Source organism: Callithrix jacchus, chromosome 10, assembly GCF_049354715.1.
Source record: "Callithrix jacchus isolate 240 chromosome 10, calJac240_pri, whole genome shotgun sequence".
Lineage (NCBI taxonomy): Eukaryota > Metazoa > Chordata > Mammalia > Primates > Cebidae > Callithrix > Callithrix jacchus.
This window is the reverse complement of record NC_133511.1, coordinates 24,037,492-24,109,580: the sequence shown is the minus strand read 5'-3', so window position 1 is coordinate 24,109,580 and position 72,089 is coordinate 24,037,492. Positions and strand designations below refer to the sequence as shown.

The 72,089-nt window shown below is 38.6% G+C and overlaps 1 protein-coding gene and 2 pseudogenes across 1 annotated transcript; all 3 read left to right on the top strand.

The window, feature by feature from the left end:
- Positions 1 to 17,114: 17,114 nt before the first annotated feature.
- On the top strand, positions 17,115 to 18,396 carry LOC100396805 (olfactory receptor 8B12-like; annotated as a pseudogene).
- Positions 18,397 to 31,627: 13,231 nt separating this feature from the next.
- On the top strand, positions 31,628 to 36,784 carry LOC100894912 (polyadenylate-binding protein 1 pseudogene; annotated as a pseudogene).
- A 23,512-nt stretch (positions 36,785 to 60,296) lies between these two features.
- LOC100400918 (olfactory receptor 8B12) lies at positions 60,297 to 65,400 on the top strand. Its single transcript, XM_009007140.6, has one exon. The coding sequence runs from the start codon at positions 60,542 to 60,544 to the stop codon at positions 61,478 to 61,480; it is 939 nt and encodes a 312-aa protein (XP_009005388.3). The 5' UTR covers positions 60,297 to 60,541; the 3' UTR covers positions 61,481 to 65,400.
- Positions 65,401 to 72,089: the final 6,689 nt, after the last annotated feature.

Below are 72,089 nucleotides of genomic sequence, written 5' to 3'. Positions count from 1 at the left end.
AGAAGCAGGAAAATATAAACATAACCAGAGGAAAGAGCAATCAATAGAAATAGACCCAGAAATGACAGCAATGATGAAATTAATAGACAGCGACCTTAAAAAGTTACTATATTTGTTAAAAATATGCTCAAGGATGAAAAGGAGAACATTAACACAATGCAGGGAAAAATGAAAAGTATAATGAAGACCTAAGTTGAACTACTAGAAGTGAAAATACAATATATGAAATAAAGCATACACTGAATAGGGTTAATAGAAGATTAGACACTGAAGAAAAGAAGGATCCACAAACTTGAAAGTGTAACAATAGAAATGATCCAAAATGAAGAACATTTTGGATAGTAAAAGGACTAAAAAATATATAGGAACTCATTGACTTATGGAACCATACCATAAGTATAACATAGTTTAATTAGACAATCCACTAAGTGGGAAAAAATATTTGCAAACTACTCATCTAACAAGGGATTAATAATCAGCATATGTAAGGAGATCAAACAACTCCACAAAAAAAATCTAGTAATCTGATCAAAAATGGGCAAAAGATTGGAATAAACATTTCTCAAAAGAAGACATGCCAGTGGCACACAGGTATATGAAAAGGTGTTCATCATCATTAATCATCAGAGAAAGGCAAATCAATACTACAATTAGATATCATCTCACTCCAGTTAAAATGGCTTATATCTAAATTACAGGCAATAACAAATGTTCATGAGGATGTGGAGAAAGGGGAACCCTTGCACAATGTTGGTAGGAATGTAAATTAGTACAACCCCTATGGAGAGCAGTTTGGAGATTCCTCAAAAAATTAGAAATAAAGCTACCATATGATCTATCAGTCACTGAAAAGAAAGGTAATCAGTATTATCGAAAGATATCTGCAATCCCATGCTTGCTACAGCACTGTTCATAGTAGCCAAGATTTGGAAGCAATCTACTTGTTCATCAACAGATGAATGGATAAAGAAAATGTAGTATATATACACAAAGGAGTACTATTTTGCTATAAAAAAGATTGAGATCCTGTCATTTGCAACAACATGGATGGAACTGGAGGTCATTATGTTAAATGACATAAGCCAGGCACAGAAAGACATACATCAATCACGTGATCTCACTTATTTGTGGGATCTAAAAATCACAACAGTTGAATTCATGGACATAGAGAGTAGAAGGATGGTTACCAGAGGCTGGAAATGTAAGTAATGGGGGTTAAGGAGGCGATGGAGATGGTTAATGGATACCAAAAGATACATAGGAAGGATGAATAAGACCTACACAGGGTGAATATAGTCAGTAATAACTTAACTGTATATTTAACAATAACTCAAAGAATGCAGTTGGATTATTGGTAAATCAAAAGATAAATGCTTGAGGGAATGGATACTCCATTCTTTATGACATGCTTATTTCACATTGCATGTCTATATGAAACCATCTCATGTACCCCATAAATATATACACCTACTATGCACCTACAAAAATTGAAAATAAAAATAAATTTTAAAAAAGGAAAACAAACAAAAATAATAGAGGTTCTAAAGGAATACATGGAAGAATAAAAGCCTTTATAGCCTCAGGCTAGGCAAAGAATTTTAGACAGAACAAAAAACATCACTAACTACAATATAAATGGGACTTCATAAAAATTTAAAACTCTGTTCCTTGCAAATACTACTAAGAAAATGAAAAACAGTCCACTGACTGAGAGATCAAACTATATTTGACAGAAGACTTATATCTAGATGCAATAGTAAGAAAACATAATAGCCAAGTAAAAAATATATAAATAGCTTAATTGGTCAACAAGAACATGAAAATAGGATAATATCACTAATGGTGAAAGAAATCTAAATAAAATTATGATAACATTTCATACCCAATAGAATGGCTAAATTAAAAATACTGACAATACCAAGTGTTAGTGAGCACCTTCAACTCTCATTTATTGCTTGTAGGAGTGTAAAACAGCACAATCACTTTGGAAAACATATTGACAATTTTTACATGATTAAAAATACTCATTCTAACTGACCTAGAAATTCCACTGCTGAGATAATTATCCAAGTGACATGGAAGCATCTGTCCACCAAATGCTTTACATATAGATATTTGAGAAGCTTTTATTTACATTAGTCCCAAATCAGAAACGATTCAAATTTCTCTCAGTGTGCAAAAGAGTAAACAAACTGTGGTCTATTAATATGAATGACTACTATTCATCAGTAAAAGGAATGAACTACTGATACACCCAACAACATGAATGAATCGAAAACGTTTATGCTGAGTGAAAGGAATTTGACAGAAAAGTGTACATACTGAATGATAACATTTTTACAAAATTTGATAACAGGCAAAAATAATGTGTAGTGACTGAAATCAGTCAATAGTTGGCTCAGACCAAGGTTGAAGTTCATTTATTATACAAGGGAACTTTCTATGGCAATGAAAATGATATATATCTTGATTGAGTGGTGGTTGCATGAATATATACATTTGTCAAAAATTACTGAATTATACATCAAATACATCGATTGAGTTCAGTTAACTTTATTTCAGTTATACCTCAATAAAGTATTTATTTTTATTAATTAAAAAAACATAGTTGATATTTATAATAATTGTGGGGTACAGTGTGATGTTTTAATGCATGTATACATTTTATAATGATCAAATCCGAGTAATTACCATATTAATCTGCTGGGAACACTGTGGACCCCTCAGTGGTGACTAAGCAACCCCAAGCTTCTGGAAAAATTGGCAAAACCCGAGCTATCTGAACTAACAAGAAGAAATTGTTGCTTTTCAACCTGTAAATTCTCTTAGAATTTGGCTTCCCCAAAATGAATTACTTGCTTTGTTATGCTTGTTACTTGCTGTATGGTTTATATTTGAGAAAATGAAGGAAAGTGTGAAAAGTTAAAATGTAGCTTGTAACTTTGGCCCTGCTGTGCTGTTCTTGTAAAAACAGGAACTATGTGTAGACGACAAACCGCATAGCCTGTCAGAGAGAGCTAACAGCTCGTAATAAGCTTCTCTTGCAGAGAGCCTATAAATGGACGTGTAGTGGAGAGGCTCATTACCCAGATTCCTTTCCCAGGAAAGGCATATTGATTATGGCCCTGGAAAGGGAATTCAACCCTTATGGAGAGCCTATAAACGGACACTTGAGGGGCGTATGTTTGGAGGGAAGCCTCTGTGGTTGAGATAAGGATATAAAAGTCTTTCTTCCCCCGCTGCTCCTCCAGGCCTGCATGGAGGCCCCCCTCTTCTTGCAGTTTTGTGGTCAGACTGGTTGTCTTGTGTCAGATCCTGTTTCCTCTGCAGCCGTGAGCCCAATGCGTTTCTTGCTGATAGTTGTAAGTTTATGTTTAACCTCAATTCTTGCTGAGGTGTATGGTTTTTTATGTTAACAGAAAGTAACTTTTACATGGTTCTGCTTTTACCGTACCATATTGTGATCTTTGGTCAACAGTTTTTGCTTACGTTTCTTGTGTAATTACCACTGAAACTTTGTATAACCTCACTCACCCTTCCCTATTGAAAGAGCCTAATAAAAAACTGAGTTTTTTCAGGGGAGCATTAAACATCCACGGAGCAACATGATTTGGTGTCTCTCCTGGGCCCAGCTTTAAGGAAAAATGTTTCCTCATCTTTCTTTCTTTTCACGGACCACTCAATCACTTTGAGTGACATTGAACCCACGTTGATATATTGGGAACTGGTCCCGCAATATTAATCACTTTAAACATTTATCATTTCTTTGTGGTGATAACATCCTAAATCTTTTTCTTCTAGTTATCTTGAGATATATATTACACTATTACTTGCTATAGTCACCTTACATTTTTAGCTTCCACATTTGAGTGAGAACATGCAGTATTTGTCTTTCTTTGCTTGTCTTATTTCACTTAACATAATGTCTTCCAGCTTCATCCATGTTGCTGGAAATGATAAGATTTCATTCTGCTTTATATGTGTGTGTATATATATATGTATATGAAATTGTGTACATCATATTTTCTTTATCCGTTCTTTATTAGATGGGCATTTAGTTTGATTCCATATCTTGACTATTGTGAATAGTGCTCCAATAAATATGGAAGTGCAGATATGTCTTCAATATTACTGATTTCATTTCCTTTGGATATTTGCCCAGTAATGGAATTGCTAGATCATATGGTAATTCTAATTAAAATTTTTTGAGGAATCTCCAAATTGTTTTCCATAATGGCTGTATAGTAAAGTAGATTTAAATATTCATGTACTATGTATAAATAGGTAAGGTCAAGAAATATAAAAATAAATTCCTAAAGCCTAACATATAATCAAAGAAGTATGAATTAAAACAATGTGACGGCATTGTTTCTAATATGGTTCAACATATTAGGAAATTATCAGAAAAAGACATGCTAATACATTGCTTGTAGGAGTGTTACTGCCAAAGTCTTTCATGAGACCATTTCAGCAATATTATTAAAGAGCAAATTTTCAGAGTTAGCAATTTGACTTCTAGGAATTTATCCTCAGAAAATAAATAGTTAGGTTTCCAAAAATGCATATTCATCTCTGCTGTGTTTATCATAGTGAAAATTGAACATCATAAAATGTCAAAGAATTGACATAATGACAGTGCTCCCATCGGAGGGATATCATAAGCTGTTAAAAATAATGTTGTTTAGGTTTATTTATTGATATAAGAAGATGCTGATGATATGTAGTTTAAAAAACATTTCAAGATAGTATATACAATATAAGCTAACATCAAACATAATCCTCCTAAATCTTAATAGTGGTTATTTATGGGTGGAGGAAATATGAATAGTTTTTATTTCCTGCTGTATTGTAAACTACTATGTATAAAATACTGTTTCTAAAATACTATGTATTTTATAATTTTTCTAATGCATACGTATAGTACTTGTAAAAAATGAATTCTTAAAAGGGAGATAACAAACTTTTCCAAATTGCTCATTGTTGAAGTGGTTTTTGGTAAATTGTCCTGTTGGGAAATTAAGTTTCAGTGAACTGATTTTCAGGGAACTGGCTTGACTTTTTTTTATTTTTGAGACGGAGTCTTACTCTGTCACCAGGCTGGAGTGCAGTGGTGCAATCTTGGCTCACTGCAACCTCTGCCTGGGTTCAAGGGATTCTTCCACCTCAGCCTCCCGAGTAGCTGGGATCACAGGTGCGTGCCACCACGCCCAGCTAATTTTTGTATTTTTAGTAGAGACGGGGTTTCACCATGGCCAGGATGGTCTCGATCTCTTGACCTCGTGATCCGCCCATCTCGGCCTCCCAAAGTGCTGGGATTACAGGCTTGAGCCACCGCGCCCGGCGACTTTTTTAAAAGTTAGAATCAAATTGACTTTATTATTGATGTAGGTGATTAAGCAACTAGGAAAATGGTGCTGCTTATTAAGATGGGAAATATAGAGGAAGGAGAAAGTTTTTGAGGAAAGATTGTGATATCAACTTTTTAGTGTGTTGAATTTTAGGTGTCTGTTGAGTGAAGTTTAAGGTGGTTTTTTCTAGTTCTGTGAAGAGGGTCATAGGTAGCTTGATGGGGAAAGTGTTGAATCTGTAAATTACTTTGGGCAATATGGCCATTTTCATAATACTGATTCTTCCTAACTATGAGCATGGAATGTTTTTCCATCTGTTTTTGTCCTCTCTGATTTCCTTGAGCAGTGGTTCATAGTTCTCCTTGTGGAGGTCCTTTACATCCTTTGTTAGTTGCATTCCTAGGTATTTTATTCTTTGTAGCAATTGTGAATGGGAGTTCGCTCTTGATTTGGTTCTCTTTTAGTCTGTTATTGGTGTGTAGGAATGCTTGTGATTTCTGCACATTGATTTTATATCCTGAGACTTTGCTAAAGTTGCTTATCAGTTTAAGGAGATTTTGGATTGAGATGATAGGATCTTCTAAATATACAATCATGTCCTCTACAAATAGAGACAATTTGACTTCCTCTTTTCCTAACCGAATACCCTTTATTTCTTTTTCTTGTCTGATTGCTCTGGCTAGAACTTCCAGTACTATTTTGAATAGGAGTGATGAGAGAGGGCATCTTTGTCTAGTGCCAGATTTCAAAGGGAATGTTTCCTGCTTTTGCCCATTCAGTATGTTATTGGCTGTGGGTTTGTCATAAATAGCTTTCATTATTTTGAGATATGTTCCATCGATAGCTAGTTTATTGAGAGTTTTTAGCATAAAGCGCTGTCGAATTTTGTTGAAGGCCTTCTCTGCATCTATTGAGATAATAATGTGGTTTTTGTCTTTGGTTCTGTTCATGTGGTGGATTATGTTTATTGACTTGTGTATGTTGAACCAGCCTTGCATCCCAGGGATGAAGCCTACTTGATCATGATGGCTAAGCTTTTTGATGTGCTGTTGCAATTGGTTTGCCAGTATTTTACTGAAGATTTTTGCATCTATGTTCATCATGGATATTGGCCTGAAGTTTTATTTTCTTGTTGAGTTGCTGCAGGGTTTTGGTATCAGGATGATGTTGGTCTCCTGAAATGATTTGGGAAGGATTCCCTCTTTTTGGATTGTTTTCAATAGTTTCAGAAGGAGTGGTACCTTCTCCTCTTCATATGACTGGTAGAATTTGGCTGTGAACCCATTTGGACCTGGGCTTTTTTTGGTTGGTAGGCTATTAATTGCTGCTTCGACTTCAGCCCTTGTTATTGGTCTATTCAGGGTTTCAACTTCTTCCTGGTTTAGGCCTGGGAGGGTGCAAGTGTCCAGGAATTTATCCATTTCTTCCAGGTTTACTGGTTTATGTGCATAGAGTTGTTTGTAGTAATCTCTGATGGTAGTTTGTATTTCTGTGGAATAGGTGGTGATATTCCCTTTATTGTTTTTTTAATTGCATCTATTTGATAATTCTCTCTTTTCTTTTTTATTAATCTGGCTAGTGGCCTGCCTATTTTGTTGATATTTTCAAAAAACCAGCTCCTGGATTTATTGCTTTTTAAAGATTTTTTTGTGTCTCTATCTCCTTCAGTTCTCCTCTGATCTTAGTTATTTCTTGTCTTCTGCTAGCTTTTGAGTTTTTTTTATCTTGCTCCTCTAGCTCTTTCAATTTTGATGATAGGGTGTCAATTTTAGATCTTTCCTTGCTTCTCATATGGGCATTTATTGCTATAAATTTTCCTCTAGACACTACTTTAAATGTGTCCCAGAGATTCTGGTATGTTGTGTATTCATTATTGTTTCAAAGAACATCTTTATTTCTACCTTCATTTCATTGTTTATCCAGTCAACATTAAAGAGCCAGTTGTTCAGTTTCCAGGAAGTTGTGTGTTTCTGAGTTGGTTTCTTAATCCTGAGTTCTACTTTGACTGTGCTGTGGTCTGAGAGACTGTTTGTTATGATTTCTGTTCTTTTTCATTTGCTGACGAGTGATTTACTTCCAATTATGCGATCAGTTTTAGAGTAGGTGTGATGTGGTGCTGTGAAGAATGTATATTCTGTGGATTTGAGCTTCAGAGTTCTATAGATATCTATTAGGTTCACTTGGTCCAGATCTGAGTTCAAGGCCTGGATATCCTTGTTAATTTTCTGTCTCGTTTAATCTGTCTGTCTAATATTGATAGTGGTGTGTTAAAGTCTCCCATTATTAATGTGTGGGAGTCTAAGTCTCTTTGTATGTCATTAAGAACTTGCTTTATGTATCTGAGTGCTCCTGTAATGGGTGTGTATATATTTAGGATCATTAGCTCTTGTTGCGTTGATCCTTTTACCATTATGTAATGCCCTTCTTTGTCTCTTTTGATGTTTGTTAGTTTAAAGTCCATTTTAACAGAGACTAGGATTGCAACTCCTGCTTTATTTTGCTCTCCGTTTGCTTGGTAAATCATCCTCCATCCCTTTATTTTGAGCCGATATGTATCCTTGCACATAAGATGGGTTTCCTGGATACAGCACACTAATGGGTTTTAAGTTTTTATCCAATTTGCCAGTCTTTGTCTTTTGATTGGAGCATTTAGCCCATTTACATTTAAGGTTAATATTGTTATGTGTGAATTCGATCCTGCCATTTTGATGCTAGCTGGTTGTTTTGCCTGTTAGTTGATGCAGTTTCTTCATTGTGTCGATGGTCTTTACCATTTGGTACATTTTTGAAGTGGCTGGTACTGGTTGTTCCTTTCTATGTTTAGTGCTTCTTTCAGAAGCTCTTGTAAGGCAGGTCTGGTGGTGACATAATCTCTGAGCAACTGCTTGTTTGTGTGGGATTTTCTTTCTCCTTCGCTTATGAAGCTTAGTTTGGCTGGATATGAAATTCTGGGTTGAAAGTTCTTTAATTTAAGGATATTGAATATTGGCCCCCACTCTCTTATGGCTTGTAAGGTTTCTGCCAAGAGATCCACTGTGAGTCTGATGGGCTTTTCTTTGTGGGTAACCCTACCTTTCTCTCTGGCTGCCCTTCATTTCAACCCTGGTGAATGATGATTATGTGCTTTGGGGTTGCTCTTCTTTAGGAATATCTTTGTGGTGTTCTCTGTATTTCCTGGACTTGAATGGTGGCCTGCCTTTCTAGGTTGTAGAAGTTCTCCTGGATAATATCCTGAAGAGTGTTACCCAGCTTGGATTCATTCTCTTTGTCACATTCAGGTACACCTGTCAAATGTAGATTAGGTCTTTTCACATAATCCCATGTTTCTTGGAGGCTTTTTAATTTCTTTTCACTCTTCTCTATTCTTGCCTTCTTGTTTTATTTCATTAAGTTTATCTTAAATCTCTGATATCCTTTCTTCTGCTTGGTTGATTCAGCTATTGAAACTTGTGTATGCTTCATAAATTTCTCTTCTGTTTTTCAGCTCCTTCAGGTCATTTATATTCTTCTCTAAGCTGTTTATTCTCTTTAGCATTTCATCTAACCTTTTTAAAAATTCTTTGTTTCTTTGCATTGGGTTAGAACATGTTCTTTTAGCTGAGAGAATTTTGTTATTATCCACCTTCTGAAGCCTGTTTCTGTCAATTCATGAGACTCATTCTCCATCCAGCTTTGTTCCCTTGCTGGTAAGGAGTTGTGATCCCTTGGAGGACAAGAGGCATTCTGGTTTTTGGTGTTTTCATCCTTTTTGTGCTTGTTTCTTCCCATCTTTGTGGATTTATCTACCTGTGATCTTTGCAGTTGGTGACTTTCAGATGGGGTCTCTGAGTGGACATCCATTTTGCTGCTGATGAAGTTATTTCTTCCTGTTTTTTTTTTTTTTTTTTTCCTTTTAACCATCAGGCCCCTCTGCTGTAGGACTGCTGGGGGTCCACTCCAGTCTCTGCTTGCCTGGGGATCACCCACGGGGACTGCAGAACAATAAGGGTAGCTGCCAGTTTCTTCTTCTGTTATCTTCATCCCAGAAGATTATCCACCAGATGTCAGACTGACCTCTCCTTTGCAAGTGCCTCTTTGGATATAAAGGGGTCAGAGAGTTGCTTGAGGAGACAGTCTGTCCCTTATAGAAGCTCAAGTGCTGAGCTGGAAGCTCCGTTGTTCCATTTAGAGCTTCTGGGTAGGTATGTTTAAGCCTGCTGCAGCAGAACTCATAAGCACTTTTTCCCCAGGTGCTGTGTCCTGGGAAGGTAGGGCTTTATTTATAAGTTCCAGATGTGCTGCTGCCTTTTTTCAGAGAAACCCTGCCCAGCAAGGTGATAGTCTGCCCACAGAGGTGTTTCTGAGCTGCTATGGGCTCTGCCAAGCTGCTGTGTGAACTTCCTATTAGAACTGCCTTGGTAATGGTGGTCTGCCTCAGTAATGGAAGACTGCCTCAGTAATGGTGGACTGTCTCAGTAAAGGTGGATTGCCTCAGTAATGGTGGACTGTCTTTGTAATGGCGGACTGCCTGGGTAGTGGCGGACTGCCTTGGTAATGGCTGACACCCTTCCCCCCACCGAGATGGACTATCCCGGGTCCAGCTGTGCTTGCTGTGAAACTCTCAATCCAGAGCATTTCAGATTGCTGATTTTTGTAGGGGGCAGGACCTGCTGAGTCTGATCACCTGGCTCCCTGTTTCAGCCCTTTTTTTTTCAGTTTACTGGGCAGTTTTGTATCCCAGGCATTTCAGGCCCCTGTTGAAGCAGCCACCCAGATTTATGCAAGTTTTGGTGTGGAGACCTGCAGCGCCAGCTAAAACAGCTGTGCTGGAAACTCGTGGCACTTTTCAGCCCGGGAATCTCCTGGTGTGTGGGCAGTAAAAACTCGTTTGGAAATGCAGTGATCACTCACTGTCTGTGTTCTTCTCACTGTGAACTGCACTTTTTTTTTTGCTGGTGAGCACACTTTTATTTATTTTCAAGTTAGAGTCCTCAGAATAATCTTGGTGGAAACTCACAATTGTCAAAACATGAGATCAAAACTCAAAAAATCAATTTAAAACTTCAAATTTGAATTGAATTTTACCTAGTAAGGGAGGGGTCTTGTCTGTCAAAGCAAACTGTTGATCTTACAGGGATTTTTGAGGAAGAATTTGTTGTGTTAGTGAAAGAGGTGGTAGTGGAATTATGTTAGTTTTATTTCAGATGTAGTTTTCAGGTCTAGATGTTCCATTTGACTCTTTCTCGTGTCTTCTCTCTGTTCACATTTTCCTTTAACTTCCTAGGCATAGTTACAACAGTTTAAAAAAAATTTTTTTTTGAGAGAGGATCACATTCTGTAACCCCCAGGCTGGAGCGCCGTGGTGCAATCTGGGCTCACTGCAACCTCTACCTCCTGGGCTCAAGCGACTCTTCTATCTCAGCCTCCAGAGTAGCTGGGACTACAGGGGCATGCTACCATGTCCAGCTAATTTTTGTGGTCTTTGTAGAGACAGGGTCTCACCATGTTGCCCAGGCTGGTTGCGAACTCCTGCCTTGGCCTCCCAAAGTGCTGGGATTACAGGCATGAGACACTGTGGTCCAGCCCAACAGTTGTTTTAAAGCGTTATTTCACAATACCATTTCTAGCATTTTAAAATCTCTTTTTAGTAACCAATTTTTCTTTTGGTTATGGGCCACATTCTCCTGCTTCTTGGTTGTTCTAGTAACTCTTTTTAAATAAAATAAAATATAATAAAATAGACAAGTTCTCCCTATGTTGTCCAGGCAGGCTGGTCTCAAACTCTTGGACTCAAGCAATCTATAAGGCAGGTTTTAATTTTTCTTTTATAGAGGAGGAATGTCCAGGAAAGGATGACTTAGTGACTTGTCCAAGGCTGTGTGACCAGAGCCAGATCTTTAGACTCCTAAGCCTAGCATCTGTCTAGGATGTTACATTGCCTCTTGATTTCTGTTAGTGACCAGAATAAAGTTCCTGAGAGAAAGCTTTGCAAAATATTGGAATGCATCACTGAGAGAATGTGTGGCTTTCCTTTTCAGAAGTCTTTAGAAATTGTAGACAGTCTCTTCAAATCTGTAATTAGGATTACAGAGGAGTCTATCCAACAAAAAAACGTTGTTACCTTGCTTTCTTTATAAAACCACTTAGTTTCTTTGCACATAAAAGAAATTTAATTTAATTTTATTATTAGTCAATTAAGATGTCTCTATTATGCTTAGGATAATTTCCCTACTTCTATTCATCAAACCATGTATTTCATTTCCAGCAAATTGCTTGAAAGTTTTTTATAGATTTGTCCTGATTAACCCCACCATATTGTACTTTCTAGCACAGTCTTGATTTCTTTTGTACTCTTTACACTCCTTGTAAATGATAGATTTTACAGTATCTTTGCATAAATTAACACTTTTCCAGAATTTAAGTCCCTTAAGAAAGATAATTCAGTTTTGAGGAGTTTTAAGTTTCTTGGCAGCTCTCTAGCTAAAGCCTTTGGAGCAATTTCTGCCATTTAGCTACTTTTTTTTGCCAGCACCTAGAAGAAAGGGGGAAGGGTCTTCTACAAACACTTTGACCTTGACAGAAATCTTCCAGCATCATTGTCATTTCAATGTCAATGAATGTCAGTATCAACATTATCATAGTGAAAGCTTCTAACTTAGTTTCAGTAAATTTAATTATGTGTAGTTCATACTACTCTTTTTCATGAGAATAAAATGTTTGTTTATTTAAAACCTGTGACAAATTATTTCAGGTAGTTTAAAAAATTCCTGGAATTGGCCGGGCATGGTGGCTCAAGCCTGTAATCCCAGCACTTTGGGAGGCCGAGGCGGGTGGATCACGAGGTCAACAGATCGAGACCATCCTGGTCAACATGGTGAAACCCTGTCTCTACTAAAAATTACGAAACATTAGCTGGGCACGGTGGCGCGTGCCTGTAATCCCAGCTACTCGGGAGGCTGAGGGAGGAGAATTGCCTGAACCCAGGAGGCGGAGGTTGCGGTGAGCCAAGATTGCACCATTGCACTCCAGCCTGGGTAACAAGAGCGAAACTCCGTCTCAAAAAAAAAATTCCCGGAATTATGGTTTTGCAGTATGGATTTTTATTGTACTCTGTTTACATGCAAGTTCACTACATTCAGCATTTTTTTGGAAGATCATCTATAATGTATTCGTCATTTGATAAATAATGATTATGTTAGTGTACCCCAAAGTATAGGACTTAAAATCTAGTTGGGACTTATGGAATATAGTCCTGAAATAATCAATGAATAGTATAAAATTTTATTAGACTAAGCACACTAAGAGTGATGTGGAAAAATGAGTGACTAGAAAGGCAAGAGAATGACTTAGTTTAAGATTATTTTTCAGTTTTTCTTCCCATGAAACTCTTGGTAACATTACTTCTCACTCTTGAAATTCTCTCCACCTTGCCTTCTGTGACATTTTATACATTCCACGAATATGTACTAAATGAATATTCACTGGGGCATAATTTAATTCTCACAAACATCTGCAAATTTGATATTATTATCTCTATTATTTTTAGACAAGGTCGCTGAGTCTTAATTGTGTTAAATAACTTACTTAGGTTCATCCAGGAAATGAGCAACACAGTTGGAGTTTAGTTCCAGACATTTTTCTTCTCAAATTCTTGCTCTCAGTTGCTACGTTTGCATTTTTATTTGTATTTTTTGACATTTTCTTTGGTCAATTTCCTTCTTCCATTATTTACTTGTTGGCATTTTTGAAAAAGTCAATCTTTGTCTCGATTATTATTTCTTTAAATACTCCTCCTTGTGGCCATTTCCCCATTTTTCTGTGACCACTTCTGCTCAGATGATTTCCCTGTTTGTAACTCATCCCTTTACCCAAGTTCTGATTTTCAGTTTCCTACTTATTTCTGATTCTTGTCATTTGGAAGTCCTGTTAATATTTCATATTTTTGTAGTTACCCTCTCCCTCCTTATTTCTCCATTCTTGTCATTCTGTTCCTGTTTCCCTGGGCTTGAAAACGTAATCAAACTTGATGTATGTCTCCTCGTCTCTGTTTTTCTCTCTCCAAGCATTGAGATGCCAAATCCTGTTTTGCATTTTATTGTAATATCAAAACATGTGGCACTGTTCATCCTCTCTGTTTCTACTCTTGTGTAAAGCCTCTGAACTGATTTCCCTTCCTTTGGTTTCTTGCTGTTGTAGCCCATTCTGCAATTACTTTTATCCAAGGAGATAGTAATTGTTATTACTCTAATAAATAATAAGTAAATTTCATTTATTTAATACAATTACATAAAAGTAATACACTTAAAACGGATATTTATGAAATAATAAATAATAATTATTTTGTGTGTCTTTGTGCCAGAAGGTGCATTATTTATTCATTAAAACAATCCTTTGAATTACCATTATTTTCCCCATTTTAAGATTACAACACTAGAAACTCAAAGAAGGGGTAAACAAACTTTTCAAGATCACACAGTTTGTAAGAGTCAAGAGATCTGAGCTGAGTTCTGCCAGATTCCAAAGTTAATGCTCTGAATGCTTATTCAACTAGGATACATTTCAGAATGAAAGGGGAAATACTAGTAATTTACTGAGATAACAGGCATAAACTGGGATCGTTCTAGAAAGGCCAGGACTTAGAATAACTTTGTAAGTTTTACATTCTTTGTAAGTTTTCTCATCATTGATTATAGCCTAATAAATAAAGGGAATGGTTGAGCGGACTTTACTTTTGGGGTAAAGAGCCATATACTCACCTTTGTACTCAAGTTCAGGGATGATCAGAGAACAGCCTCTTAGAAATATCCAAAATAAATATGAGATACACAGGAAATGAGCTTAACAGGAACTTGAGAACTAAAGACAAATTTGGCAACCATCCATATAGAGGGTTTGTTGAAGCCACGAAACAAAGTAACTTACTGAGGATTTAAGGAAGCAGAAAAAGCATGGAACACATAGAATTGAATCCTGGTAATGTGAAATATGAAGGGCCAGAAGGAGAAAGATGAGCCAATTTGGGGAGGTGTTTCTATCAGACTATGCATTTCTTTCTGGCACAAACCATGCCTTTTGTATCCCTGACCTTGCATATTACTATACATCTTAAACACACTTATTACGTCAATTTAACAGTGAGTACAGTGCAGACCCATATGACTGGTGAAAGATGAATTGAATTCTATCTTCTTTCTCAGGAGTTAATTGAGGCTATTTGAATGCTATTGAATTAATATTTCAAGTGCTGGCTCTTCTCTCTGATCAAGTTTGTGCTTCTTCTCATTGAGGTTGGGAAACTAGTAAGAGTTTAGTGATTGACCCTGTACCATACTGTCACCACTTGCTGGTCTACCAGAAGTCCGAGAGCTAACACACATGCATGAGACATACATGCAAAGATATTTTATCGTATGTAAGTGTTCACATGCTCTGTAATGTAACATATATAATATATAGTTTAAATAAGAAATAGATACAAGAAGAAAACCATTTTTCAGATGGGTTTTTTTTTTTTTTGCTTGCTGCTTGTATTGAAGTGAGTCATCAGGTAACACAGCTTTAGAGAAGCCTTGCCTAAGATGCATTTGGAAATGTAGTTGCCATGGCAATTGTCTCTGAAGTAACAGACAAAATCTACCATAGAGCTTCCAATGTCTTCTTTGCACTTAGATCTGAAGGAAAGCTTGCTTTATGGACTTATGTACATTTTGTTTAACGACTTATTTTTCTCCATTTGTAACTTTCGTGCAGTGGGACTGAGACAGGGATTGGGATCCATTAAGGTCACTCGGGGTGTGGACAACTCTAAGTGTATAGTGACAGATGAGGTAACCTCACTGCTACGACTGAGCTGAGGGTGAACAAGTCTTCACTGACATATGTGCACATCCTCATAAACACACACAGGCTTGTGTGCAGTGATTTCACTTGGACTTGCCTGAAGATGGACTTCTGCTTTTGTATGAAGATTTTATAACTTCTCCAAGAATATTTCTGTCATTGATGCAGGATCAAAAACATCTAATCTGTTGGCATACTGAAGTTCAAATTTCCCCAAATAGAGATTTATTTCTTGACTATGAAATCTATCATCCTTAATACACAAAATCCCCTGGTTAGGGGTGTGAAAGGCTAGTTGCCACAGGAAACTATATTAGTCCCTGGGTTAATGAAATCCTCTCCTGAAAATGGTTTTGACAATGGTTAGAGGAGCCAACTCTGGTGAACGGAGACAAAATTGGGTGCTCAGCAGGGTCCCTTGCCCCTGTGATATTTGGAGTTGGACGGACCAGAGCTTGACCCAAGTTTCTGGAATCTATTAGCTGTGTGTGCTTCTCACTTTTAAAGTGGAGATTAACATGTCTAATTGATGAGGGTATTGTGAGAGATAAATGAGGCAAAATTGTCTGGACCTAGTTGTTGAATCATTGGTGTCCATATGAAGGTGCTGGATCAAATACAGTGTTTGGTACAGTCAGTTCTCAATATAAGGTAGCAAGAATTGTTTTTTCCCACATTGCCTTGTCCTTAATTGTGCTTAAAACGATGTAAACTAAATGAAAGATTAGGTCATTAAAAGCCCCAGGAAGCATTATCAAGGGTGAAAACAAACATTTCCTTTTCCTTAGGGAAGGTTGTCTTTGGCAATGGCCCTGAGGAATCCTCTGTAACTACTCTGAGGTCTGTACTCCAGAATAAAACTCTCCAGATGCCTTTATCCACAATGTTAGGAAAGAATGCTGTCTCATCTATAGAAGCCGGGCAGAAGCCTTGGAGCAAAGCCACAATCAGAGATCATGTTCTTCATCTCAGCAAAAGAACCAAGATAAATTAGAGGTTTTGATCCTCAAAGTGGAGAAGCAGAGCAGAGCGGGGCTGGGCTCAAAGTTGTCACTTTCTTTTCAGCAGGGCCATTTGGATTTCTGCAAAAGAGATGGGTGAGAGGCAGTAGAGAGCAGCCCCGTGGCTCCAAACTGAAGTGGTGAGTGCCTGTCTGAGCCACTGGGTGCCACAGCAGAGTGGATAAAATCGAGTTTCCCTGCTGCTGCAACTTGGTTGTGCTGGGACTTTGTGCAAGTGTCTTAGGCTTGGTATCCTCATTTGTGGAATGGCGATGGTCACAATGCCACACAGCATTCAGATACATTTGGTAAATGTTTCTCTTCTTTTTTCTTAGCTTTTAATGAATAACTTTACATAATCACTCCATTATTATTATTCTATACTAATTCCACAATCATGCCAGTAAAGACTGTGGGCAACAAAACATCATCCACCATCTCACTGTCCTGTCTAGTACAGACCCTAAATTAGAAGGTCTGGAAAGGTCAAGTGGCTCCCACCTCTCCAAAGAAGAGCCCCCAGTTTTACCCACTTGAACAAGGGCTGTAGAGGGAATGAAGTACACAGGGGAGGACCACAGTGAGGGTTGGAGGGTGGTCCCAGCTCAACTCTGCTCCTTCATCACACCAGCCCTCACTCTGCAAGCAAATGTCACCCTCAGACAGTTACTAGGATGGCTAAAGGAACTTGGGGAAGGTGAAAACATAGACAAGGGAATAAGAAAATATCTTCCTGAAGTTCGAAAATCTCTGCTCTGATGTTATTCTTAAGAAGGGGAGGCCCCCGGTCATGGCACATGTATACCTATGTCACAAACCGGCACGTTCTGCACTTGTACCCCAGAACTTAAAGTATAATTAAAAAAATAAAATATAAATTTAAAAAAAGGGGAGGATTTTCTCTTTTTTTTTCTCTCTCAGTGATTCTTTTTCCTTCACAGCTCTTCCTAGAGGAGAATGCCTGCCAAGAACTCTTCCTCTGTGACAGAGTTTATCCTCACAGGCTTAACGGACCAGCCAGGACTCCAGATCCCCCTCTTCTTCCTGTTTCTAGGTTTCTACTTGGTCACTGTGGTGGGGAACCTGGGCTTGATAACCCTGATAGGGCTCAACTCTCACCTGCATATTCCCATGTACTTTTTCCTCTTCAACTTGTCCCTCATAGATTTTAGTTTCTCTACTGCTATCATTCCCAAAATGCTGATGAGTTTTGTCTCAAGGAAGAACATTATTTCCTTCACAGGGTGTATGACTCAGCTCTTCTTTTTCTGTTTCTTTGTCTTTTCTGAGTCCTTCGTCCTGTCAGCGATGGCATATGACCGCTATGTGGCCATCTGTAACCCACTGTTGTACATGCTCACCATGTCTCCCCAGGTGTGTTTGTTCCTTTTGTTGGGTGTCTATGGGATGGGAGTTTTTGGGGCTGTGACCCATACAGGAAATATAGTGTTTCTAAACTTTTGTGCAGACAACCTTATCAATCACTACATGTGTGACATCCTTCCCCTTCTTGAGCTCTCCTGCAACGGCTCTTACATAAATGTTCTGGTCATCTTTATTGTTGCGACCACTGGCATTGGGGTGCCCATTGTTGCCATTTTTTATCTCTTATGGTTTTATTCTTTCCAGAATTGTCCACATTAGTTCTGCTGAGGGCAGGTCTAAAGCCTTCAGTACCTGCAGCTCCCACATAATTGCAGTTTCTCTTTTCTTTGGATCGGGAGCTTTTATGTACCTCAAACCCCCTTCCATTTTACCCCTGGACCAGGGGAAAGTGTCCTCCCTGTTCTATACTATTGTGGTGCCCATGTTTAACCCATTAATCTATAGCCTGAGGAATAAGGATGTCAAACTTGCCCTGAAGAGAACCTTTTCCAGAATAAACTTCTCTTGAAAAAAAATTTAGAAACTGAGAAAAGAGATCCTAGAGTTTTTTTTTTTATCAGAGTGTTTTTGTGATGATGAATTTTTTTTCAGTGATGAATCTAAGGTTCCAGTGCTTTCTATCCTACACAAAGAGAAAATGTTAACTCTCTTTTCCAAGTGGATTTATTCTTCCCCACCCTCACCCCCATCTCTTCCCTGTTTTATGAAAAAATTTCTACACCTACAGAATATTCAGTGTTGAATGGGGCTTAGGAACAATTTCATCCAGCCCCTTATATAATACACCACACATTGGAGACCCAGAAATATTTGCATATTTGCCCAGGAACATAAAATTACCAGGTGCCAGACTTGTGACTAGAATCCCTGCTTGAATCCCAAGCCACATTGTTTTCCTTTATGCTATTCTTTATTGCCTCATCTCTTTTTGGAAGATTTTATTTCACATGCTAGTTGACCTAACACATTTAAGTTATAAATATATTCACAGTAATTTCATGCTATTTTTCACAGGATAATTTTAATGTGTCACTTTTTGCAAGAACGTAGGAGGTGAAACGTTCTGTTGAGGTGGTCTTGGCAAAATGACAAGATCAGGGTTTGATGAATTTTATAGTGTGTAAGTGGGAAGTATGTTAGGTTTCATATAGAAGTAAGCATGGTGCCCACTGACTTGGTGAGTGGAGCCCTAGGATTTAGAACAAGTTTAGTGGTTTAGAAATTCCAAGGGAGAGCTATAAAATTTTAAGGGATGTAAAGATGTTGGATGGAGATGTCATATGTTATTTTAAGACCAACAGAGACAGCATTTGGAATTTCATTTCAAGGGTCAACTTGGGTGTTAGGGGTCTTAAGGAGAAGTATGTAGTTCAAGATGATTGGGAGCTGCACTATCCAATATGGTAGTGACTAGCCATGCATGGCTATTGAACCCTTGAAATGTGATCATCCATGTTGATACATACTGTAAGTGTGCAGTGTAAGTACAAAATACACATTAGATCTTTGAAGAATTATAAAAAATATAAAATAGCCCATTGATAATTTTTATATTAATTCTATGTTGAAATAATAGCATTTTGGATATGTTATATTAAATAAAATATATCATTAAAATAATTTTGATTCAGTTTTTTAATATATGTACTAGAAAATTTTAAATTACATACATGGTTTGCGTTATATTTCTACTGGATGACACTGGTTTAGAAATTCCAAGGGAGAGCTATAAAATTTTAAGGGATGTAAAGATGTTGGGTGATGTCATATGTTATTTTAAGACCAACAGAGACAGCATTTGGAATTTCATTTCAAGGGTCAACTTGGGTGTTAGGGGTCTTAACAGAGCAGAAAATAGTTTGGGCACGTATCAGGGCAGCACCAAGCAGTTGCTTATTAGAAGAGGCAATTGATATTAAATTTTCAGGCCTTGCAGATAGCCATGATATTGTAATAATGGGACATGTGGTGAAGCATTGGTGCTCTCTAGATAAGCTAATAAATCCACAATACTATGTAAAGGGAAGTATAGCTGTATATAAAGAATCTAAACCCATCAGGAGTGGTAAACTTTCTTTGAGAAGCAATGATAAGTGAAATGCTAGGGAGATATTTTGACTTAGGAACTTATCTGTATGGAAGTCCTCTTCTACTGGTAAATAAGGGAAGTTTGGAGAAATGTTTAGTTTGCACTATGATGATTCTGTTCAATGTTGGTGAAATGAAAAGAATAAGCATACAGTGGGGGGATTGTGGTTTAGATGCGATTTAATAGACCACTGAAAACAGGGGACCTGTAATTTGGGAGTGGGTGGGTGTGGTGGGTATGCAGTCCAATGTCAGTAATAAAATAAAATAGATACTACCTTTATGAAATGTTGTAGGCTAACTGACACTAAAGTGTACAAATTTTAAGCATATAGCTCCTTGAACTTTTTCATATGTATGTGCCTGTGTAACCACAACCCAGATTAAGATGTAAAATGCTTTCAACCACCTTAGAAGGTTTTCTCTTGTTCCTTCCCAGTGAACACTACCCTCTCTCAATGCCCACTCCCCGAGCTAGCCACTGTCAGCATGTACTGGACTGTTTCTGGTTTCCTTTCCTCAACATAATGGCTGTGATACTCAAATGTACTGTTGCACATATGAAGAGATTAACATTGTTATTTCATCAGTGTGTAGTATTCCATTATGTGAATATACAATTATTTATCCTGTTAATGAACAGTTAGTTTTTGCTTATTATTATCCTACGAACATTTTTGAACATGTGTTTTGGTTGAACTATGGAAACGTTTCTTTGGAAATATAACTAGATGTGGGTTTGTTGGATAATAAGGTAGGCATACGATTTAGTTTTTATAAATATTGCCAAACTGTTTTCAAAAAGGTTTGTCAAAAAAGGATTCAAATTCTTAATCAAGTTTTATTTATTTATTTTTATTTTAAATGTATATATTTTATTGCACTTTAATTTCTGGGGTACATGTGCAGATCATGCAGGATTGTTGCATAGTTACATACACGGCAATGTGGTTTGCTGCCTCCATCCCCCCATTGTCTATTTCTGGCATTTCTTCCCATGGTATCCCTCCCCAACTCCCTACTCCCCGCTGTCCCTCCCCTAGTCCCCCAACAGACCCCAGTGTGTGATGATCCCCTCCCTGTGTCCATGTGTTCTCATTGTTCAATACCCGCTTATGAGTGAGAACATGCAGTGTTTGATTTTCTGTTTTTGCATCAGTTTGCTGAGAATAATGGTTTCCAGATTCATCCATGTCCCTACAAAGGACATGAACTCATCGTTTCTTTATGGCTGCATAGTATTCCATGGTGTATATGTGCCACATTTTCCTTGTCCAGTCTATCATTGATGGGCAATTGGGTTGGTTCCAGGACTTTGCTATTGTAAACAGTGCCACAATGAACATATGTGTCCACGTGTCTTTATAGGAGAATGATTTATAATCCTTTGGATATATACCCAGTAATGGGATTGTTGGGTCAAATAGAATTTCTGTTTCTAGATCCTCAAAGAATTGCCACACTGTCTTTCACAATAGTTGAACTAATTTACACTCCCACCAACAGTGTAAAAGCGTTCCTGTTTCTCCACATCCTCTCCAGCATCTGTCTCCAGATTTTTATCGTTTTATTTATTTTGTTTTTATTTCAAACTCTTTTTTGCTTTCCCTAACTATGTTTACGTATTTCAGAATTTTATTTTAGGCTCAGAGGGTTTATGTACAGGTTTGTTACATGGGTAAATTGTGTGTCACTGGGATTGGTGTGCAGATTATTTTGTCATCAAGCCTAATACCCATTTATCAGATTTTAAATTTTCAAATAGTTAATAGCTTATCTTTTAATTCTATTAACAGAAGTTCTTATTTTAATGAAGTCCAATTTATCACTTTTTATCTACCTATTTATTTATTTTGATAAATATCTTTAAAAAAATTCTTTATTTTTTATTGCATTTTAGATTTTGGGGTACATGTGCAGAACATGCAAGACAGTTGCATAGGTACACACATGGCAGTGTGTTTTGCTTCCTTTCTCCCCTTCACTCACATTTGGCATTTCTCCCCAGGCTATCCCTCCCCAGCTCCCCACCCCACCCCGCTGGCCCTCCCCTTTTCCCCCCAATAGACCCCAGTGTTTAGTACTCCCCTCCCTGTGTCCATGTGTTCTCATTGGTCATCACCTGCCTATGAGTGAGAATATGCAGTGTTTCATTTTCTGTTCTTGTGTCAGTTTGCTGAGAATGATGTTCTCCAGATTCATCCATGTCCCTGCAAACGACACGATCTCATCATTTCTGATTGCTGCATAATATTCCATGGTGTATATGTGCCACATTTTCCCAATCCAGTCTATCATCAGTGGGCATTTGGGTTGACTCCAGGTCTTTGCTATTGTAAACAGTGCTGCAATGAACATTCATGTGCATGTGTCCTTATAGTAGAACGATTTATAGTCCTTTGGATATATACCCAGTAATGGGATTGCTGGGTCAAATGGAATTTCTATTTCTAAGGCCTTGAGGAATCGCCACACTGTCTTCCACAATGGTTGGACTAATTTACACTCCCACCAACAGTGTAAAAGTGTTCCTTTTTCTCCACATCCTCTCCAGCATCTGTTGTCTCCCGATTTTTTAATGATCACCATTCTAACTGGCGTGAGATGGTATCTCAATGTGGTTTTGATTTGCATCTCTCTGATGAGCAGTGACGATGAGCATTTTCTCATATGTTTGTTGGCCTCATATATGTCTTCTTTTGTAAAGTGTCTGTTCATATCCTTTGCCCATTTTTGAATGGGCTTGTTTGTTTTTTTCCTGTAAATCTGTTTGAGTTCTTTGTAAATTCTGGATATCAGCCCTTTGTCAGATGGGTAAACTGCAAAAATTTTTTCCCATTCTGTTGGTTGCCGATTCACTCTAGTGACTGTTTCTTTTGCTGTGCAGAAGCTGTGGAGTTTGATTAGGTCCCATTTGTCTATTTTGGCTTTTGTTGCCAATGCTTTTGGTGTTTGGGTCATGAAGTCCTTGCCTACTCCTATGTCCTGGATGGTTTTGCCTAGATTTTCTTCTAGGGTTTTTATGGTGCCAGGTCTTATGTTTAAGGCTTTAATCAATCAGGAAGGGGTCCAGTTTCTGCTTTCTGCACATGGCTAGCCAGTTTTCCCAACACCATTTATTAAACAGGGAATCTTTTCCCCATTGCTTGTTTTTGTCAGGTTTATCAAAGATTGTATGGTTGTAGATATGTTGTGTTGCCTCCGGTGCCTCTGTTTTGTTCCATTGGTCTATATCTCTGTTTTGGTACCAGTACCGTGCTGTTTTGATTACTGTAGCCTCGTAGTATAGTTTGAAATCCGGTAGTGTGATGCCCCCTGCTGTGTTCTTTTTGCTTAGAATTGAATTGGCTATGCGGGCTCTCTTTTGGTTCCATATGAAGTTCATGGTGGTTTTTTCCAGTTCTGTGAAGAAAGTCAATGGTAGCTTGATGGGGATAGCGTTGATTTTGTAAATTACTTTGGGCAGTATAGCCATTTTAACGATATTAATTCTTCCTAACCATGAACATGGAATGTTTCTCCATCTGTTTGTGTCCTCTCTTATTTCGTTGAGCAGTGGTTTGTAGTTTTCCTTGAAGAGGTCCCTTACGTTCCTTGTGAGTTGTATTCCTAGGTATTTTATTCTTTTTGTAGCAATTGCGAATGGCAGTTTGTTCTTGATTTGGCTTTCTTTAAGTCTGTTATTGGTGTAGAGGAATGCTTGTGATTTTTGCACATTGATTTTATATCCTGAGACTTTGCTGAAGTTGCTTATCAGTTTCAGGAGTTTTTGGACTGAGGTGATGGGGTCTTCTAGGTATACTATCATGTCGTCTGCAAATAGAGACAATTTGGCTTCTGCCTTTCCTATTTGAATACCCTTTATTTCTTTTTCTTGCCTGATTGTTCCGGCTAGAACTTCCAGTACTATATCGAATAGGAGTGGTGAAAGAGGGCATCCTTGTCTAGTGCCGGATTTCAAAGGGAATGCTTCCAGTTTTTGCCCATTCAGTATGATACTGGCTGTTGGTTTGTTGTAAATAGCTTTTATTACTTTGAGATACATTCCATCGATACCGAGTTTATTGAGGGGTTTTAGCATAAAGGGCTGTTGAATTTTGTCGAATGCCTTCTCTGCGTCAATTGAGATAATCATGTGGTTTTTGTTTTTGGTTCTGTTTATGTGGTGAATTACGTTTATAGACTTGCGTATGTTGAACCAGCCTTGCATCCCCGGGATGAATCCTACTTCATGATGGATAAGTTTTTTGATTTGCTGTTGCAATCGGTTTGCCAATATTTTATTGAAGATTTTTGCATCTATGTTCATCATGGATATTGGCCTGAAGTTTTCTTTTCTTGTTGGGTCTCTGCCGGGTTTTGGTATCAGGATGATGTTGGTCTCATAAAATGATTTGGGAAGGATTTCCTCTTTTTGGATTATTTGGAATAGTTTCAGAAGGAATGGTACCAGCTCCTCTTTGTGTGTCTGGTCGAATTCGGCTGTGAACCCATCTGGACCTGGGCTTTTTTGTGTGTGGTAGGCTCTTAATTGCTGCCTCGACTTCTGACCTTGTTATTGGTCTATTCATAGTTTCAGCTTCCTCCTGGTTTAGGCTTGGGAGGACACAGGAGTCCAGGAATTTATCCATTTCTTCCAGGTTTACTAGTTTATGTGCATAGAGTTGTTTGTAATATTCTCTGATGATGGTTTGAATTTCTGTGGAATATGTGGTGATTTCCCCTTTATCGTTTTTTTATTGCATCTATTTGGTTGTTCTCTCTTTTATTTTTAATCAATCTGGCTAGTGGTCTATTTTGTTGATCTTTTCAAATAACCAGCTCTTGGATTATTGATTTTTTGAAGGGTTTTTCGTGTCTCTATCTCCTTCAGTTCAGCTCTGATCTTAGTTATTTCTGGTCTTTTGCTGGGTTTTGAGTTTTTTTGATCTTGCTCCTCTAGCTCTTTCAATTTTGATGATAGGGTGTCAGTTTTGGATCTCTCCATTCTGCTCATATGGGCACTTATTGCTATATATTTTCCTCTAGAGACTGCTTTAAATGTGTCCCAGAGATTCTGGCATGTTGTGTCTTCGTTCTCATTGGTTTTGAAGAACTTCTTTATTTCTGCCTTCATTTCATTGTTTATCCAGTCAACATTCAAGAGCCAGTTGTTCAGTTTCCATGAAGCTGTGCAGTTCTGGGTTGGTTTTTGAATTCTGAGTTCTAACTTGATTGCACTATGGTCTGAGAGACTGTTTGTTATGATTTCAGTTGTTTTGCATTTTCTGAGGAGTGCTTTACTTCCCATTATGTGGTCAATTTTAGAGTAGGTGTGATATGGTGCTGAGAAGAATGTATATTCTGTGGATTTGGGGTGGAGAGTTCTGTAAATGTCTATCAGGTTTGCTTGTTCCAAGTCTGATTTCAAGCCCTGGATATCCTTGTTGATTTTCTGTCTGGTTGATCTGTGTAATATTGACAGTGGAGTGTTAAAGTCTCCCAATATTATTGTGTGGGAGTCTAAGTCTCTTTGTAAGTCATTAAGAACTTGCCTTATGCATCTGGGTGCTCCTGTATTGGGTCCATATATGTTTAGGATCGTCAGCTCTTCTTGTTGTATCGATCCTTTTACCATTATGTAATGGCCTTCTTTGTCTCTTTTGATCTTTGTTGCTTTAAAGTCTATTTTAACAGAGAGGAGAATTGCAACTCCTTTGTTTTTTTTTTTTTTTTTGCTCTCCATTTGCTTGGTAAATCTTCCTCCATTCCTTTATTTTGAGTCTTTGTGTATCCTTGCATGTGAGATGGGTTTCCTGGATACAGCACACTGATGGGTTTTGTTTTTTTTCCAGTTTTCCAGTCTGTGTCTTTTGATTGGTGCATTTAGCCCATTTACATTTAGGGTTAACATTGTTATGTTTGAATTTTAACTGCCATTTTGATGCTAGCTGGCTGTTTTGCCCGTTAGTTGATGTAGATTCTTCATTATGTTGATGCTTTTTAGCATTTAGTGTGATTTTGGAATGGCTGGTACTGGTTGTTCCTTTCTATGTGTAGTGCTTCTTTCAGGAACTCTTGTAAAGCTGTCCTGGTGGTGACAAAATCTCTGAGTACTTGCTTGTTCGCAAAGGATTTTATTTTACTTCACTTCTGAAGCTCAGTTTGGCTGGATATGAAATTCTGGGTTGAAAGTTCTTTTCTTTAAGGATGTTGAATATTGGCCCCCACTCTCTTCTGGCTTGTAGAGTTTCTGCCGAGAGATCTGCTGTGAGTCTGATGGGCTTCCCTTTGTGGGTGACCCGACCTTTCTCTCTGGCTGCCCTTAGTATTTTCTCCTTCATTTCAACCTTGTTGAATCTGACGATTATGTGCCTTGGGGTTGCTCTTCTTGCAGAATATCTTTGTGGTGTTCTTCGTATTTCCTGGATTTGAGTGTTCACCTGCCTTGATAGGTGGGGGAAATTTTCCTGGATAATATCCTGAAGAGTATTTTCCAGCTTGGATTCATTCTCTTCGTCACATTCTGGTACACCTATCAAACGTAGGTTAGGTCTTTTCACATAGTCCCACATTTCTTGGAGACTTTGTTCATTCCTTTCTGCACTTTTTTCTCTGATCTTGGTTTCTCGTTTTATTTCATTGAGTTGATCTTTGACTTCTGATATTGTTTCTTCTGCTTGGTCAATTCGGCTATTGAAACTTGTGCATGCTTCACGAAGTTCTGGTGTTGTGTTTTTCAGCTCCTTCAATTCATTCATATTCCTGTCTAAGTTATCCATTCTTGTTATCATTTCCTCGAATCTTTTTTCAAGGTTCTTAGTTTCTTTGCATTGATTTAAAACATGTTCTTTTAGCTCACAAAAGTTTCTCATTACCCACCTGCTGAAGTCTAATTTTGTCATTTCATCACAGTCAATTTCTGTCCAGCTTTGTTCCCTTGCTGGTGAGGAGTTTTGGTCCTCTGTAAGAGGTGAGGTGTTCTGGTTTCGGGTGTTTTCCTCATTTTTGCACTGGTTTCTTCCCATCTTTGTGGATTTATCCACCTGTCGTCTGAGTAGTTGCTGACTTTTCGATTGGGTCTCTGAGTGGACGCTCAGATTGTTGATGATGAAGTATTTCTGTTACTTGGTTTTCCTTCTACCAGTCTAGCCCCTCCACTGTATGACTGCTGAGGTCCACTCCAGGCCCTGCTTGTCTGGGGTGCACCTATAGCAGCTGCAGAACAGTGAGGGATGCTACCAGTTTCTTTTTCTGCTATCTTTGTCCCAGAATGATGCCCACCAAATGTCAGTCTTTTGGATATAGAGGGGTCAGGGAGCTGCTTGAGGAGACAGTCTGTACTTTATAGGATCTCAAGTGCTGAGCTGTGAGCTCTGTTGTTCATTCAGGGCTGTTAGGCTGCTACGTTTAATTCTCCTGCAGCAGAACTCATAAAAAAACCCTTTTTTTCTCAGATACTCTGTCTCAGGGGTTTGGGGCTTTCTTTACGAGTGTCCATTGCACTGTCCTGCCCAGCTAGGAGGCAGTCTAGTTACTATTTGCCTGCCGAGGCTCCGCCCTGCTGGTGTGAGGTCTGCCCTGTTGCTGCAGGCTCTGCCCTGCTGCTGCGGTCTCCTCACTGCTGCCACAGGCTACGCCCTGCGGTGGAGTCTCTCTGTTGTGGTGGGTTGCCTTGGCAACGGCAGACTGCGTCAGCAATGGGAGTGTACCTCGGTAGGGGCGGATTGCCTCGGTAATGGTGGACGCTCCTCCCCCACCGAGCTGCACCATCCTGGCTTCAGCTGTGTCCGCAGTGAAAGTCTCCACCAGGAGTGTTTGGAATCGCAATTTTGTTTGTCCCACTGCGCTGGCCCAAACGCCATTTCCCTGGAATCTCCTTGCCTGGCTCACTGTCCAAGTCCCGTTCAATCAGATGGATATGCTAATCTGCCCTCCGAAGTCTCAGATTGCCGGTTCAACAGGGCACCCGGCCCAGTGCGTTTTGTGTGGAGAGCTGTGGAGTGCCGCTGTGCTGTGGCGCCGGCCACTGGCTGCACCAGCCAAAACTGCTGCGCTGGCATCCCACATCTCTCCTGTACCTGGAAATTTCCCTGTCCTGTGGGCAACAAAGATCCCTCTGGAAATGCGGCCCTGACTCACCCTCCAAGCGTTCACCAAGAGCTTCAATCCTGGGTTGTTCTCACCATGCCATCTTGAGTCAGTCCACCCAATTTATCATTTTTTAAATTCATGAATTGTAGATTTGTTGTTATATCCAAAACTTTTTGTTTAAGAAATGTTACAAAGATTTTCCCCTACACCTTATTGCAGAAGTTTTGTAGGTTTTTACATCTGGATCTGTAACCCATTTTGAGTTTATCATTGTACATAGTATGAGGCATGGTTTATTAATTATTATCTAGAATAATAATTATACTTTTTGCACATAGCTTTCCAGTGGTTGTTCATCTTAGTTAAAAATCAGTTTATCCTATTTGTGAGGGTCTGTTTCTGTTCTCTCTCTTCTGTTCCTTTCATTTGTCTATCCTGAGGACAATACCACACAGTTTTGATTAGCATAGCTTTAGGATAATCCTTGAAATCAATTAGTGTAAGTCCTTCACCATCATTCACCTTTTAAAGAGTTGTTTTGGCTATATTAGTTCCTTTAGATTTCCATATTAGGTTTTAGAATAAGCTTATAAATTCCAACAAAAATAAACTTCTGAGATTTTAATGTAACTGTCTCGAATCTGTAGATCATTTTGGGGAGAACAGGGATTTGTACTTCCTGTAGCAGTGAATGACAGTGCCTATTTTCCTATAGTCTCTCCAACCCAGCATCTTCTCAGAATTTTCAAATTTTCCAACCTGATAGGTGTGAAACAATTTTTGTGTTAATTTTGCATTTCTCTTATTATGAGAAAGATTAGGGATGTTTTCATGTATTTAATGGCTATTGGTATTCCTATACGGTCTATTTTTTTGGTAACTTTTCCCCATTTTGCTGTTGGGATTTTGATTTTTTCAAGTTTTAAGAGAACAGTTTATTAGGAATAATAGTTTTTTGTCTGAGGTATAAGTTGTATGCATCTTTTTTTTCCAATTTGTGATTTGGTTTTCAATTTTTCTTATAATGTAATTTTTTAAACTTAAATGTACTAATCTTTTATTGTTTCAGGTGTTTAAATCAAAGTTAGAAGTGTTTTGTCACTTCTTATGTTATGAAGAAATTCATTTTTTTCATAATATTTTTATGAATTCATTGTTTTACATTGAGATGTTTCATCTATTTAAAAATGATACTAGTGTGTGATGTGAGGAATAGATCCAACTTTACCTTTTTAATTCTGGTTATCCATTTATTTTATCATCATTTATTAAACAGTCCCTCTTTTTTCTACTTTTGAGCTCCTGTCTTTATCTCCTACTAAATTTCAAAGGCAGCTGGACTATTTCTGTATTTTTTCACTCTGTTCCATTGGTCTATCTATCTACCCATAGGCCAATACCACACTGCTTTAACTGTAGAAGCTTCATTATATTTTTGTATCTTGAGGGTAACCTCCCACATATTGTTCCTCTTTTTTAGGGATTTGCTGACTATTCATGTTTAACTATAATCTTTGTAATTTATCTGCCTACCTCCAGAAAAAACCCTGATGGCATATTTGCTGCACAGATGCATTTAAGATTGCATCTTAAATTTAGAAGTAAATTTAAGGAGAATCAGAATCTTTGGATCTTGAGGCTTCCAGTCATAAACTGTGATATGTCTTTCCATTTCTTGCGAGTCTACTTTAGTATCTTTTAAGAGTGTTTTACAATTCTGTGTATTTCTTATTATAATTGTGCTTGGGAATTTTGTCTACTATAATGAAAGTCTTATCTTTCATTAGATATGATTATTACTTACACATATGCATTCTATGTATTACTCTATGTTAATTCTACTTTGTAATGTAACTATTATTATTTATAGAGATTTTTTCCATAGATTCTCTCAGGCTTTTCAAATACATAATAAATTTTCTCTGTATAGAGATAGCTATACCTTTTCCTTTCTGATTCTTATGCCTCTTATTTATTTCCCATTTACAACTGTATTTTTAAATAACTTTAATACAATGTTAAATAATTGCTTAAAGTGAAGGCTGTAAGCATCCTGGTTTTGACGCTAGTGTTTTCAAACTAAGTTGCTGGCTTTGTGCTGAAATTTACGTTTTTTAAAAAATTGTTCTTTAGGTTCCGGGGTACATGTCCAGATCATGTGGGATTGTTGCACAGGTACATACATGGCAATGTGGTCTGCTGCCTCCATTCCCCCGTCACCTATATCTGGTATTTCTCCCCATGTTATCCCTCCCTAACCTCCCCAACCACCGCTGTCTCTCCCTTGGCCCCCCACAACAGACCCCAGTGTGTGATGCTCCCCTCCCTGTGTCCATGTGCTCTCATTGTTCAACACCCACCTGTGAGTGAGAATATGTGGTGTTTGATTTTCTGTTCTTGTATTAGTTTGCCGAGAATGATGGTTTCCAGATTCAACCATGTCCCTACAAAGGACACAAACTCATTGTTTTTTATAGCTGCATAGTATTTATCATGTATATGTGCCACATTTTCCTTGTCCAGTCCTAGCCTTGCTGGGTTGGGGAAGTTCTCCTGGATAATATCCTGAAGAGGGTTTTCCAGCTTGGATTCATTCTCTCCATCACATTCAGGTACACCTATCAAACGCAGATTAGGTCTTTTCACATAATTTCATATTTCTTGGAGGCTTTGCTCATTTCTTTTCACTCTTTTTTCTCTATTCTTCTCATTTTATTTCATTGAGTTGGTCTTCAGTCTCTGATATCCTTTTTTCTGCTTGATCAATTTGGCTATTGAAACTTGTGTATGCTTTGCGACGTTCTTGTGCTGTGTTTTTCAGCTCCATCAAGTCGTTTACATTCTTCTCTAAGCTGTTTATTCTAGTTAGCATCTCATCTAACCTTTTTTCTAGGTTCTTAGTTTCTTTTAGATCTGATAAGTTTGTTATTACCCACCTTCTGAAGCCTCTTTCTGTCAATTCATCAGATTAATTCTCCATCCATCTTTAATCCTTAGCTGGTGAGGAGATGTGATCCCTTGGAGGAAGAGATGTGTCCTGGTTTTTGGTGTTTTCATCCTTTTTGCACTGGTTTCTTCCCATCTTAGTGGCTTTATCTATGTGTGGTCTTTGTAGTTGGTGACTTTAGGATGGAGTTTCTGAGTGGTCGTCTTTTTTGTTGATGTTGAAGTGATTTCTTTCTGTTTCTTAGTTTTCCTTCTAACAGTCAGGCTCCTCTGCTGCAGGACTGCTGGAAGTCCACTCCAGACCCCGCTTGCTTGGGGATTGTTCATGTGGGCTGCAGAACAGTAAGGGTTGCCGCCAGTTTCTTCCTCTGCTATCCTTGTCCCAGAAGGGTACCCACCAGATGACAGCCTGAGCTCTCCTTTATGAGGTGTCTCTTTGTGTATATGGGGTTCCGGGAGTTGTTTGAGGAGACTCTCTGTCCCATATAGGAGCTCAAGTGCTGTGCTGGGAGCTCCATTGTTCTGTGCAAAGCTGCTAGGAAGGTACCTTTAAGTCTGCTGCAGTGGAACTCGTAAACACCTCTTTTCCCTGGTGCTCTGCCCTAGGAAGGTCAGCTTTATTTATAAGTTGCTGCCTTTTCACAGATGCCCTGCCCTGCATGGAGTAGTCTAGTCACAGCCTGCCAGCAGAGGTGTTGCTGACCTGTTGCAGGCTCTGCCCAGCTGCTGTGTGAACTGCCTTGGTAGTGGTGGACTGTCAGTAGTGGCAGACACCCTTCCCTCCACTGAGCTGGACAGTCCTGGATCCAGCTGAGCCTTTTGTGAAACTCTCAATCCAGAGTGTTTTGGATTGCTTGTTTTGTGGGGGTGGTCCCCGCAGAGCCAGATCCCCTGACTCCCTTTCTTAGCCCCCTCCCTTTAGTTGACTGGGCGGCTGTCTCCCAGGCACTCCAGGAGCCAGCCAAAATGGCCACCCGGACTTGTGGGTTTCTGTGCACCAACCCAGCACCGGCTGAAACTGCTGTGCTGAAATCTTGTGGCGCTTTTCAGCCCGGGAATCTCCTGGTCTGTGGGCAGTGAAAACTTATTTGGTAATGTGGTGGGCACTCACTCTCTGCACTGTTCTCGCAGGGAACTGCACTCTGGAGGGGTTCCTATTCGGCCATCTTGGATCCTCCCTGAAATTTACAAATTTTACTCTCTTAAAGAAGTATTCATCATTCCTTGATTTAAGGAATATTTTAAAAACATGAATGGAAACAAGAGGAGGGCAAGATGGCCAACTAGATGCAGCCAGGTGAAGCACCTTTTACCAAGGGACTGAGATGACTGGTGTGCTCTTAACAGTTCTTCAGAGGGAAGGCACTGAGGGTGGATGGAGGGAAGACACAGAAGCTGGGCTGAACGGGGAGAAAGCTGGGAAGCTGCATGGGGTTCCATGCACCAGGACTCATTCCTGGCCCCCAAACAGCTCTAGGGGAATGAGTGACTTGAACTGGCAAGGAACAACCTGCTCTCACCGCAGGCCTCTGGAACCCCAGCAGGAGGAGACCTCTCAGCCACCATGGACACTCTAGTTGGCAGGGAGGGCTGCTTAGAGAAGTGATGGGGGAACAAGTCAGGTGATGAGCCCAGAGGGTTTGGTGTGGGAGTATCTGCAGCAGAGCATGGGCAGGAACAGCCATTCCCCTAGGCTCAACTTACTCTCATAGGAGATGTTAGCCTAAGGAGGACAGTCAGACCTCCACTCTGCAGTGCAGTTTTGCCCATCAGACAGGACTGCTTTTACCTGAGCAACCCTTGGTCTGCTGGCCTCTCCTGGGTCCTCAGCCTGGTTGCACCTACTTGCAGGGCAGTCTCAGGTACCTGAGGCCTGCTTTATAGCTTCTGCACTGGCAGACTGTGCCTGAGTGGTGGAGCGCTCCCAAAGGGCAGCCTCTGTGGCCACACAGCAGCCTGCATGCTCCCTCCCTCCTCATATGTTAGCTTCCTTCAGGCCCATGGCAACTCCCCACATTGCTTTGCTGGTGAGCGCCTGTGTGGGAAGGTTTTGCTTTCCTTTCCCCGCCATTCCCTGACTGCCATTGCAGACAGAGCCTTGGAGGCACAGACCCAGTTAGCCCTACTCCTGCCAGTGCTCCACCATGTGTTAACAGTGGATCCTCCCTTGCACTGAGTGATCACTCCTGCTTGTGGGGCACAGAGGAGGCACCCAGACCTGTGCCTACAAGTGCCCCACCCCCAAACTAACACCACTTTCAGTGTGACTGTGCACACCAGTTGCCAGCAAGGTCCCCCTACCCCAGCTATGTTGCCTCTGCCACTGTGGTGAACATCCACAGGAAGGCAGGCATCCCGGCACCCACAAGCACTCTGCTGCAGCTGTCATTACCTCTGCTACTGGCATGTACAAGGACAGATCACACTGTCACTGCACTATGAAACTCTTTGGCTGATACTACCCATTGGAGTGTAGTGACCAGCAGTCAAGGAACACTTCATCCCCACTCAGTGCAGTGGATTACTAACCTTAAGCAGCCAGAAAACAAAGTTGGTGCCCAATACAAGTCCCCCAGAGTTAGAGCACACAGTTCAGGAGCTGGGAACTGAATGTTGGCCCCTAAAATCTCTCAGATACAAAGCCAGTCAGCTGAATCCACCTTATACCACAATGAAACCCTCAAGGTCATCAAATAGGATAAAAAGAAAATCCATCCAAAGGTCAACAACCTCAAAGACTGAAGGTGGATAAGCCCACAAAGATGAAAAAGAACCCTGATGACACAATGAACCAGAATGCTTTCTTTCCTCCAAGCGACCACATCACCTCTCCAGCAAAGGGTCGGAACTGGGCTGGGAATGTTTGAAATGACAGAAATAGAATTCAGAATATGTGTAGGAATGAAGATCATTGTGCTAAAGGAGTACATTGAAACCCAAACCAAGGAAGCTAAAAATCATGAGAAAACAATGCAGGAGCTGACAGACAAAATAACCAGTGTAGAAAAGAACATAACTGACCTGATAGAGCTGAAAAACACAGTGCAAGAATTTTGTAATGCAATCAATAATTAATATTAACAGCAGAATAGGCCAAGTGGAGGAAAGAATCTCGGAACTTGAAGCCCAGCTTTCTGAAACAAGACAGACAAAAATAGAGCAAAAAGAATGATTAAAACCTCTGATCAATATGAGATTATGTAAAGAGATAAAATCTATGATTCATTGGTGTCCCCCATAGAGATGCGGAGAATGGAAGAAACTTGGAAAACATATTACAGGATAACATTTATGAGAACTTCCCCAATCTAGCTAGAGAGGGCAACATTCAAATTCAGGAAATGCAGAGAACCCCAGTAAGATACTTCACAAGAAGATCATCCCCAAGACACATAATCATCAGATTCTCTAAGATCAAAATGAAAGAGAAAATGTTAAAGGTAGCTAGAGAGAAAGGTCATGTCACTTATAAAGGGAGCCCCATTAGACTATCAGTGGACCTCTCATCAGAAACCCTAACAAGCCAGAAGATTTTGGAGGCCAATATTCAGCATTATTAAAGAAAAGAAGTTCCAACCCAGACTTTCCTATCTGACCAAATTAAGCTTCCTAAGTGAAGGAGAAATAAGATCTTTTTCAGACAAGCAGATGCTGAGGGAATTTGTTACCACCACACCTACCTTAACAAGAGCTCCTGAAGGAGGCACTAAATATGGAAAGACCATTACTAGCCACTACAAAAACACACTGAAGCGCACAGACCAGTGACACTATGAAGCAACTACAAAAACAAGTTTGCAAACTAATCAGCTAACATCATGATGACAAGATCAAATCCATACATATCAATACTAACCTTAAATGTACATGGACTAAATGCCCCAATTAAAAGACACAGAGTGGCAAGCTGGATAAAGAACCGAGACCTACTGGCATGCTTCTAGAAGAGACCCATCTCACGTGCAATGAGGCTCAAAATGAAGAGATGGAGAAAAATCTACCTAGCAAATGGAAAACAGAAAAAAAGCAGGGGTTGCAATCCTAGTTTCAGGCAAAACAGACTTTAGAAAGCCCAGGAACAGATGGATTAACAGCTGAATTCTACCAGATGTACAAACAAGAGCTGGTACCATTCCTGCTGAAACTATTCCAAAAAGTTGAAGAGGAGGGGCTTCTACCTAACTCATTCTATGAAGCCAGTATCATCCTGATACCAAAACCTAGCAGAGACACAATAGAAAAAGAAAACTTCAGGCTAATATCCTTGAACATCAATGCAAAAATCACCAACAAATTACTGGTAAATACAGCAGCATTTCAGAAAGCTTATCTACCATTATCAAGTAGGCTTTATCCTTGAGATGAAAGTTTGGTTCAATATATGCATATCAATAAATGTAACTCATCACATAAACAGAACTGAAGTAAAAAACCACACGATGATCTCAATAGATGCAGAAAAGGCTTTGGATAAAATTCAACACCACTTCATGTTAAAAACTCTCTATACACTAGGTATTGAAGGAACAAACCTAGTAATAATAAGAGCCATCTGTGACAAACCACAGCTGACATCATACTGAATGGGCACAAGCTAGAAGCATTTCCTTTGAAAACCTGCATGAGACAAGGATGCCTTCTTTCACCATTCCTTTTCAACATTGTATTGGAGTCCCAGCTAAGGCAATCAAACAAGAGAAAGAAATTAATGGGATACAAAAAGGAACCAGTCAAGCCAATGGCCAAATCAGGAATGCAATCTCATTCACAACTCTCTCTCAAACACACACACGCACACACACACACACACACACACACACACATTTCTAGAGTACCTAGAAATACAGGTAACCAGCGAGGTAAAAGATCTTTACAAGAAGAACTGCAAAACACTGCTCAAAGAAAGCAGAGATGACACAAGCAAAGGGAAAAATATTCCATTCTCTTGAATAGAAATAATCAATATTATTAAAATGGCCATACTTCCCAAAGCAATTTATAGATTCAATCCTATTCTTATTAAGTTATCATTGACATTCTTCACAGAATCAGAAGAAACTAATCTAGTTTGAAATTCATATGAAACAAAAAAAGAGCCTGAATAGTCAAGGCAATTCTAAGCAAAAAGAACAAAACTGGAGGCATCATGCTACCTGACTTCAAACTATACTACAGGGTTACAGTAACCAAAACAGCATGATACTGATAAAAAACATACATATACAACACAGCATGTTGCTAACACATCAACACAGACAATGGGTCCATGTCATGCAGCTGCAGTTGCTGTAGCTACTACTGCTCTCCACACCATTCCACAGTATAAATATGCTGCAGGAGTTTGCAGTCCTCAGCAACATCTTAATACACAGCCACAAGTTACAATGCAACAGCCTGCTGTTCATGTACAAGGTCAGGACCCTTTGACTGCTTCCTTGCTGGCATCTGCCCCTCCTTAAGAGCAAAAGCAAATATTGGGAGAATGGCCGTTTTCTCTTATTCAAGCCATGCACCCTACTCTTGCTGGTAAAATCCCTGGCATGTTGTTGGAGACTGATGATTCAGAACTTCTTCATATGCTCGAGTCTCCAGAGTCTCTCTGTTCTAAGGTTGATGAAGGTACTGTACTACAGGCCCACCAAGCTAAAGACGCTGCCCAGATGGCTGTTAACAGTGCCACTGGTGTTCCAGCTGTTTAAAATTGATCAGGGACCATGAAAAAACTTGTGCTTCACTGAAGAAAATCTAAGCATTGGAAAACGTAAATGTTATGGGGAAAAAATGTAAAATATAAAGTAATTAAAAAAGGAAAGAAAACTTTGAACCTTATGTTCCGAGCAAATACCAGGTCTAGCAAACATAATGCTAGTCCTAGGTTACTTCTTGATTTAAAATCAAAAAGTATCCACAAAAACAGTAAATATAAAAACAAATTAATGTTTTATAGACCCTGGGAAAAAGAATTTTCAACAAAGTACAAAAATTTAAAGCATTCCTTTCTTTAATTTTGTAATTCTTTACTGTGGAATAGCTCAAAATGTCAGTTCTGTTTTAAGTAACAGAATTGAAAACTGAGCAAGGAAACATAATTTGGATTATAAAATTCTTGCTTTAATAAAAATTCTTAAACAGTGAAAAAAAAAAGCAGACATATAGACCAGTGGAACAGAATAGCGAACCCAGAAATAAGCCCACACACCTACCACTATCTGATCCTCAACAAACCTGACAAAAACAAGCACTGGGGAAAAGATTCTCTATTCAACAAATCGTGCTGGGATAATTGGCCAGCCATATGCACAAGATTGAAACTGTACCTCTTCCTTACACCATATACAAAAATTAACTCAATATGGATTAAAGACTTAAATGTAAAACCCAAAACTATAAGTACCCTGGAAGGCAACGTAGGCAATAGCATTCTGGACATAGGAATGGGCAAACATTTCATGACAAAGATACCAAGAGCAATTGCAGCAAAGCAGAAATAGACAAACAGGATCTGACTGAACTACAGAGCTTCTGCACAGCAAAGGAAGCTATCAATAGAGTGAACAGACTACCTACAGAATGAGTGCAAACTGAACATCTGACAAATGTCTAGTAGCCGGCATGTATAAGAAACTTAAACAAATTCATAAAATAAAACAGCCCATTAAAAAAGTGGACAAAGGACATGAACAAACACTTCTCAAAAGAAGACATACATGCAACCAACAATCATATAAAAAGGAAACTCAGTATCACTGGTCATTAGAGAAATGCAAATCAAAACCATAATGAGATACTATCTCATATGAGTCAGAATGGCTACTTCTTAAAAAGTGAAAAAATAACAGATATTGGTGAGGTTGTGAAGAAAAAGGAACACTTATATGCTGTTGGTAGTAGTGCAAATTAGTTCAACCAATGTGAAGGACAATGTGACAATTCCTCAAAGACCTAAAAACAGAAATACCATTCTACCTATCAATCCCATTACTGGGTATATACCTAAAGGAATATAAATTAGTCTTTTATAGAGAGGCATGCACTTGTATATTCATTGACACACTATTCACAAGAGCAAAGACATGAAATCAACCTAAATGTTCATTAATGGTAGGTTGGACAAAGGAGATATGGCACGTATACCCCATGAAATACCATGCAGCCATACAAAAGAATGAGATCATGCCCTCTGCAGGAACGTGGATGGAGGTGGAGGCCATTATTTTTAGCAAACTAATGCAGCAACAGAAAACCAAATACTGCGTGTTCTCACTTATAAGTTGGAGTGAAATGATGAGAACACATAGACACATACGTGAAAATAACACACACTGGTTCTTGTTGGAGGGTGGATGGTGGGAGGAGAGAAAGTATCAAGAAAAATAACTAATGGGTACTAGGCTTAATCGATGGCTGATGAAATAATCTGTGCAATAAACCCCCATGACACAAGTTTACCTCACAAACCTGTACTTGTCCCCCTGAACTTAAATTTAAAGTTAAATTAAAGAAAATGAATATTGAATTCTATCAAACTGTTTTCTTCTTTGGGGTTTTATTATCTCAAAATCTCCTCACGTTTCTTAGACCCTCAATCTCTTCATCTTCACTGAGTCTTTTACCTTTAAACTTATTCAAACCTGATTTATCCTTAAAAGTTTTGTTTGATACTCCTGTCTTTATCCTTTTCCTCCCCAAAATAAGAAAAGTGACCAATGCTTCTTTCCTCTCCATATTTACATTCTTGTGGCTATTTTTGTTTGTTTGTTACATATACGGTTTATTCCCCATGTTTTCTTTTGTACCCTACTGTAGGATATAACATCCTTATATTTAAAAATGTGATTTTTCTATGCTGTTGAGGACTTTTTGTTCCATCTTCAGGGCATCCTGAGACACAGGTTTAGCTTCTGTTTATGTGCCTTGATTATTCTCCTGGCATTTGGGCATGAAGTCATGAGGTGGAAGGGGCCACTCTGTCTGACCTAAATTTATTTATTCATGTAAATTCAATGTTTAATTTTGATATAATTAAAGATTCACATGTAGTTGTAAAAAACACTGCAGAGATTCCATGTACCTTTTACTCAGTTTCTCTCAATGGTAACATCTTGCAAAACTATGGTGCAATATCACAGCTGAGATGCATGGGTGCAGTCAACATACAGAACAGTTTCATCACCATGAGGGTCCCTCATGTTGTCTGTTGTCTTCTGATAGCCATACCTCCCTCCTTCAAAATGGAATAAATTGTTAATATGCACAACAACTTGGGTAAATCACAAGAGAATTACACTGCATGGAAAAAGCCAATTTCAAATATTAAATTCTGTATGATTCCATTTATGTCACATTCTTGATATGGCAAAATTGCAGAAACAGGGATTAGTGGTTATCTGGCCTAAATCTGAAAGTGTTAGGTCCACTCCAGTTTTTCAACGCTATATTTTATTTCAAAACTATGAGGAAAATAGGTAGTATCATTTAAGAAGGGAAATTCCAGAAAATAATTGTACCATCATTCAATGAACACCATGTTTTGAAGGCAACTTTTTATAGCAATTGGGTATAATTTAATTTTATATTCTTTTCCAAATGTAGAAATTATGGAATTATGGAATAGTTATTGAATAAAAATATGAATCATTCATATAGTGAACTTCTGCCTTAGCCAAAATAATAGAGAATATGTACTGATTCTTGCCTCCGGAAGTGAAGTATCTTTAGAAAAATGTCACCATGGTTATGTGTGATTCTTCCCTGCTGTCTCTACACAGCTCATCACTGCTTCCCTATAGCCAATGGTAACATGACATTTACTTCTCTCTCTCCTTCATGAACAAGTTTCAAGCCCTTTTGGGGCAGCTTCCATTGTTACTTGAATACCCAGAATTTTTGGTAGCTTTGAAAGTTTCTAGATAATTTTTCTGAAAAAGATAATATGATGCTGGGCTTTGCTATGTTGAGCATGTTAGGAGCCTAACCAACTGCCAGGCTCACAAATTGTCTTCCTGAATGTTTGTCATTGTTACAGGAGTCAGTCTGGGAATCCCACTTAGAGTTAATCCTGCACCCTATCCAGGCCTCTGGAAAGAAATGCTCCTAATTTTACTCTGGAGATTAGAAGTCCTTGTGGGAAGTCAAATTCTATTTTTTTTTTTGAGATAGGATCTTGTTCTGTTGTCCAGGCTGAAGTGCAGTGGTGTGATCAGAGCTCACTGCAATCTCAACCTCCTGGGCTCAAGTGATCTCCTTCCTCAGCCTCCTAGGTAGCTAGGACTACAGGTGCAAGGTACCATGCCAAGCATATTTCAAATTTTTCTGTAGAGATGGAGTTTCACTATGTTGCCTAGACTAGTCTCAAACTCCTGGGCTCAAGAGATCCTCAGACTCCCGAAGTGCTGGGATTATATGTGTGAGGCACTGTGCCTGGCCATGGGAAATAAAATTCTGTGCAGAAATCAAAGTGTGCTCTATTTGTAAAAACTACACATTTTCTTATTTATTGAAGAAACTCTTCCGAGGAGAGTATCTGAAGGAAGTTTCTTTGGGTTTCCAGTCAGATCTCTGATCTATACACATGTAAAAGAAAACTCCTTTTAAATATCATCTTATGACCCTAGTGCCACAGATGGATGGTTTTGTTTTGTTTTTTCTTCAATTGGAGTGGAGTGGTTGGGCACAGATTTGATTTGAAACCATGGTTTTTAGACCAGAACTGATTCCAGGATAATGGAGGCTTTAATTTCCTTACCATTACAGAAAAAGAGAAGAATATATACTTAGGACTTCCCTACCCAAATGCCATCCGAGCCACCTCTCTTCTAGGAAGTGGGAGCACAAGGGACTGAAGGACTCTGCACTGCTCACCCTAAGCTGAATAGGGAGTGTGGTTGCATGGTGGTATCTTTTGTCTCTTTATGTTCTTCCTGATATGAAGGCCTGAAAATTCAGTATTTTGGAAATTGCCTCCTTGCTTAATTTGATTCTGGTGTGGGGGTGACTGATGCAATGAGGACAGAAATCATGATGTCTCTAGGTCTCTTGTCAGTTCTCATTTCTGATTCAAAATGTGGTTCCTGAGCAACCTGGGCAGCTCCTGAGGCTCTCTGAGATACTGTTTCCCCATATTTTCTGTGAGTACTGGGTTTCCTGTTGCACACTCTAGTATCGCCCAGCCTGAGGAGCTGGTTGTGTCAGGACATTTCAAACCTGGGAATGCACTCACATGAGAAAGGCTCAGAAAGGCACAGAAAGACACAGGAAGAGACAGGTGTTCCTACATTACTCATCAGCCCTGTGCTAAGGCTAGTCATTCCCTTGTTAAGGCAATAGAAATTCTCATTTCAGAGTCATGGAATCTGTTTGGTCCAAAATGATGTTCTTCTGTCCTACCTGCAGAGATGACTCCCCAGAAGTGAATGGCTGTGGGAAATTTCTCAATAGAGACAACTTTATTTCTGTTTGCTTCATAAGTGGACAATTCCAGCCTATACACTTCTTCTCATTCTTAAACTGAGCTAAGTTAAACTGAGCCACTTAAACTGAGCTAAGTTCTCTCCTCAACATCCTGGTGAGCTTGTCTTCAGCTTTTTTTTTCTTTTCTTTTTTTTAGATATCTTACTCCTTTGTCATTTTAATTAAAATAATAATGAACTCTATATCTGAGAGGTACATCACCACTAATTTGAAGTGCTAGATTCTGTCATCATCTTTAGCTGTTTTGCTATTAGTGATCACGCTAATACTTTTGGCCTGGGGTCATGATGGGATCTGTGTGCCTCAGGTCTGTTCTCTGCCAATGCTTGGCTTGCACTGGAATAGGTATCGATGGTGTCATGGCCCACTCAGAGGCAATGGTCAGTCTGTCTTTCTGTGACCACAGCTTCATCAACTATTGTGCATGGTATGCTTCTTTTCATCAAGCTCTCCTTACAGCACCAGCTTCACAGGCTGTTAACTTTATAGTCATAGCGTTACGACTGATCATCTTCATCTCTGACATATTATCCTTTCCAGCATTCTCCATTTTCTCTTTTCTGTGGCAAATTCAAAAATCTTTTCTTTTTTTTGGATTATGTACATGCATGTATCTTAGTTCACTTCCTGGGACCAGGGACTACACCAATGGTCTCTTGAAGGCTTCAAAAAAGGCAGATTCTAGGTCCCGTTCACAATTTCTGCTTTGGTAGGTTTAAAGTAGCAATCAAGATATTTTATTCCCAAGAAGTTCCCAGGTGACACTTCTGCTGTTGCTCTTGGAACCAACTTTTAAAAACCACTGGGTTATTCCATTATCTTCTACAGCAGTGGCAGCCATGCTGAACACAACAGCTAGTTCCCTGAGATGAGAACTCTGAAATTTCTCATGTGACTTGAAGACACATTAATATAAAAGGTACATTTTGCCTTTGAATTCTTTCATGATATGTTCTGCATGATAAAAACTTTCCTTCTAAATAGTGATGGTTTAAAATTTTCCTCAAATAGTTTTTTCATCTTCTTTCCTCTTGGTGCAACTTTGGTTTTATTCCTCTCCATTATGGATTGAGTTTATCAGAAGACCCTAAGATGAAGATTCATATTAAAGCGATTTCTTTGGAGACATTTTAGGCAAATCTAGTGGAGGGATGCACAAATGAGTCTGAGGCAGACTGAGAAAGTGTGCAATGGTAAACAAATTCTGATAATGGGCAGATTTGGCTCAAACCTACATGAAGTATTTGAAGACATGAATTATCCTAGACAGGGGCCAGGCTTTGGGAATATTTTTGCCCTGACACATGTCAGTCATGGGTTCAGGGATGTTCCAGGGGACATAGTGCGTGTGGCACACTTCTTTTCACCTATGTGCCACATGCAGTATGTCCCCTGGAACATCCCTGAACCCATGACTGACATGTATCAGGGCAAAAACATTTCCAGGCTCTCCTGAGCAGGAGACGTGGGCTCTGGCACCTGGAGTAGAACTCTCTGGCAAACAAAAGTAGGTGCTGGCTGTTGGGAGTTTGTGAAAGCTTACTTGAAATTGGTGTGCATCAAAATGAGAACAGGATCTGAGAACACGGGGGTGGAGCACTGACAAGTGTCTGGTACACCTACCAACTGGCAGAGGTGTTTCTTTGTTACTGATGTGACATTAAGAAGAGAACAATTGCATCTGAATTGGTCATTTATTTATTTCCTGAGCTTTCCTCATTCTGGATACATTTTCTGCTCTTGATGCGTGAGCATAAACAAAACTCCTAATACAACATATCTATCTTTATCCTGAAACTCTACCTATTGAGTAAAATTTTGATTTTTCTAATTGTGAGTGAACTAATCCCCCTTAGAAGAGAAGCCTATTTGCTATTAGTGGTATCCTGGCTTCCTATGCCTTTGCTCTTCCCAAACATTTAGAGCTGGAACCACTGACTTTGTACCATTTATCTTGACCCTATTTCATTTGTAACAAAAACCTCTCAGTTTCCCAGAGACCTTACCCTCTTGGAGGTCTTGGATGACTCCTTGCTGCTCCCAGCACTTCTGTCCAATAAACCCAAGATATTTGGGTGGCCTACATTTTATCATCTTACTCTTCCTATCCATTTGGTCCTCATTGTAAAGCTGTGTTTATGAGTATGCTGGTTATCCCCTGTTTGCCTTTTAAATGCATTCTCAGCACAGATCCGTCCTGCTCCGTCTCCTGGGAGTCTGATGGATATGGACTGCATTAGCAGACTCTCTTGCCCTTTGTCTTAGAAAGAAATGCAGGGAAAGAAGAGAGCATGGCAGTGTATTCGTTCCTCTGGCCTCTCCTTATGGGAGTGCTGTGAACTGCGTGCCTCCACCAGGAGTCACACTCATGCCAAGTGCCTCTCCCACACAGCTCTCTTTACCATTTCAGCCTGCACTTTGAAATGGTGCCTCCTTTACTAGTCCTGGGATGCTGAACACTCTCTCGTGATTTTCCTACATCCTACACATACTTTGAAATTAGTTTCTGTTCTCTGTCTAACCAAATCTTGTAACATCTTGTGCATCAGAGGGCCTGGCTGGTGGCCAGTGGGATTAGTTTTCTAGAATTTCTTCCGGTCATCTCTCTGTCCTTTACTCACACAAATAATGGCAGAATGGAGTGCCCTGTTACTGCTCTGAATTCAAGAATGTTATTCCAAGTGGGAAGTGCTGGTGAATTGTTGCAGAACAACATCTACCCTTTTTCTTCTTGAAGTTACATATGGTGTGGAAAAGCAGGCTTCTAAAACAGCTTACATTTTGTTTATTTATCCACAGATTGTATAGAATAATCTCGGTCCCTAGAAGTAGGTCAGGTCACCAACTGGTACAGGAAAACGTCGGGGCTGAAGGGGAAATAGCTCTTGAGAGGTTGCCCTCTTTACATTTTCTAGTTCCTTTTTTGAGATAATTTGAAAAAATAAATATTTCAGCAGTGATATAGTTCTTAGCTGTATCTCATGTTTTCACAAGAGGAAACCAGGTTTGGGCAAATGATATCCCTTCTTTCTGAATGGGCCAATTCTCGCTGGCCAAAAATGGGTAATTCCTTTTAAATGGGCACCTATTTTTCAGGACCTAGCAGAGTAAAGACTGAGAGGAATCGTTTTACTTTATCCACATTACCACTCTTCCTTGCTGAAGCTGGGTGACTTAACTGGAGATGAAAGGCCTTGTCTCCATACGGTTCTCTTTTTAGGACTTGCCTGTCCTCTGGACCAGCATTTGTACCCTCTTTTATGTACCCCATCTGTTTTCGTAGGGGGGGTGCTGATACCGTTTGTATCTCCTTGTGCCTGAGTTCATTAGACTTATGTGGGAAAAGCAATGAGGGAATTAGAAAATCCCAGTGTGGTTGAAGATTTAAGCTGTATCCTCCAGTTAACTTTATCAGTATTAAAACTGAAATTTTGAGCTGGGCACAGTGGCTGATGCCTGTAATTCCAGCACTGTGGGAGGCCGAGGTGGGTAGATAGGCTGAGGTCAGAAGTTCGAGACCAGCCTGGCCAACATGGTGAAACCCTGTCTCTACTAAACATACAAAAATTAGCCGGCCGTGGTGGCAAGCACCTGCAATCCCAGCTACTTGGGAGGCTGAAGGAGGAGAATGTCTTCAACTCGGGAGGTGGAGGTTGCAGTGAGCCAAGATCGCACTGTTGTGCTCCAGTCTGGGCAACAGAGTGAGACTTCGTCTCAGGAAAAAAAAAAAAAAAGAAAAAAAAAGAAAATTATTGTCATAAAAGGAAATGGAGAAACAAACTGTATATTAATACTATGGTATAATACACTGCTGCATATAACAACATGGACACATCTATCTCACAGACATAATGAACAAAATAAACCAGGAAACAAAATATGTCAAATTCAAGAATAGGCAAAGTTAGTCTATAAACGTAGAATGCAAGATTTGGGAACTTCTTGGGAGAGTGGTGTTGCTGTTGACTAAAGAGAGGCATAAAGAAAACTTCCGGGTGTTGGAAATGTTCTGTACCTTCATCTGAGTAGTGACTGCAGATTGTGTTGCTCTCTGAAGACTTCTGCACCTTAGGTATGCTATCAATAGTGTAGGTGGAAGAAATGAAGGTACATTGTAAACGGATAAAAAAATTCTAGGGCCTGGTATGGTGGTTCATACCTGTAATCCCAGCTCTTTGGGAGGCTAAGGTGGACAGATCACAAGGTCAGGAGTTTGAGACAAGCCTGACCAATGTGAAAGCCTGTCCAATGTAAAAATACAAAAATTAGCCAGGTGTGATGGCATGTGCCTGTAGTCCCAGCTACTCGGGATGCTGAGGCAGAAGAATCACTTGAAACCAGGAGGTGGAGGTTGCAATGAGCCAAGATCATGCCGCTGCACTCCATCCTGGGCAAGAGTGAAGATCTGTCTCAAAAAAAGAAAAAGAAAAGAAAAGAAGAGAAAAAGAAATTCTGGGTATGACAGAGCAAAACTCTACCAGATGACACCCCTACATGAAAAATTAAATGTAGGCATAATTTTTAAAAAGGAAAAAGCTCTGAAGGTGCTGTGGAATGAACAGAAACAGACTGATCCTGGTAGGGGATGCAGAAGCACTTGGGGGAGGGGAGATGGGGAGCAATACTGAGAAGCACTCATCTTGGTAGCTTTTTCCTTGGCACCAAGTGCAGCCTATATGGTGCCCATGTGGAAAAAAATCACAGCCTCTCTAGCTCAGAAAACCAGAAAAGCAAAGTCAAAAAATCCTAAATATTTCTTGACTTTGAAGAGAATTGGGGAAGTTGTGGAAACAAATGAAACAGAGAGGAGATCCCCAAACTAGATTCACTCACATCTTTGACCTAAATCATGAACGTGCAGCACAGACTCAGCAGCTCAGGTAAAGACAAAATATCTGGACTGGCGTCAGACATGCTCAAGAAAGAAAAATTTGCAGTTTAATTCGGCCAAGAATGTTCCCTGATAAGGGAAGGAAAACAAACTCATTGGAGAAAACAACAAAACAAAACCCAGACTCTCCACTTAACATTTACAGTGTCCAGCATACAATTGCAAGTTACCTGACATACAAAGAACTAAGAAAATGAAAAAATTTTCTCAAGAAAAAAATCAATTAATTGGACCACAAGAGGAACCAGATGTTGAAATTAACAGATAATAATTTAAAAATCAGGTATTACATATCCCTTCAATAAAGTAAAACAAAACTTTTTGGTTACCAAACAAAAGTCTCAGGTGAGGAGTGATGAATCTCAACATAGAAAATACAAACACTAAAAAAAGGAAGACCTAGAATGGAAAAATACAATTTAGGAAATAACAGAATTGATGTACTTTATAGCCATGACAGAATAGAAAGTAAGCAAACTTGAAGATTGACCAGTAGAAATCATATAAGGTGATACACAGAGAAAAATGCTGAGGATCATGAACAGAACCTCAGAAATGTGTTGGATTATATCAAATGGTCAAACATGTTTAATCATAATACCAAAAGAAGAGAAAAAAAGAATAACGCAAAAAAATCTGAAGAAATAATCCATCTAAATTTACTAAATTTCATAAAAGCGAGACATTTTTCTATTTTTTATGAAATTTAGACAATTTGAAGGGGTTATTATTAATCACCAAGCTGAATTAATTTAAAGAAGTCCTGTGAAAGATCACCATGAAACTAAGTCTAATACGAAGAACAAATTTTAAAAATGAGCAAGAAAAAATATTACATACAGAATACAACGGTTTCTCATCAGAACCCATGAAATTCTGAAGCATGTACAGCAACACCTTTAAAGTGGTAAAACATACATACAAACAAAACGAAACACCACTGTCAGCCCATAAATCTAGCAAGCATATTTGTGAACAAGAGCAAAATAAACACGCTTTGAGATAAAAGAAAAATAAGATAATTTATTGCCAGCAGACTTAAACATAAGAAATGATAAAGGAAGTTTTTCAGGATGAAGAAAAATTAATCAGATAAAAACGTGGATCCTAAAAATATAATAAAATAAGAGCACCAGGAATGGAAAGTATCTGGATAATACAAAATATTATTTTTTCCACTTCCAGATATATGCCAAAAAATTGAAAACAAGATCTGGAAGTGATGTTAGTGCAACCACCTTCATTGAAGCATTTTGCAATAGCCGAAAGATGGAGGTAACCTAAATGTCCTTCGGCAAGCAAATGGACAAAGAAATGTGGATACTTACAATGTTGTGGTTTTCTCTCAACTTGTATAGAAATGATATAACCATTTAAATATAAATTACATGTTATTGTGGAATTTATAGTGTATGTTGATATATAATATTATATATAACTATAAAATAAATGGGTGATATAGACCCAAGTATTGCAAGATTTCCATATTTTACATGGAATGGTACATTATTAATTGTGATGACTAGAAAGTTAAGGATGTATATCACAATAGAACAATTCTTAATAGGGCAATCACTAATAAATTAATGCAGAGTATAGTTAAAATAATCAACAGGAAAGGTAAAATCTAATTGTAAAATATATTTTAATTAAATTCAGCCCAGGAGAAAAGAATTAGATCTGAAGGATAGGAGTTTCCTTATAATACAGCCTACATGAAGCCCGGATGAGTGGAATCCTCTTTTTGATCAGTGTGGCCAAAGCACACTGTGTCCTATCAGTTTAATACACTTCAAGTTTGAAGAGAAGAGCCAAAGATCACTAGGTAGTGAAAAGAGATTATAACAAAGAAAGATATAGAAGAAACTGAGCATGCTATGAGGACAGTTACTTTACCACATGGCTCTGTTTCTGTTGTGTAGACCTCTTTCTAACATACATGCTGGGGAAAAAAAAGCTCGTTTCCAGGTTTTTTTTTTTAATTCTGGAAGCGAAAATAAGTCAGGCTGAACTTTCTCATAGTTTTCTTTTGCCTCTTCTTTGTTGGTCTCCAAAATAAATGCTTCACATGGGGTTTTCAAATGTTGGTTGCAATTCAAAAGTGGGCATAGGCAGCAGCCCACTCAAGAAGAGTTTGGGAAAGTGGCAGAGACATCAGCAACAGTGGGTAGCCTGTAGCTACAAACCTGACCATCCTATCCAGGGGCTGCTCCAGGCTCAGCCTCCTGAGGTGGGGCCTGTGTGGTGAGGCAGCTGGGCACCTGAGAGCATGTGCTCTGCAGTTGCATGTTTAAGGGACATGATATTGCTGAGTGCGGAGCGTGCAGAGTCATTGGGATGAAATCGCAGGATAGGCAGAGTGAGGATGCAACAGCTTCAGGAAGCTGGTTCTGAGCAGTGCCTATAGTTTTCATCTTTAGGAGGATCAGTACTAAGAGAAGGAGATGATTCTCTAAATAACTCGTGAGGCTATGTGCCAGTATCTTGGTAATAGGGAGGCTTGCCCTTGATTGTGGATGAGACTTCAACTGATGATGGTGACAGGCTGCTCTCCAGAAGTAGGTAGAGTCCTGTGGCTTTATACTGCCCTCTTACTAATGAGTTTTAGTGGCAAGAGGGAGTCCTGTGAGGCCAGGCCACCCATTAAATTGGTGTTGAATTTAGTTTGAGTTTGCTTACATGCATTGAAGGTTTTCATTTTGTTGTTTAGGGTGGGTCTTAGAGATCCAAGTTTTGACTAGGATTGCTACATCAGCATAATAGTCTTTTATCACTGTGACAGATTTAGCATTCATTCTTGGTTCATGACCCTAAACTGCTCTGCATTTGGTGTTAAATTTTTCTCCCTGCCACATAGCATTTTCCACAATATTTCAATCACATTATTACAATTCTTTTTGAGATTCCCAGAGTCCTCTAGAATAGTTGGAAAATGCATACACTAGTAGAGAGGTATTAAATAGAAAAATAAACTTTGAAATTTGAAGGTAAAAAACTTCCATAGGAGGCAAGTTATGCTAATTTCTTGTTATGTTGCTATGTGCTCAGACTTTATTATCTGTAAAATGGGAAAAATGAAAACAGTTTTGGGAGCTTTGTGACTTCAACTACTTGACTTTGGCTTACTACTCAGGCTGGAGATAAGGACTTCTTTGTAAGTTGTCAAACAGGTGCTGGGCTTAATTCCTGGGTAATGGATTGATCTGTGCAGCAAACCACCATGGCACAAGTTTACCTATGTAACAACCCTGCACATCCTGCACACGTACCCCGGGACTTAAAAGTTGAAGAAAAAAGTACATATGATTTTATTAACCGGCATCAACACAAAAACAAAACAAAAGGTGCCCTAACTCTGACACTTAGCTATTGACTATTTACTAATGACCAATGGTTAATAGTCTTTCATTATCTGTCTGCCAGGTAACTTAGCACTAACCAGACAATTATTTTGCCTCTGAAGGTATTATTTTCAATGGTTTTAATCAATGCACCTTCAACTATGTTACTATCCATAGGGACATATATTCTTAGGTGGTCCCCAATAAAATCTTTAGCAACTGGGCAGTCACTCTGTGCCAGGCACTAGCTATGCCCAACCTATCAGCTGGGATAGCAATCCCTTCATCCACAAGACAATCAGCTGAGTTGGTCTCTAGTTATTATTTTATGATATTTTTGATTGGATCACATTTGTTATCGCTTGCATTGGTCCAAGTCCTCTGAAAAGCATATACCAAGACAAGATTAGATATTTAACAGCTGTCAGGCAAAATAAAGAGGGAGCTAAAAGAAGTTGAAAGAGCTAGCAAACTGGTCAGGGTGATGGAAAAACTGATAGAATTTTTAAACCAAATTTTTGGGAGAAATCTCACGTCTAGCACAAATAGACCTGCTTTAATAATCTCCGTTCCTTTTAGTCGTTGGCTGGGCGTAGCCTTTGGGAAGCATGACTTCAATGCAAATGTGGTAATTGATTTTAGAGTGCAACAGCAGGGGTGATTAGTCATTCATATTTCCTGAAGGGGTATATCTGAGAAGTGCACTTCCATGATCACTTTTAAGAACCTAATTATAATGTACTGATGTTTATCTCATTAAAAAATTCCTTAGTATGTAATTTACTATTTATAGCAAAGATTAGAACCACATATTATAGAGTATGCAGCATGGTGAAGTAAAATATATAGCAACAATAGCATAAAGGACAGAAGGTGCAATAGAAGTATACTCTTCTGAGGTTCTTTATACCATGTGTAAAGTATTAAAATATTAGTTGAAAAATTCTGGAAGTGACAATAAGTTAGACTGAACTTTCTCACAATTTTCTTTTGCCTCTTCTCTTTTTTTTTTTAAAATTTTTATTGCATTTTAGGTTTTGGGGTACATGAGCAGAACATGCAAGACAGTTGCTTAGGTACACACATGGCAGTGTGTTTTGCTTCCTTTCTCCCCTTCACCCACATTTGGCATTTCTCCCCAGGCTATCCCTCCCCACCTCTCCCTCCCACTGGCCCTCCCCTTTTCCCCCCAATAGACACCAGTGTTTAGTACTCCCCTCCCTGTGTCCCTGTGTTCTCATTTTTCATCACCCGCCTATGAGTGAAAATATGCAGTGTTTCATTTTCTGTTCTTGTGTCAGTTTGCTGAGAATGATGTTCTCCAGCTTCATCCATGTCCCTACAAACGACACAAACTCATCATTTCTGATTGCTGCATAATATTTCATGGTGTATATGTGTCACATTTTTCCAATCCAGTCTATCATCAATGGGCATTTGGGTTGACTCCAGGTCTTTGCTATTGTAAACAGTGCTGCAATGAACATTCGTGTGCATGTGTCCTTATAGTAGAACAATTTATAGTCCTTTGGATATATACCCAGTAATGGGATTGCTGGGTCAAATGGAATTTCTATTTCTAAGGCCTTGAGGAATCGCCACACTGTCTTCCACAATGGTTGGACTAATTTACACTCCCACCAACAGTGTAAAAGTGTTCCTTTTTCTCCACATCCTCTCCAGCATCTGTTGTCTCCAGATTTTTTAATGATCGCCATTCTAACTGGCGTGAGATGGTATCTCAATGTGGTTTTGATTTGCATCTCTCTGATGAGCAGTGACGATGAGCATTTTTTCATATGATTGTTGGCCTCATATATGTCTTCTTTCGTAAAGTGTCTGTTCATATCCTTTGCCCACTTTTGAATGGGCTTGTTTGTTTTTTTCCTGTAAATCTGTTTGAGTTCTTTGTAAATTCTGGATATCAGCCCTTTGTCAGATGGGTAAACTGCAAAAATTTTTTCCCATTCTGTTGGTTGCCGATTCACTCTAGCGACTGTTTCTTTTGCCGTACAGAAGCTGTGGAGTTTCATTAGGTCCCATTTGTCTATTTTGGCTTTTGTTGCCAATGCTTTTGGTGTTTGGGTCATAAAGTCCTTGCCTACTCCTATGTCCTGGATGGTTTTGCCTAGATTTCCTTCTAGGGTTTTTATGGTGCCAGGTCTTCTGTTTAAGTCTTTAATCCTACAAGGCTACAGTAATCAAAACAGCATGGTACTGGTACCAAAACAGAGATATAGAACAATGGAACAAAACTGAGGCACCGGAGGCAACACAACATATCTACAAACATACAATCTTTGATAAACCTGACAAAAACAAGCAATGGGGAAAGGATTCTTTGTTTAACAAATGGTGTTGGGAAAACTGGCTAGCCATGTGCAGAAAGCAGAAACTGGACCCCTTCCTGACACCTTACACTAAAATTAACTCCAGATGGATTAAAGTCTTTTGCCTCTTCTTTGCTGGCCTCCAGAGTAAATGCTTCAGATGGAGTTTTCAACTGTTGGATGCAATTCAAAAGTGGGCAATGGCAGCAGCTCACTCAAGAAGAGTTTTTGAAAATGCCAGAGACATCAGCAACAGTGGGAAGCCTGTAGCTAAAAACCTGACCATCCCATTCAGGGCAACTCCAGGCTTAGCCTCCTGAGGTGATATTTTGATCAACTCCATGCTCAGCCTCCTGAGGTGATATTTTGATAAAGTTGCATATTGCCAATGCTACTAAAAACCACTAATAAAATGAGATATAATTAATAAGACAACAGAAGAGATAAAAAAGAATATGAAAATGTACTCAAATAAACCAAAAGAAGGCAAGAAAAGAGAAGAAAAAAGTAACAAACACCAGACCAGATGGGACGGGTAGAAAACAAATAGCAAGAGTGTAGGCTTAGCTCAATAATTACATTGAATATAAATAGTCTAAACATGCCAATTATGAGACAGAAAAAGTCACACTGGATTAAAAAAAACCCAAACTCAACTATATGCAATTTAAATAAACCACACTATATACACATATAAAGACAGATATTTTCTTTTAAAACAGGTTGGGAAAAGATACACTGTATAATAAAAGTGTACAAAATCTGGAATATCTTTATTAATTTCTGACACAGTAGACTTCAGAATTTGGAATATTAACAAAAATCATCACAGACATTTTATAATAATTCAAGTATCAAGTAACCAAACATTCACAACAATTTTAAATGTGTACCCAACTAATAACAGAACTTCAAATACATAAAGCAAATATTGACATAACTGAAAAAAGACATAGAAAAATTCATCATTCAAGTTGAAGATTTTTAACATTCCTCTTTTAGTGCAAGGAGACAGAAAAGGATTATGGACATAGAAGACCTAAATAACACTATCAACTTACAGGAACAAAATGACATTTATAGAACATCTCACTCAACAACAATAGAATACAGATTTTTTTCAAGTACCAATGGAAAATTCACCAAGACAGACCATATGCTGGGAGATTAAACAAGTTTCAATAAATTTAGAAGTACTGAAAACACACAGAATATGTTCTCTGACTACTGTAGAATTAAATTAGAAACTAAGAACAGATCTCTGTAAAATCTCTAAATATTTGGAAATTGAACTACACATTTCTAAATAACCCAATTATTGAAAAAGAAACCATGATGGAAATTAGAAAATATTTTCTAACTGCATAAAAATGAAAAAAAAAAAAAAAAACCCCACAAGACCTTGTATGATTCAGCTAAAGCAGTTTTGGAGATAGATTTATAATTTTAAGTTTTCATAGTAGAGAAGAAAAGTTTAAAATTAATAACCAATGACCCTCATTGTAAAAACCTAGAAATAGAATAGCAAATTGAACCCAAAGTAAGCAAAAGGAAAGAAATGATAAAGGTGAAGTATAAATTAATGAAATAGAAGATTAACAATAGTGAAAAATCAATGAAAACAGAATGCAGCCCTTGTAAAAACTCAATAAAATTTTAATTTTTCAATTAATAAAATTTTAGTTAGGCCAATCATGAAACAGATCTAAAGCTAAAATTAATAATATCAAGAATAAAAGGGTCAATCACTACAGATCCTACAGATATATACATATACATATATATATATATAGAGAGAGAGAGAATATATATAGTATTCCATATATATAATATATATACTATACATCAGATTTTATTTGTGCTTTTTTCTTTCTGTCCTTCTCTAAACCATAGAGGTATTAAATCATATTTCTTTATGATGTCATCACTTGCTTCTGTTTTGCTTTACTATTTCTACTCCTTGTGAAACTGCCTTAACTAATTTTCCTGTCTTAAGTTTCTCTCTGTTTTAGCTGACCCTGTATACCACTGTAGTTTAAAATACTCCTTTCCTCCATGGGCATAGATTTGAATATAATCATGCAACCTGACACTTTTTAATACCTTCTGTGTTGCATGTTCCACATACTAGACACTGCATTTATTTATACTATATATTAATACTATATTTATTTTTATATATAGTATATATATGGAATATTATAAAAACTTTATGTTAATAAAGTTGAGAGTTTAGAAGAACTAGAAAATTCATTGAAAGATGCAAATTATTAAGATTTACAAAAGAGGAAATAGAAACTTCGAACAGTTATTAATTGATTAAAAAATAAAATTTGTTCTTAAAGTGCTTTACAAAGGAAATTTCAGGCTAAGATGCCTTCAATGATGAGTGCTTCCCAATGTTTAAGGTCAAAATATAGATAAATAGTGTTATGGAAAAAGAAAATTGGAGTGCAAGGGTACAAGTTACTTATTTTCAGTTCTTTTTTTTCTCTCGAATGCACAGAAATATTAGTTATCTGTATTCTTGAAATTCTCTTTTTCTGTCCTCTGTGAATTCCATAAATTCAAGAAACACTGAATGAATATTCAGCGAAGTCAAATTTTATGCCTATGCACATCTGCAAGTGTGTTATTACTATATCTGGTTTTCTTTTTTTTTTAAATTGCATTTTAGGTTTTGGGATACATGTGAAGAAGATGCAAGATTGTTGCATAGGTACACACATGGAAGTATGATTTGCTGCCTTCCTCCCCATCACCTATATCTGGTATTTCTCCCCATGCTCTCTCTCCCCAGCTCCCCACCCCCTGCTGTCCCTCCCCTATTCCCCCCGCCTACAGACCCCAGTGTGTGATGCTCCCCTCCCTGTGTCCATGTGTTCTCATTGTTCAACACCCGCCTATGAGTGAGAACATGCGGTGTTTGATTTTCTGTTCTTGTGTCAGTTTGCTGAGAATGATGGTTTCCAGGTTCATCCATGTCCCTACAAAGGACACGAACTCATCGTTTTTGATGGCTGCACAGTATTCCATGGTGTATATGTGCTGCATTTTCTTTGTCCAGTCTATCATTGATGGGCATTTGGGTTGGTTCCAGGTCTTTGCTATTGTAAACTGTGCTGCAATGAACATTGGTGTGCATGTGTTCTTATAGTAGAATGATTTATAATCCTTTGGATATATACCCAGTAATGGGATTGCTGGGTCAAATGGAATTTCTATATCTGGTTTTCAGATAGAAACACTATGTCTCCATGGTGTTAAATAACTTTTCCAAATTCACACAGCTGTGGCATTGGAATTTGATTACAGGTCTGTTTGTTTCCAAATCTTGCTCTCAGTTGTTCCACTTGGCTTTTTCCATTGGTCAATTTCCTTCTCCTGTTTTCTAATTGTGGGTATTTTTGGAAGAGCTTAGTTCTTAATCATTGACTATTCTGTCTTTAAATATTTCTTCTTGGAACAATTCATCACTCTTTTGGGTTCACTTATGTTTAGTTGATTCCCCAATTTGCATTTTTACTCCTTTTCTCCCAAGGTCTGGTCCTTCATTGCTGTTTTTAAAAGCTTATTACTTTCAAAGGGTTCAAACAGCATTTTATCATGTAGACTGAACTCTAGCTTCGTATCTTCCTCATTCCTTATTTGTTCATTTTCTGCCATCCTACTCAGAGCTCTGTGGTCCTAAAATTTTAGTCAGATTTCATTTCTGTTTTTTCCTTACTGTCCTTCTCCAAACCATAGAGATATTAAATCATGTTCCTTTATGATGTCATCACTTGCTTCTGTTTTTGCTTTACTGTTTCTACTGCTTGTGAAACCACCTTTACTTATCTTTCTGTCTTAATCTCTCTGTTTTAGCTGATCCTGTATACCACCACAATTTAGAATACTCCTTTCATCCATGGGCATAGATTTGAATATAATCATAGCAACCCAATACTTTTTAGTACCTTCTGTGTTGCATATTTTACATTACTAGACACTGCACCATTTATGATTATTATCCCCATTTTAAGATAAGTAATTTGAAGCTCAGGAGAGGTTAAATATTTTCAAGTTCACACAGCTAGTAAGTGGCAGAGCAAGTAATTGTAGAAGCTGGTTGGATCCTAAAGTTTATGCTCTGAACGCATACAGAGATCATGCAATTTATGATCTAAGTGGAATATATTTCATAGTGAAAAGGATTGTTACTAATAATTTTTTCTGGGTTAATAGATCTAAAAGTGGATCCCTCTACTACCTTTCTAATAAAACTGGATAGGTTAAGCAGATGACTTTTTTGGGGACAAAGGTGACATTGACATGTTAATCTTTGTACTTGCTGATTTCAGGGTGACAACAGAGCATGACACTGAAACTTTTTTTTTTTTTGAGATGGAGTTTCGCTCTTGTTACCCAGGCTGGAGTGCAATGGCGCGATCTCGGCTCACCGCAACCTCTGCCTCCTGGGTTCAGGCAATTCTCCTGCCTCAGCCTCCTGAGTAGCTGGGATTACAGGCACGTGCCACCATGCCCAACTAATTTTTTGTGTTTTTAGTAGAGACGGGGTTTCACCATGTTGACCAGGGATCCACCCACCTAGGCCTCCCAAAGTGCCGGGATTACAGGCATGAGCCACAGCGCCTGGTTTGGAACATTTTATTAGAGAGGCCATATACACAGGACAGAGAATTAACAGAAAAGTAAGAGCAAATTTAGGTACTAACAATTTTGAAAATGTTTTCAAAGACGTGAGATGAGATGCCCAAAAATTTAAGAAAGAAGAGGCACAAATGATTGAGAACTGGTCACGGGGAATTTTGGAACATTGAGTAGGTAAGGAGGATAAAGAGACAGAATGGGAGATTACTCTATTAGACTGTAAATCTCTTTAGGAAGTCAAAGATTTTTTTGGTATCCTTTATATGCCACATATACATATTGAAAACCAATATACCATTAAGTATACCTGCAAACCATATGACTTCTGGTAGATAAGTCTAATTTTGTGCCCATCCTTAGATCCTAACTGGAATCATTTCATATGCAGACATTTCAGCTGCCATCTTTTCTCTCTGGACAGGCTTTCTTATGCTTTTTGTTGAAATTGTGTCTCATTCCGACATTTCTTTTGTGTGGAGTGAAGGTTGCTGCCTTCGTCGTCACCCATGTGCTGTTTGACAGTCTACGAGAAACCACCTGAAGGTTAATGCGTGTGCCATATATACAAAGCATATTGTACATATGCTTACCACATAAGTACGTCATAATCTATGTCTCATATATATTTTAATAAAGTTCATGTTAGCAATAAATAGAATAAACACTCCATTATACAGAGATTCAAGTTTTGGAAAAACAGACAGTTCTGCATCAAAAGTAAATTAAGCAAGAATATTTATTTCTATGCTTCTCTGTGCTTGTATTGGAGCAAATCAACAGTGAAAATGATTTGAAGAAACCTTGGTTCATTTGAAATAAAATGCTGATGCATTTGAAATGAAGTTCCCATGGAAACCATCTCTGAAATGACAAAAACCTCAGAAGAACTTTCCTGGTGTTGCATCAGGAATACAAGAACTCTCTAAATCTTCTAGAGGAAAGTAAACGTTAAATGAACCCCTAAGGTCCTCTTTGCCCTTTCGGTCTCAAGACAAGCCCACGTTGTGGGGCTTATTTCAATTTTTTGATAATGGATTCTTTTTCTCTATTTCTTAAGTGCATATAGTGGGATTGAGGACAGGGGTTGGGATTCGTTAGAATTACTCTGGGATGTAGACAGTTCCAAGTGAACTGACCAATGAGACAAGGTAAGTGCTGAGACTGAGCTGAGGGCGAGCAGGTCTTCACCGACATATGTTCACTTCTGGCCTATGTGCAGTTTACTTGCCCGGAAGAAGACTTCTGACTTTGTTTTATGATTTCATAACTTCTCCAAGAGGGCTATGTTATATATGTTTTAACTCTGACTAAAAACATATATAACCTGTCTGCTAACTGAAGCTTGAATTTCCCCAATTAGAGGTTTATTTCTTGGCTATGAAATCTGTCATCTTTAATACACAAAAGTCTATATTTTTATAGCAAGGGCTATAAAGTGCAAGTTACTACCCAAAGCTTTTTTAGCCTTCATATCACTCTCAGTCATTAACCAACATTGTGTGACTTGTAATTGTCTGAATACTCAGCAAGTTCTCTTGCCCCTATATCTTTTTACTATTTTCATAATTTTCTTCCTTAGAGCGAGTAATTTGGCTTAAGATACTGCATTTAAAGTGCAGGGCAAAAATGTCATGCCTTGGAAGGCTGCTGGATACTCCATGAGTGCCTAATGTTTTAGAAGAGTAACTGATCATATCAAGCAAACACTTCAAATCTCTTCTGAGTCATTGCTCAAATGTCAGATTACTCTATTTAAAATTAACTCTGTACCCCTTCCTTCTCTACCCCCTCTCTTGATTTTTTTTTGGACAGCATTTTTCATGTTACATGTTTTTTTTCCTTTCATTTATATCTTTTTTTTGGTCTTCTCCCACTTGAATGAAAACTTCACGAGGGCAAGAATTTGTTTTTCTTTCCCAACTAAGAACTTAGAAGAGTTTCTGGGCATAGTAGGTGCTCAATATGCATTTGCCGAAGGAATATTATTTTTGTTTATATCTTTCTTCAAGTCTCCATTATCTGACCTATTAGCTGTGGGGTCCCTTCCCTGGCCTTTACATCTTGACGCAAGTTGATATTAGTTACTTAATTAGTATTTGTTTTTAATTATCAAGCTTAATTTGCATGAACAGGTAATGCGGGAAAACCAGGGAAGATTTCTTTATATTTTGAGCTTAGAAAAGTTCATATCATCCTTGGTAAATATTAGATGTGAGTGGAATAATGACCCTTCTCCTCTGAAGTCCAATACTCCTTAATTTGACCTTTCCTGGCTCTGACAATTTCTACCCTTGTCTTATTCCACATGTGTTGCTGTGAAAGAATACCAGAGACTAGGTTATTTATGAAGAAAAGAGTTTTATTTGGCTCACTGTTCTGCAGGCTGTTCAAGAAGCATGGTGCCAGCATCTGCTTCTGATGAGGACCTCAGGGAGCTTCCACTCATAGTAAAAGGCAAGGGGAACTGGTATGTGGAGATCACATAGCAAGACAGAGGAAGCGAGACAGAGGAAGCGAGAGGAAAGAGAGGTGCGAGGCTCTCATGGGAACTGATAGAGCGAGGATTAATTCATTACCACTGGGATTACACTCCCCCTTATCTCAAACACTTCCTCTTAGGCTCCACTTCCGTCATTAGGGATCACATTTCAGCATGATGTTTGGAAGGTCAAGTATCCAAACTATAGCAGCCATCCTTTATGACTGCTTGTTTTTATCTATCAAGAATCTCATGAGATCCTCGTAAGTAAAAATCCTGCTTCAGAGAATTCATTATCACTCACAGGGAGGTAGTATAGCCAGTGGGTAAGACCATGAAAATCGGAGTTAGACAAACCAAGGTTTGACTTAAGATTCTGGAATCTGTCAGCTGTGTGTGCTTCTCACTTTTAAAGCAGAGATTCACATGTCTAATTTATGAGGTTGTTGTGAGAAATAAATGAGGTAAGATCATTTGCACATTGGTGTTGGATTCTTGGTGTCTGTATGAAGGTACAGGGTTGGATACAGTGTTCGGTACACAGTAAGTTCTTAATACAAGGTAGCAAAAATTGTTTTTTCCCATAGTGCCTTGTCCTTAATTGTGCTTAAAAAGTTGTAACCTGAATGAAAGAACAGGTTATTAAAGGCATGATCAAGAGTGTAAACAAACATTTCCTTTTCCTTAGGGAAGGTGGCCTCTGGTGATGGCTCTGAGGGAGCCTCTGTAACTAGCTCACTGAGGTCTCTACTCCAGAATAAAACTCTCCAGATACCTGTTATCCAAGGTGTTAGGAAAGATTGCTGTCTCATTCCTGGAAGCTGGTCAGAAGCCTTTGGGCAAAGTCATAATCAGAGATTGTTTTCTCTAGCTCTGCAAGAGAACCAAGATTCCCAAAGAGAACCAAGATTTTCAAAGTGGAGTAGCAGAAGCAGAGGGGTCTGGGCTCCAAGCTGTCACGTTCTTTGCAGCAGGGTCATTGGATTTCCACAAAAGAGATGGGTGATAGGCAGTAGAGAGCAGCACTGTGGCTCCAAGCCGAAGTGGGTGAGTGCTTGTCTGAGCCACCGGGTGCTACAGTAGAGTGGTTAAAAGAAAGCTCAGACCACTCTCATCTGTCAGAGTCCTGGCTTGTCATTGAAGGCTCAGTGTCAACTGTCAGAAGATAAGGGGAGAAATTTGGATATTCCTATGAAGCTCACACTAACGTATATTATTGTTCCTACCGTTAATTTGCATTTATTTAATGATGAGTCATGTTGACAATATTTTCTGTGTCCACTGTGGATTTTTTCTTTTGTAATTAAATATCATTTAAGTAAAAGTTTTAAATCGTTAATTTCTGTTAAAAAAAGGAAAGAAAAACCCCTAAAAATCAGGTAGACATTGAGAATATAGAGTGGAAAATAAAGTATTTATCACTACCTTCCCCCACTGTCAGGAAAAGCTCAGACTAGAGGGGAGCCAGAACCTAGAGCTGCAACTCTGTAGCACTGGGACTGTGCAGGTGGCCCAGGCTAGGCGTCCTCATCTGTGGAACGGGGATGCATGTAATGCCACACGGCATTTAAACAGTGCCTATCCCATAGTTAGTGCTCAGTAAATGTTTCTTTTCTTCTCCCTCCCATTCCCTTAATTTCCACTAACTCCCCAGTGTGTAGCCTTTCTCTCTTTCTGAGCGACTTTTTCTTTTTCTCTCACAGACAGTCCTAGAGGAGAATGCCTGCCAAGAACTCCTCGTCTGTGACAGAGTTTATCCTCGCAGGCTTAATGGACCAGCCAGGACTCCAGATCCCCCTCTTCTTCCTGTTTCTAGGTTTCTATGTGGTCACTGTGGTGGGGAACCTGGGCTTGATAACCCTGATAGGGCTCAACTCTCACCTGCATATTCCTATGTACTTTTTCCTCTTCAACTTGTCCTTTATAGATTTTAGTTATTCCACTACCATTACCCCTAAAATGCTGATGAGTTTTGTCACAAAGAAGAACATGATCTCCTATGCAGGGTGTATGACTCAGTTTTTTTTCTTCTGTTTCTTTGTCTTTTCGGATTCCTATATTCTATCAGCAATGGCGTATGACCGCTACGTGGCCATCTGTAACCCACTGTTGTACATGGTCACCATGTCTCCCCAGGTGTGCTTGCTCCTTTTGTTGGGTGTCTATGGGATGGGGGCTTTGGGGGCTGTGGCTCATATGGGAAACATAATGTTTATGACCTTTTGTGCAGAAAACCTTGTCAATCACTACATGTGTGACATCCTTCCCCTCCTTGAGCTCTCCTGCAACAGCTCTTACATAAATTTGCTGTTGGTTTTTATTATTGTGACCATTGGCATTGGGGTGCCCATTGTCACCATTTTTATCTCTTATGGTTTTATTCTTTCCAGCATTCTCCACATTAGTTCTGCTGAGGGCAGGTCTAAAGCCTTCAGTACCTGCAGCTCCCACATAGTTGTGGTATTGCTTTTCTTTGGGTCAGGAGCTTTTATGTACCTCAAACCACCTTCTATTCTACCCCTGGACCAGGGGAAAGTGTCCTCCATTTTTTATACTGCAGTGGTGCCCATGTTTAACCCATTAATCTACAGCCTGAGGAATAAAGATGTCAAAGCTGCCCTGAGGAGAACCTTTTGCAGAAAATTCTTAAATGATTGAGAAAGGGAATCCAAACCTTTGTTAATCAGGGTGTTTCTTTTCTTTTCTTTTCTTTTCTTTTCTTTTCTTTTCTTTTCTTTTCTTTTCTTTTCAGTGAGGGAACCATTGCCAGTGCTTTCTCTGCTATACTTGAGAAAAATTTTAACTTTTATTCTTAAGTGCTCTTATTCCCTGCACTGCTTATTCAACCCAACGATTCCAATTGTTATTTCATGAGAATAGTTTCTACAATTATACATCGTTTAATCTTGAATAGGCTTATGGAACCATTTTACTTCAGTCTCCTCATACGATACATCACACTCATAAATATTGTGTAAGCTGCCAATGTACACACATGTACCTGGTGCCAGAGCTGAAACTGGAGTCCGGGCTCTTGAATTTTAATCTACTCTGCTATGTTTTCCTTCAGCTACATTTTCTTGTTCCATCTTTTCCCCAACTGATTTCATTTTAAAGTGTTTTTCTTTTTTTCAGATGTCATGTAACTTTCCAAGGGTTAATTTTTGGAATAACATTTTTGCAAGAGTGTTGGAAGTGAAAAATATGGGTGATGTGGTCTTGACGAAAAGTTAAGAGAAATTTTTAAAGAGTTTTGGGGTGTGTGAGTGAGAAGTAGTTTAGATTTCTTATATAATCAAGGATGGTGACCATGGAGATGGTATAGAGCCTTAAGGGTCAAGGCTAATAATATAAGGCCTTCTAAGGCATAGATAAACAGGTTTGAAGGAGTTAAGTATGCTAGATACAGGCTTCATTCTTTATTTGAAAATTAAGGGAGGTAGAATTTGGAGCCTCACCTCAAGGGTCTGAATAATCTACATTAATAATAGACAGCTCTGGGTAAGTGCTATTAGAACCACAGCAACCAACTAGTTGTCAGGAGAAGCAATTGCTATTGTACTTTAAGACACTGCATACATCTGTGACCTTCTGTTAATAACAGTAGGGCATAAAGGAAAGAGATGGTGGTCTCAGGAGAGGTCATATATTCACAGCATTGGGTAAGTGTAAGTACAACTTTATATAAAGTATCAGAAGAATAATGTTTTTGGTCTGAACACATTACTAATGGTAACAATTCTTTCAGAAGTCATGGCATATGAACTGTCTGGGAGATAGTTTAATTTACAAACTTAGGAAAGTTATCTTCTATTAGAAAAAGAGAAAGTTTGGATTAATGTTTAACTTTTTCCTTTGAAATGTTTCAGTTTAATCAGGATATGGTTAAGGAAATGAAAGTGTAGGGGAGGACTGTGTTTTGATGCTAAAGGAGAGGAATGATTATTAAATTTGAGACACATGTTTTGAGGGTGCAGTAGGAGTGGTGGAGAATCAGTACAATGAAAACACCCTACCCCTTCTTAAATTGAATCATAATTTTTGAAGTGAAGTGCACAAACATTAACTGCTCAATGATTTTTTTTCACATCTATAAGGCTATGATTACATACCTCCACCCAAATGAAAATACAGAAGATTTTTATCATTTCAGAGTATTCCTGCTGCTCTTTCCCAGTAATTACTACTCCCTACGCTCTTCCTGGTGATATCCACTATTCTTACTTTATCATCACAGTTTCATTTTTCTCATGCTTCAGCTTCATATAAATGTTAAATACTGCATTTACTTTTTTATGTTTCACCTAACATAGAGAGTCATGTGAGATTCATCCACAACACTGTTCTTGGTTACTGCGGTTTTAGTATTCCGTTGTATGAAGGTAGAGCAATTTACTTATCAATTATCTTCTTTATGGACATTTGCCTTGTTTTCAATTTCTGTATATTATTAATAAAGCTGCTATAAACATTCTTGAACATGTATTTTGCTGCAAATATACACTTACTTTGTTTGGGCATATACCTAGATGTACATTTTATGGGTCACAAGATAGGCATATGTTTAGGCTTCTAAAAGCTATCAAATTGTCTCCCAAAATATTTAACCTGATTTGCACTCCCATCAACAATTTCCAGAAAAGGATACTCTTCATCTTTATGAACACTTGTTATTTTCAGCATTTCTCATTTTAATTACTCTGTTGGGTGTGTAGTACAATGTTGCTTTAGTCTTTTAAATATTTCCCTAATAAATAATGATTTTTTTTTGAGACAGATTCTTGCTTTGTCGCCCAGGCTGGCGTGCAGTGGTGTGATCTCTGCTCACTGCAACCTCCACCTCCCGAGTTCAAGCAATTCTTCTTCCTTAGTCTCAGGAGTAGCTGGGATTACAGGCGCATGCCACCATGCCCTGCTAATTTTTGTATTTTTAGTAGAGATGGGGCTTCACCATATTGGCCATGCTGGTCTCAAACTCATGACTTTTTTTTTTTTTTAAAGAAACAAGGTCTTGCTCTGTTGTCAGCCTGGAGTATAATGGTGTGCTAATGGCTCACTGGAGCTCAAGCTATCTTCCTGTCTCAGTCTGGGCTCAAGCTATCTTCCTGTCTCAGTCTCTTGAGCAGCTAGAACCATAAGTAAATGCCACCACACCTGGCCAATATTTCTATTTTTTGTAGAGATGAGGTCTCACTATGTTGCCCAGGCTGTTCTCAAATTGCTGGGCTCAAGTGATCCTCTCATCTTGGCATCCCAAAGTGTTGGAATTACAGGTGTGAGTCACCACACCCAGCCTTGTTGGGCACTTTTTACATGTTCATTAGCTATTTGGACATCACCATTCGTGAGGTACCTGTTCAAGTCGTTTGGCCACTTAAAAATAGTGTTTTTAGTCTCTTTCTTACTGATTTTAGTTTTTTAGAAAGTATATTCTGGATATGAGTGCTTTTTCAGACACACACATTGCAGTTATCTTTACTCAGTTTCTGGCTTGCCCATTCACATGACCACTCACTATGTCCTTTGAGAATGATATTTAAATTTTAAGAAAGTTCACTTATCCACCTCTATTACTGTTCATGCTTTGTTCTGTTTAATTTTTTCCTGCTACGTAGTCACAAAGTCATTCTCAGGTTTACTTTGAGAGTTTCATGATTTTTCCTTTAATATTTAGTTTTTAGATCAATTTTAAATCAGTTATGTATGTATGAAGTAGCTTTGTTTCTTTAATAAAGATATTATGTTGCATCAGCATCATTTATGGAAAAGACTTTTTCTCCTCCCTAAATTTTATAGGCTGTATTTGTGTGTGTGTATTTGAAGATCAGGTGACAATAATTTAGTGGGACTAATTGGAGAGAAGTTGACTTGGAGCCACAGTGCTGTATTCTACATTACAATAGTGAATAATAATGAGAAAAACAGACAGGCTAGTCTTGTTTTGAAGTGAAATTTCATCCTTTTCTACCTTTTACTTTATTTTCAATAACTTTTTAAAATTTAATTTTTAATTGTTTATTAGTAGTATGAACACAGTTGTTTTTTGTACATTGAATTTGTATCTAGCAACTTTGTTATTTCATTTATGAATTCTTATTTATTTATTTTCTTTGTATTTTTTAAAAATATATATTTTATCGCATTTTAGGTTTTGGGGTACAGGTGAAGAACATGCAAGATTGTTGCATAGGTACAGATATGGCAATGTGGTTTGCTGCCTTCCTTCCCATCACCTATATCTGGCATTTCTCCCCATGTTATCCCTCCCCAGCTCCCCACTTCCCACTGTCCCTCCCCTATTTCCCCCCCACAGACCCCAGTCTGTAATGCTCCCCTCCCTGTGTCCATGTATTCTCATTGTTCAACACCTGTCTATGAGTGAGAACATGCGGTGTTTGATATTTTGTTCTTGTGTCAGTTTGCTGAGAATGATGGTTTCTAGGTTCATCTATGTCCCTATCATTTACGAATTCTAATTGTTCCTAAACTAGACAAAAGAGAAAGTAAGAATTTATACTTCATTTTTTCTGTATATATTCTGGAATCTGCAAATAAAGACATGTTTGATTCTTCCTTAATGATCTTTACACCTTTTATTTATTTTATTTTTTTCATTGTCCTATCTAAGACTTCCAATGCAATGCTGTATAGAGATAAGAACGGATATCCCTGTCTTGTTTCTGACCTTATGATAAAGGCATTAAGGCTTTCACTATGAAACAAGATGTTTGCTGTAGCACTTGTTTCCTTCTGCAGATGGCAGTAATTGGATTATGGGTGGGTGATTAGCAGCTTCCACTTAAGAAGGGATATATTTTTCTTGAGAATACATGTAATGGTAAAAAATTAAACAGTACAAACATGTATACAGTAGAAACAAGACTTCTTTTCACATCAGTTCACCTATGCTTACATTCTTCCTCCTGGATGCAACTATTACAAGAAATCTAATAGGCATATACAAGCATATCTCTCTATCTTTATATATCTAGGGACTCTTTTTTGTTTTGAAATTTAATAAAAGGGGATTTGGGGACGTACCTTCCAGTGGAAATGATTTAAAGAGGAGGGAGCAGAGGATATCATTAGGCAACAAGAAGAGAAATCAAACACAGAAGAGGGATGGGTTAGAGAATGAATAGGACAGAAGAGGACAGAGGAGAAAAAAGGAGGAAACGCAGCTAACTCATGGTAATTTCAGCTCTGGCGACATTTGGGTTTCTTCTGCTTTTCCATCTCCACCCCATGATTTGATCACCTGTATCTTTGATTGTTGCTGCCCTTGAGGAAAATACACTCAGAGCTTTTTGTTCTCACTTGACCTCCCAGAAAACTATACTTCAGTCTACACAATACTGGGGAAGTGATGTTCCCAACCTCAGTCCCCTCCCATTCCCTCTAGTCTTTCTGCCTCACCTAAGAAGTAGAAAGCACTACTTTCTACTCTAAAAGTGACCACATAATTGGAAGTAAATCACTGCTCAGTAATTGCATAGCATTTCACAGGTTTAAATGAAATATTGGTTGGCTGCTTGTTCGTTATTTTCCTCCCTTATTCCTTCCTGTCTCCATTGTTAAGCACAATTATTGGCATAAAAGAGGTTTTCAATACCCATTTTTAGACTGCATTCTAGCCTGGGCAATAAAGCAACACTCCTGTTCTCTCTTCCTCTTCCTCTTCCTCTTTCTTCCTCTCTTTCATTCTTTTATTTTTCTTTTTTTATTCTTTTTGTCTTTCTTCCTTTCATTCTTTTCTTTCTTTCTTTCTTTTTCTTTTTTTCTCTCTTAAAAAAAAAAAGAGGTAGAAAGCACTGAGAGGCACTTGTGAAGTTCACAGCCCCAGGGAATAGGCCAACTAAAAGACTGAGACTTAATCATAGCAATAGAGAACGTTTTGTCTCCCGCCCACACTTCACTGTCACACCAGTTAATCTCCTGTATAAAAACAGGGGTTTAGAGCACAGCTCAGAATCTGTCAGGGAAATCCTGAGACAACAAGGGGAGACGAATTGGTACTAGAGAAAATTAAAGCTTTAGACACCTACAGCTACAGCAAACACAGACAAAACAAGCAACCACACTAAGATATAAGGGAGGATGTTGGAATTATCAGACTGGGAATTTAAAGTAGCTATGATTAATATGCCCAGGGCTCTAATGAAAAGAGCAGACATCTGGCAAGAACAGATGGGCAGGCAATGTAAGCAGAGAGATGGAAACTCTAAGAAAGAATCAAAAGGAAATACTGAAAACACCAAAGCCACTGTAAGAGAAATGAAAAATGCCTTTGATGGATTCATAAGTAGACTGGGTGTGGTAGAGGAAAGAATCGGTGGTCCTAAAGATATGTTAGCAGACATTTCCCAAACAGAAATGTCAAGAGAAAATAGAACAACAACAACAAAGAGGAACAGAATACGCAAGAATTGTGGAACAATTATAAAAAGCGTGACGTATGCATAATAAAAATACTAGAAGAGAGAGAAAAAGAAAAAAAAACAGAAGATATATTTAAAATAATAATGGCTAAGAATTTTCCAAAATGAATGACACCAAACTATAGATCTAAGAACCTCACTAAACAGTAACAAGAGATAAAATGTCTACACCTAGCCATACCATATTCATATGGCAGAAAGCCTAACAATAAAAAAAATCTTGAAAGAAGCCAGAGGAAAAATACCTGTCTTACTTATATGATCTTATCTATAAAAGAATGAGAATAAGAAATATATTAGATTTTTATTCAGAAACCATGCAAGCAAGAAGAGAGTAGAGTAACATTTAAAGTGCTGGAAAAACAACAGCAGCAGCAACAATTCACCAACCTAGAATTTTGTGTCTGGTGAAATTATCCCTCAAAAGTAATGGAGAGTTTGGTAAAAACTTCTCTGGGGCCGGGCGCGGTGGCTCAAGCCTGTAATCCCAGCACTTTGGGAGGCCTAGGCGGGTGGATCACGAGGTCAAGAGATCGAGACCATCCTGGTCAAGATGGTGAAACCCTGTCTCTACTAAAAATACACAAAATTAGCTGGGCATGGTGGTGCGTGCCTGTAATCCCAGCTACTCGGGAGGCTGAGGCAGGAGAATTGCCTGAATTCAGGAAGCAGAGATTGTAGTGAGTGGAGATCGCGCCATTGCACTCCAGCCTGGGTAACAAGAGCGAAACTCCGTCTCAAAAAAAAAAAAAACTTCTTTGGACAAACAAAAGCTGAGAGAATTTGTTGCCGGTAGACCTGCCATGCAAGAAAGGAGTTCTTCAGAAAGAAGGTATAGGTAAGAAACTAAGATTTACATAAAAAGGGAAGTCATTAGAGGAGGAATAAGTGAAAGTTAAATAAACTCCTTTGTTTTTCTTAGTCTTAATTAATCTAACAGAGAAATGATTGTGAAAATGATAATAGCACCAACACATTGGGTAACCATAGCTTATGAATAGATGACATAAATGACAGCAATGTTATAAGAGTTGGAAGGGAGGGATTGGGAATACTCTGTTATAAAGCACCTGCACTACCCAGGAAATGACACTGTGTTATTTGAAAGTAGACTTATATTAGTTGTAAATTCATGCTGCAAACTTTAGAGTACCCACTAAAATTTGTTTTAAAAAATATAATTGATCTTTTAACAAAGGAGAAAAAGATAGAATAATATAAAATGCTTTATTAAGATTAGAGAAGTTTAGGCCGGGCGTGGTGGCTCACGCCTGTAATCCCAGCACTTTGGGAGGCCAAGGCGGGTGGATCACGAGGTCAAGAGATCGAGACCATCCTGGTCAACATGGTGAAACCCCGTCTCTACTAAAGATACAAAAAAAAATTAGCCGGGCATGGTGGCGCGTGCCTGTAATCCCAGCTACTCGAGAGGCTGAGGCAGGAGAATTGCCTGAACCCAGGAGGCGGAGGTTGCGGTGAGCCGAGATCGGGCCATTGCACTCCAGCCTGGGTAACAAGAGGAAAACTCCGTCTCAGAAAAAAAAAAAAAAAAAGATTAGAGAAGTTTAAAGAAAAAAAGAGACAAGATCCTATCAGTAGATACACAAAAAACACTTGAGAAAATCCCACACCCATTCATGAAAGAATTCCTAAAAAACTACGAATAAAGGGGAACTTTTGTATCTGATAAAGAACCTCTACATAAAAACCTTACTGACAGCATCAGATTTATTGGCGAGAAACTAGGTGCTTTCTTCAGAAGATCAGGACAAAGACAGGATGCTGCTTCTCACCACTCCCATTCAATACGGTATTGGAAGTCCTAGCTAATGTAATCATACAGAAAAGGATGTAAACGGTATACAGATTGGGAAGGAAGAAATAAAACTTTGTTTGCAGCTGACATAAATGTCTGGGTTGAAAATCACAAAGAATGAACATAAAAACCCCATGGAATTGATAAACAATTATAACGAGTTTCAGGAGACAATGTTACTATAAAAATAGAAAAAACATAAAAAGTTAATTGCTTTTACATATACCAGCAATGGATAAATGTTTTTAATTTGAAATTAAAAACACAAAATATGTACAAAATCTATATGAGGAAAACTATGAAACAAATGAACGATCTATAAAAATAAGGAGCTAGTCTATGATCATGAACAGACTCAACATTACTAAGATTTAAGTTCCTTCCAATTTGATTTATAGACTCAATGCAATCACAATAAAAATCCCAGCAAGTTATTTTATTTATCAGCAAGCTGATTCAAAAAGTTATATGAAAAGGGACAAAACTCAGGATAGCCAACATAATTCTGAAGAATAATAAAGTCAGAAGACTGATACCACTTGATTTCAAGACTTACAACGAAGCTATATTATTTAAGACAACGTGGTATTGGTGAAAGTATAGATACATAGATGAAGAATATAAATTCATTGAGGGCATGGTTACCTCAACATTGCTTGGAGAGTGACTGGCAGTAGATGCCTAATAACTATTAGGGAAAGAATGAAGATTCCAGGAGGCTGAGAAAATTATTTATTTACAAGGCCATGTTTCATTTCCTAAATCCGTAAATTCAAACATATTTAAAGAGAACAGATAGCATTTCAAAATATAGGTGAATGGCCTATTTTCTCCACAGTGGTTGCTCTCTGTTTTTGTGAGTTTATTCTACATCTGCCCCTCTGTCTTCTTTATCTGAATGAGAAGGATCTTTTCCTAAAGGGACTCAGGTCTAAGTGGCAAGTGCAGTGCACACAGTCAGAAATTAGCCTCATTAAGGCAGCACTTTAAAAAAAAGTGGAGATTCTATTTAAAAATTTTTTCTACTTAAATGTTTTTTGTCAACTCTCATCTTCATAATCTTTATCTAGCAGTCAATTAGGGTCCTCAGAAAACAGGTATCTTTATGTAGTAAAACTTGTAGGAACACTTTAAGTTTGGACTTCCTAGGGACTGCAAAACTTTTTATTTAGAACAATTGAACCCACCCTTTGGTGGGAGAACTACATATATAAACGACACATTGTAATATAAACACTGTCCAAAAGATTTATTTCTAATTTGAAATCTCTTTCCTTTTCATGAAGGAACTGGGGATGCCATTTGATCATTCACGGAAAGGAGGGGAACACAGACAATGAGCTGGAAAGAGATCCTGCAACCAATCCATCAAGTTAGATTTTTCTTTAGAGTGCTGGGAACTTGCTCTCAGTTTTCATTTACCTCCTATTTTTGTAGGTGGCTTCTTGCTTCTCTGGACTCTTATAGGGTTCTTAGGCTTTGCTCCTGCTCAAAGTCTGAATTTTAAGAAATATATCACAAATATAAAAGAATACATATCTAGCAGTTATGTATGATTTAGAAGTTCTAAATTCAGTTCAGCTCACATGTCGGAGTTGTCCTTATCAGTGGTAACGGGGCTAGAGTATTTATGCCTTCACACTAATCAGTCATTCCTTTTGCATTGCCTCCAAAGAAGTGCAAATTTCCAACCAATTTGCATCTCCTGTGTAGGTAAACCAGACTCGAGCATCCTGAGGCCAGCTGTCTGGCAAAGAGAAGCAGGTACAGGTGTTCGAATTTTGTGAAAACTTATTTTATACTGGTGTGCATAAAAATCTGATAAGGGCCAGGCACAGTGGATCACATCTGTAATCCCAGCACTTTGGGAGGCTGAGGTGGGCTGATCACCTGAGGTCAGTAGTTCAAGACCAGCCTGGCCAACATGGTGAAACCTCTTCTCTACTAAAAAATACACAAAAAATTAGCAGACCATGGTAATGCATGCCTATAATCCCACCTACTATGGAGGCTGAGGCAGGAGAATTGCTTGAACCCAGGGTACGGAGGTTGTAGTGGGCCAAGATTGCACCACTGCACTCCAGCCTGGGAGACAGAGTGAGACTCTGTTTTAAAAAGCAAACAAACAAAATTTGATAAAGGAATGTGAGGGGACATAGGAGGAGCACTGAAAGGACATGGTACAGCTCCCAACTGGCAATCATTTTTAGGTTGCTGCTGTGATGTTAGCAAAACCCACTTCCCCAAATCCAAACTGCATTTGTTGCTTGAGCTTTTCCTTTTCTTGGTGTACCTATCTATATTTTTAGTTTCTATTTGTTGGGTAAAGTTTTCGTTTTGCCCATTGGAATCAATTATTCTCCTTTAGAATGGAAAAGTGGACTGTTTTGCTGTTAGTGATACCCTTGCTTCCTCCGTCTTTGCTCTTCTCAGACATTTAGAGCTGCAGCCACTGACTCTGTCCTACTTACCCTGGCCCTGTTCCATTACTGACGAAAACTAGCAGTTTTCAACAGATCCCACCCCACTGGAGGACTTGGATGTCTTTTTGCTGCTCCCGGCCTCCTGTTCCATATGCCTGAGATAGTTGAGTGGCCTACATTTTATCATTTTACTTGTCCTATCCATTTGGGCCTCATTTGTAGGGTTGTGATTCCGACTATGCTGATTGTCCTCTGTTCAACCTTCAAATGCATTCTCTGCACGTTTTCATCCTGCACTGTCCTCTGGGAGTCTGGCTGATCTGAACTGCATTAGCAGACTTTCTTGTCCTTTGTCTTAGTGAACAATGCAGGGAAAGAAAAGAGCAAGGCAGGATATTTATTCCTCTGGCCTCTTCCTGTGGGAGTGCTGTGGACTGCAATTATCCACCAGGAGTCTCATTCATGCCAAGTGGCCCTCCCACACTGCTCTCTCCTTGTCCACTTCAGCCCACATGTCCTAATGGTGCCTCCTTTATTAGCCCTGCATTAAACCTGTGATTTTCCTACATCCCACTGACAATACTGTAAAC

Coding starts and splice junctions, on each gene's coding strand:
- LOC100400918 (XM_009007140.6), top strand. CDS start 60,542: ATGCCTGCCAAGAACTCCTCGTCTGTGACAGAGTTTATCCTCGCAGGC.